Source organism: Gossypium hirsutum, chromosome A06, assembly GCF_007990345.1.
Source record: "Gossypium hirsutum isolate 1008001.06 chromosome A06, Gossypium_hirsutum_v2.1, whole genome shotgun sequence".
Classification (NCBI taxonomy): domain Eukaryota; kingdom Viridiplantae; phylum Streptophyta; class Magnoliopsida; order Malvales; family Malvaceae; genus Gossypium; species Gossypium hirsutum.
Genome location: NC_053429.1, coordinates 114620477 through 114692565, shown reverse-complemented (window position 1 = coordinate 114692565; position 72089 = coordinate 114620477).

Genomic DNA, 72089 nt, shown 5'->3' with positions numbered 1-72089 from the left:
TTATTTTTATTAGATTTTAGAAAATTTATTTTAATTATCAAATTCGATTTTTCTTTTTGAGTAATTATTTTTCCTAATATCCCTTAAAAAGTTCCTGATTTTATCACAGTTATATAGAGCTCTTAAGCTCATCATCACATGGGAACTAAAACTCTACCGGGAAAGGTTCTCCACGACTGCCATGTCCTGCTCGACCACGACCATAGCTACCACTAGATATAATAATCTTTTGGCATAGGACTTATGGCCTAATGAACCTTTACGACCGCCGGAGTATCCTCCTCCACTCTTGAACCGATCACTCTCCAAAACTCTAGTTTGAGGAATTCATTATACAGGAAGTTTCACTTCTCTCCCTATCTTATTTTTATACTCTAATATCTATCTTTATACATTGAGGGAAATGTACATCTTAAGTGTGGGGGGGGCATTCATTCATTATCAGAAAAATCCCTGAATAATCACCTTGTTCTCTTGAAAAACTCTCATATCATATTTAGGATAAATTTTAATTGATTCATGATTTTGATTGATATTTCCTGAATTAAATTATAGGCATTTATGCATTGATTGTTTAAACTTTAAGACATTGGAGAATCAAGCATGATAAGTTTATTTTTAAGAATTTAAAATTATAGGTTGTTTCCCTAAGTCTAGGTATTACTTTGAATTGGAATTCACGAGTCTAAACATAAAAAAGCCATAATTTTTGTGAGATTTTTGAGCCTTTTGAGCATCTATTAATTCTTTCATGCTCACTTTTATTATTGCTTTGAGCGCGTCAGTATTGAACTGTTATTCTAGAACTTGCTTGATTATGCATGTTAAGACCACACCATTTGATTTGATATGTCAAAATGATTAAGGCACTTAGGATTAACCCACTTATGCCATGAAAAGCCTACCTCCACGATTAACCCCTAGTAAACCCCCTTGAGCCTAACAAGCCATTTCTTGAATTACCCTTAACATTAACCTTTAACCCATTATTGTTGAAATCCCCTAAATTAATCCCTATTTTTGTCGAGATTTGAGTTGAATGGATTGCCTAGCTATGTTTTGTTCTTAATAGTTATGTCTATATTAATTAACTTGTTCTTAAAAAGAAACAACTATATATTCATATCTGAATTTCATATTCTGAGAAGAAGCTTTGTTGTACGCAAGTGAAGATTAACTCTTTTTCTAGTTAGGCAATTTTTCAATTCAATCTTGATTCTAACCCTTTCTTTCAGCTTGTGACACTACCCCCTTAACCAAGCCTCATTACAACCTCTAAAGACCTTTTGATTGATGTATCATCTTAAATTATAGTGGTGGAGATTTGATTTTCATGCAAGCCTATGGTAATGACTTTTCATTATTGACTATTGAGTGCTTTATTTATTGTCCTTGAACACCTCGAGTGATTTGAGTGAATCTTTAGTGAGGATGTGAAACTCTGTGATATTCTGAATCAAAGGTAATTACTTAGATACGGAGAGACACCTATGTTTGCAAGATTAAATACTCAACTTGGAAAGTTTGAAACTTTTATGTTCTTTTAGTTGAATTCTCAATGCATGACTATCTATGGATTATTCTGAGATATTATCAATAGAAATTATAAGTTCAGAAGAATTTATTTTGATTATGAGTTGAGAATTTTGCTTGAGGATAAGCAAATGCCTAAGTGTGGGGGTATTTGATAAACCGTAAATTATACATCTTTTGACCCCATGTTTAATGCATTTTATGGATGATTTCTCATTATTAAGGGTGAATTCGATGCTCTTAATGCTTTAATTTCATGTTTTATACTTAGGAGAGCATCGGAGAGCGAAAGGAACGAGAAACGGGCCAAAAATAGAGAAAATGGGCCAAAGTACGAAATCAACACAACCTGGATCTCTTCACACAGGCAGACCCCACGGCCGTGTCAATCTGGCAGAATTGAAGCACGATTCACACGGGAATAGCAAACGCCTAGGCTCGAACACGGGCTAAAGTAATCGCACACGGGTGTGTCCTTGCCGAGCCCAAGTTGAGTCCAATTCAGAAAAGGCCACTTTTGAGGGCTTATAGGCATTCCAAAGCCTATAAATACACCCTAGAAGAGGAGAAAAGGGAAGAGGAGAAGAGGGGGTAAGGAATTACTCCAAGGAAGCCGATTGATCCATCTTAGAAGCCAGGATCATTAATAAGACTGAAGATCTCTCCTCAATTTCCCTTCAAGAGTTTTGGGTTTTCTTTATGTTTTGTATTCTTTATTCTTCTGAGGTGTTTTCTTATTTATTTATGAACTAAAACCCCTAAATACCTAAGGGGAATGAAACCGAAGACGAATCTTGTTATTATTTTCTGAATCGTATGATAAATATTTAACTTGTTCTTAATTATGTGTTTTTAATTCTTGTTTTGATATCCCAGGATACTGATTCAAGACATGCTCTCATTCAGAGGAGGAATAGATCCTGTCTAAGAGTACTTTTGTCATAATTAAGTGGAGTTGATTGCGCGCCTAGAAATAGGGTGACAAGATTTTTCCAGATTAGGGTGAAACCTAATAAGGGGATCCATAGATGGAGTTAATGCAACCCTAGAGTGTTAATTAGAGAAAAGTCTCGGTTATTCAATCTAGGGATTAGACATTATTAGTCTTGAATAGGGATAATAACATAACTTAGGGATCTCTACGGAACAAGTTGAATGAATAAATCGTCCTTCGGAGCTAGAATAACAAGTAAAGTTATGTTATTATCCCAAAAGCAATTCCCCAATTCTTTTCTCTGTAAATTTATGTTATTATCCCCAATTCTAGTCTTGAATAGGGATAATAACATAACTTAGGGATCTCTACGGAACAAGTTGAATGAATGAAATTGGGGATTTTTCCTTAGGTATTGTCTTCATTCAATCGATTTTCCGAAAAGCTGTAACACCCCGAACCCGAGACCGACACCGGAGTCGGACACGAGATGTTAACAAACTTTGAAAATTTTTTTTCCAGACACTGCCCAGTCTGAGTACTAGTCGCTTCAAAAATCATATCTTGAGTTTCACAACTCGAAAATCAGTTTTGTGATTTTTCCCTGAAACTAGACTCATGTCCCCACCTATGTATTTTTTTCTAGAATTTTTGGTCGGGCCAATTAGTACAGTTTATTAGTCAAAGTCTCCCATGTTACAGGGATCGACTACACTGACCTTTTCCCATTACGACTTGGATATCTCTCTGCACAGAGCTTCAATACTGATGCCGTTTGTTTCTATGGAAACTAGACTCAGAGAGGAATCCATACATATATGGTATGACCCCTAACTATCTCTGGTAAATTTATAGTGAATTTCCAAAGGCGGAACAGGGAATCCAGAAACTGTTCTGGCCCTGTTCCACAAGAACCCGAATATCTCTTACTGTACTGTTCCTATGATTGTTTCGTTACTTCCATATGAAAGTAGATTCATCAAGGTTCGATTACATAATTTATTCACTATTTAATTCCACTCCTACGAATTCTTGTGATTTTTCCAATCCACACCACTGCTGCTATCAGCTTCTGTTTTCAAAGTAAACCTTACCTAATTTGGGGTTTCATGGACCAACTAGGGCCTTGTCATACATAAGCCCACATATGATCATACTTAGCCATTCCAGTGGCTGATCATTTGCTCAACACTTCCATTCCAACTATAGTTACATCATGAAACCATCTATACATTCATAAACACGAATGGTCTAATGCCATACTCCACTTCTACAAGCCATTTTCGCATGGCTGTACACTTATACATTTCATAAAGTACTCGAAAAACAACAATGGGTAGTCCTATACATGCCATATCAAGATTCAACCAAAATAGTACCCAAAAGAGCCTTTGATAGTGTGGGCGACTTCGACTTCAAGATCCCGAGTCCGATAGCTGAAGAACCAAAAATCTATAAAACAGAGGAGCAGTGTAACGAGTAAGCAATTTATGCTTAGTAAGTTTGAGCAAGAAATTCCAGCATAAACAAAGAATAACACACATTTGGCTAAATGGAATATTTCATAATACGCAATTTACCGATATCAAACTTGCTTCACAACATTAACAACCCTTATGTACATACACAATAGACTAACTTAGCCGAAGGCCGGTAGCTCGTTTATCAACTGAGCGAACATTTATTTGTAAGGGCTCGATTAAATTCAACACATACGTAACATATCCCCATATTGGGATGTTTTTCGAGTATTCGCTGGAATTTTACAGCAAGCTCATTCATTACCAAATCACGTACCTTCGGGATTTAACCGGATATAGCTCCTCGTTCAAATGCCTTCGGGACATAGCCCGGTTTTAGTAACTCACACAATGCCTTCGGGACATAACCCGGATTTAACAACTCGCACGAATGCCTTCGGGACTTAACCCGGATTTAATAACTCGCACGAATGCCTTTGGGACTTAACCCGGATTTAATAACTCGCACGAATGCCTTCGGGACTTAACCCGGATTTAGTATCTCGCACAAAGGCCTTCGGATCTTAGTCCGGATATATTCACTTAGCACAAAGCCTTCGGGACTTAGCCCGGACAGCATTCAATTAATCATGCACATCTAACAATAATTCATGGCACATTCATATTTCATTTTCATTTGCGAAACTCAAACACAAGGCACATATCATCCTTGCACATTCGGCTCAATAGCCTCACATAGAGCATGATTTAATCACATCGTAATTTAAGCTCTCTTACTCAAGAACTTACCTCGGGTGTTGTCGAACGATTCCGCTAGCTATTCAACCACTTTTTCCTTCCCTTTATCGGATTTATTTCCCCTTTGCTCTTGAGCTTAATCAAACAAATAAATTGATTTCATCATTTAGGCATCAAAAAGATGAACACAAGGCACTTAGCCCATATTTATACATTAGACATTAAAGTCTCATACATGCAAAAATCATGCATCAACACAACATATTAGCTAATTTCTTTCCCCTTGGCCGAATATGCATGTCTATTTTTGGGGTCGATCTCAACACTTAATACACACATATACACATACTAGTAAAGCATCCTCCCCCCTTTTCATCGATTTAACACATGCATTGCTCATCAACATGCAAAGTTACATTCGGCCTTAGCACACATCTTGCTAGCCGATTCTTCTCCATTTAGCAACCAATGCACATATGTGCTCACACAAAAAATGCTAAAAAGGAGGTTCAAGAATCATCAAGCCATCATCACATGCATCATTAACAAGCTTCATATTTTGCATGCAATGGCATTAACACAGCCTCCACCTAGGCCGAATCTTAACTCATCCTCATGCCTCATCACCACAACATCAAACATCAACCAAGAATGATGCATCCATGGTCAAGTGCCATTTCCATCACATAGCAAGATTTAGACCATGGGCTAGGTAGAACTCAAGCTAACAACTAAAACATGCATGCATCTCATGGAACATCATCAAACATACCTTAGCCTAGCTACATGCATGGCCGAATCTCTTCACCTTTCTTCTTCTTTCCTCCTTAAAATTTTTGGCCAAGGATGAACCAAAGGATGAGAAATTTTTTTCTTTGTTTTTCTTTCTAATTTAGGCTAAATGAAGGTGAGAAAGGATGAACACAAATTTTTCTCCTTTCTTCTCTTTAGCTCACGGCAATGGGGGGCAACCACACATTTTTTTTCTTTTGTTTCCATTTCTTTATTACCCATACTCCTTATTTTATTCTTCCATTAACAAAACATGTTTCATGACATGTTTTGCCCATCATTCCTTGTCATGGCCGGCCACTACTCATTAGGGGGGGAATTTGACATGCAAGTCCCCCCTTTGTCCACATGCACTAATAGGTCCTCACACATTGACCTATCACATTTTAGAATTTTCTCACATAAGTCCTATTGACTAAATTCACATGAAATCAACCAAATTGAAGCTTGAAATTTTCACACATTCTTAATTACATATTCTAGACAATAAGTATCACATTCAAACATTTCGGTGACTCGGTTTAGCGGTCCCGAAACCACTTCCCGACTAGGGTCAACTTTGAGCTGTCACAACTCTCCCCCACTTAAGAAATTTTCGTCCCCGAAAATCTTACCGGTAAATAGGTTTGGGTATCGTTCTTTCATCGAGCTCTCGGTCTCCCAAGTAGCTTCCTCGATCCCGTGTTTGAGCCACAACACCTTTACTAGCGGGACTCTTTTGTTTCGCAACTCCTTCACTTCACGAGCTAGGATACGCATCGGTTCTTCTTCATAGCTCATATCGACTTGAATTTCAACCTCTGATGGGCTAATTATGTGCGATGGATCAGATCGATAGCGTCGAAGCATCGAAACATGAAAGACGTCATGAATCTTTTCAAGCTCCGGTGGCAAAATCAATCTATACGCAACCGGACCAACTCGTTCGGAGATTTCGTACGGCCGAATGAATCTTGGGCTCAACTTGCCCTTACGGCCAAACCTGAGTATCTTTTTCCAAGGTGAAACCTTAAGGAACACTTTGTCTCCCACCTGATACTCGATGTCTTTTCGTTTCAAATCTGCGTACGACTTCTGACGATCCGTGGCTACCTTCAGACTTTCACGGATTACCTTTACTTTCTGTTCAGCATCTTTAATCAAATCAACTCCGAAAATTTTACTTTCACCGAGCTCGATCCAAAACAATGGTGTACGGCATTTACGACCGTACAAAGCCTCGTAAGGTGCCATCTTAATACTTGATTGAAAACTATTGTTGTAAGCGAATTCAATCAAAGGTAAATACCGTTCCCATGAACTACTGAACTCGAGGATGCAACATCTCAACATATCCTCAAGTATCTGAATTATCCGCTCGGATTGACCATCGGTTTGGGGGTGAAAAGCAGTGCTAAAATGCTGCTTGGTACCCAGAGCTTCTTGCAATTTCTTCCAAAATCGTGAGGTGAATCTCGGATCTCTATCCGACACGATAGAAACAGGTACCCCGTGTAATCTCACAATTTGATAAACGTACAATTCAGCTAGTTTCTCCAATGAAAAATCCGTACGTACGGGGATGAAATGAGCCGACTTAGTCAGTCTATCAACAACAACCCATATCGCATCCTTCTTACTTGCTGACAAGGGCAGTCCAGACACAAAGTCCATTGTGACTCGATCCCATTTCCACTCGGGTATCATGATCGGCTGGAGTAATCCTGAAGGCACTTGATGTTCCGCTTTCACTTGTTGACATATTACACATCTCGAAACAAAGTCGGAGATGTCCCGTTTCATACCATGCCACCAAAATTGACGTTTCAAATCGTTGTACATTTTCGTACTCCCCGGGTGAATTGACATTCGGCTACAATGGGCTTCGTTCAGAATCATCGAAATGAGTTCCGAATTCCTTGGAACACACAAACGATTTCTGAACCTCAAACAATCATCAATTTGAAACTCCGATTCCTCGTTCGGAAAACACTTAGCCCGTTTTGCAACCAATTCATCATCGACTTTCTGAGCTTCACGAATTTGGTGAGTCAATAATGGTTTAGCTTTTAATTCAGCTACTAACACATTGTCTGGTAGAAAAGACAAATGCACGTTCATCGTTCGTAAAGCAAACAATGACTTCCGGCTTAAGGCGTCCGCAACCACGTTAGCCTTTCCCGGGTGGTAATCAAAGACAAGCTCGTAATCTTTCAACAACACAAGCCAACGTCTTTGTCGCAGATTCAAGTCTCGTTGAGTCATCAAATATTTGAGACTTTTGTGATCCGAAATACATGGCACTTCTCACCAAACAGATAATGTCGCCATATTTTTAAAGCAAACACGATGGCAGCTAGTTCAAGATCATGGGTCGGATAATTCCTCTCGTGTGGCTTCAATTGTCTCGACGCATAGGCCACGACTCGACCTTCTTGCATCAATACGCAACCCAACCCAAGTAGGGATGCGTCACTATAAATGACAAACTCTTTACCTGATTCGGGTTGCACCAAAATTGGAGTTTTAGTCAAATGAGTTTTCAGTTGGTCGAAACTTTTCTGACATTTCTCCGTCCACTCGAACTTAACATCCTTTTGAAGTAGCTTCGTCATTGGCGTGGCTATCATCGAGAAACCTTTCACAAATCGTCGGTAATAACCGGCGAGCCCCAAAAAGCTCCGATCTCAAATCTATTTTTGAGAACACTGAGGCTCCCTTCAGTTGGTCGAACAAATCATCGATGCACGGCAACGGATATTTGTTCTTTATTGTCACTTTATTCAGCTGACGATAGTCAATGCACAACCTCATGGTTCCGTCCTTCTTTTCACGAAAAATACTGGTGTACCCCAAGGTGAGAAACTTGGTCGAGCGAAACCTCTATCCGTCAGTTCTTGCAACTGAGCTTTCAACTCCTTTAACTCGGTTGGTGCCATACGATACGGAGCTATCGAAATCGACGTAGTCCCAGGTACAAGCTCAATACCAAACTCTACCTCCCGAACAGGTGGTAAACCCGGTAATTCTTCCGGAAAAACATCCGGGTATTCACAAACCACCGGCACAGATTCGGGTTTCTTTTCTAATTCTTCGTCATCAAGTACATACGCAAGGTATGCTTCGCACCCTTTTCTTACATATTTCTGTGCCAACATTGCTGATATTACAGCTGGCATCCCCTCCAAGTCCGCAGACTCAATTCGGACTACTTCGTTATCTGCGCACCTCAAATCAATAGTCTTGCTCTTGCAATTCACAATCGCATCATGCGCGGTCAACCAATCCAAACCAAGGATAACATCAAATTCATCAAACGGCAAAAGCATCAAGTCCGCCGGAAAACAGGAACCTCGAATTTCCAGGGACATTTCTTACACACTTTGTCGACAAGCACGTAATGACCCAAGGGATTTGACACCCGAATTACGAACTCAGTAGACTCAATAGGTAAAGTCTTACTGGATGCTAAGGTTTCACATATGTAAGAATGAGTAGAACCGGGGTCAATCAAAGCAATTACATTAGTATCAAAGAGAGTGAATGTACCGGTAATAACATCAGGCGAAGAAGCATCCTCGCGGGCACGTATAGCATAAGCTCTAGCAGGCGCACGGGCTTCGAATCTGGTTATATCATCTCTAGATCCTCTCTGACCACCACTAGCATTGCCCATATTTCCAGATGGTCTACCTCGAGCAGTGGTAGCACCCGGTTTCCTACTCTGATTTTCATTCTGTTCAAACAACCTCGGGCAATCTTTAATGAAGTGGTCAACTGATCCGCACTTGTAACAGGAGCGGTCAGGGAATCTACAACTCCCCGAATGCCATTTACCGCAATATCGATATTTCGTTCTATCTCGACGTTCATTCCCAACACTGGCGACCGAAGTGCCTCGTGTACCCACAGGGGGTCGATCACGATCTCGTCTAAAAAGGCCCGAAGTGCCTCTAAACTGGCCCGCATCATCTCGAAATCTCTTCGATGTCTGTTGAAGAGACCTTCCCGAGGATCTTTTACGAAACTCTCCAGTTCCCTCATCAACTCTTTGCTTTTCTTTTCTAAGCTCTTCGGCTTTACAAGCTCGTTCAACAAGTACCACGAACTCTCGTATTTCAAGAATGCCAACGAACATTTTTATATCTTCATTCAGCCCATCCTCGAAGCGTTTACACTTAATAGCTTCGGACGAAACACATTCCCGAGCGTATTTGCTAAGTCTAACAAATTTTCGCTCGTAATCAGTAACCGACATGGAGCCTTGCTTAAGCTCAAGAAATTCCTTCCGTTTTTGATCAACAAATCTCTGACTGATATACTTTTTCCGAAACTCAGTTTGGAAAAACTCCCAAGTTACTTGCTCTCGGGGCACAACAGAAGTCAGAGTACTCCACCAATAGTAGGCAGAATCACGTAGCAAGGAGATAGCACACTTTAGGCATTCATCGGGTGTACAAGATAGCTCATCGAGTACCCGGATAGTGTTGTCCAGCCAAAATTCAGCTTGCTCGGCATCATCGCTATCCATAGCCTTAAATTCAGTAGCCCCATGTTTTCGGATTCTGTCAACTGGGGGCTTATTTGACCTTATTTGGTCCGTTACCGGTGGTATTGTAGGTGCGGGGGTAGTATTTGTCGGGAATGGAGGTTGTGGAACAGCCATATTAGTTCGAATGTATTGGTTGAACCAATCATTCATCGCGCTATAGAATGCTTGTCTAGCTTCATCATTCGAATTACTAGCATTAGGTTGAGAGTCTGCCGGCACTGTCCCTTGTGCGGGAGCAGGCGCTACACTCTCAAGATCATCAGCTACCTCTCGGTCACGATCGGGATCCATTACTATAAACACATTTACAATTGTCAGAAATCACCACACTATCAAGTAATCACATAAAATGGCATGTATAGCTAGACCCAACATTACGGTAGTCCTAGAATCGACTAAACCGTAGCTCTGATACCAATTTAATGTAACACCCCGAACCCGAGACCGACACCGGAGTCGGACACGAGATGTTAACAAACTTTGAAAATTTTTTTTTCCAGACACTGCCCAGTCTGAGTACTAGTCGCTTCAAAAATCATATCTTGAGTTTCACAACTCGAAAATCAGTTTTGTGATTTTTCCCTGAAACTAGACTCATGTCCCCACCTATGTATTTTTTTCTAGAATTTTTGGTCGGGCCAATTAGTACAGTTTATTAGTCAAAGTCTCCCATGTTACAGGGATCGACTACACTGACCTTTTCCCATTACGACTTGGATATCTCTCTGCACAGAGCTTCAATACTGATGCCGTTTGTTTCTATGGAAACTAGACTCAGAGAGGAATCCATACATATATGGTATGACCCCTAACTATCTCTGGTAAATTTATAGTGAATTTCCAAAGGCGGAACAGGGAATCCAGAAACTGTTCTGGCCCTGTTCCACAAGAACCCGAATATCTCTTACTGTACTGTTCCTATGATTGTTTCGTTACTTCCATATGAAAGTAGATTCATCAAGGTTCGATTACATAATTTATTCACTATTTAATTCCACTCCTACGAATTCTTGTGATTTTTCCAATCCACACCACTGCTGCTATCAGCTTCTGTTTTCAAAGTAAACCTTACCTAATTTGGGGTTTCATGGACCAACTAGGGCCTTGTCATACATAAGCCCACATATGATCATACTTAGCCATTCCAGTGGCTGATCATTTGCTCAACACTTCCATTCCAACTATAGTTACATCATGAAACCATCTATACATTCATAAACACGAATGGTCTAATGCCATACTCCACTTCTACAAGCCATTTTCGCATGGCTGTACACTTATACATTTCATAAAGTACTCGAAAAACAACAATGGGTAGTCCTATACATGCCATATCAAGATTCAACCAAAATAGTACCCAAAAGAGCCTTTGATAGTGTGGGCGACTTCGACTTCAAGATCCCGAGTCCGATAGCTGAAGAACCAAAAATCTATAAAACAGAGGAGCAGTGTAACGAGTAAGCAATTTATGCTTAGTAAGTTTGAGCAAGGATTTCCAGCATAAACAAAGAATAACACACATTTGGCTAAATGTAATATTTCATAATACGCAATTTACCGATATCAAACTTGCTTCACAACATTAACAACCCTTATGTACATACACAATAGACTAACTTAGCCGAAGGCCGGTAGCTCGTTTATCAACTGAGCGAACATTTATTTGTAAGGGCTCGATTAAATTCAACACATACGTAACATATCCCCATATTGGGATGTTTTTCGAGTATTCGCTGGAATTTTACAGCAAGCTCATTCATTACCAAATCACGTACCTTCGGGATTTAACCGGATATAGCTCCTCGTTCAAATGCCTTCGGGACATAGCCCGGTTTTAGTAACTCACACAATGCCTTCGGGACATAACCCGGATTTAACAACTCGCACGAATGCCTTCGGGACTTAACCCGGATTTAATAACTCGCACGAATGCCTTCGGGACTTAACCCAGATTTAATAACTCACACGAATGCCTTCGGGACTTAACCCGGATTTAGTATCTCGCACAAAGGCCTTCGGATCTTAGTCCGGATATATTCACTTAGCACAAAGCCTTCGGGACTTAGCCCGGACAGCATTCAATTAATCATGCACATCTAACAATAATTCATGGCACATTCATATTTCATTTTCATTTGCGAAACTCAAACACAAGGCACATATCATCCTTGCACATTCGGCTCAATAGCCTCACATAGAGCATGATTTAATCACATCGTAATTTAAGCTCTCTTACTCAAGAACTTACCTCGGGTGTTGTCGAACGATTCCGCTAGCTATTCAACCACTTTTTCCTTCCCTTTATCGGATTTATTTCCCCTTTGCTCTTGAGCTTAATCAAACAAATAAATTGATTTCATCATTTAGGCATCAAAAAGATGAACACAAGGCACTTAGCCCATATTTATACATTAGACATTAAAGTCTCATACATGCAAAAATCATGCATCAACACAACATATTAGCTAATTTCTTTCCCCTTGGCTGAATATGCATGTCTATTTTTGGGGTCGATCTCAACACTTAATACACACATATACACATACTAGTAAAGCATCCTCCCCCTTTTCATCGATTTAACACATGCATTGCTCATCAACATGCAAAGTTACATTCGGCCTTAGCACACATCTTTCTAGCCGATTCTTCTCCATTTAGCAACCAATGCACATATGTGCTCACACAAAAAATGCTAAAAAGGAGGTTCAAGAATCATCAAGCCATCATCACATGCATCATTAACAAGCTTCATATTTTGCATGCAATGGCATTAACACAGCCTCCACCTAGGCCGAATCTTAACTCATCCTCATGCCTCATCACCACAACATCAAACATCAACCAAGAATGATGCATCCATGGTCAAGTGCCATTTCCATCACATAGCAAGATTTAGACCATGGGCTAGGTAGAACTCAAGCTAACAACTAAAACATGCATGCATCTCATGGAACATCATCAAACATACCTTAGCCTAGCTACATGCATGGCCGAATCTCTTCACCTTTCTTCTTCTTTCCTCCTTAAAATTTTTGGCCAAGGATGAACCAAAGGATGAGAAATTTTTTTCTTTGTTTTTCTTTCTAATTTAGGCTAAATGAAGGTGAGAAAGGATGAACACAAATTTTTCTCCTTTCTTCTCTTTAGCTCACGGCAATGGGGGGCAACCACACATTTTTTTTTTCTTTTGTTTCCATTTCTTTATTACCCATACTCCTTATTTTATTCTTCCATTAACAAAACATGTTTCATGACATGTTTTGCCCATCATTCCTTGTCATGGCCGGCCACTACTCATTAGGGGGGGAATTTGACATGCAAGTCCCCCTTTGTCCACATGCACTAATAGGTCCTCACACATTGACCTATCACATTTTAGAATTTTCTCACATAAGTCCTATTGACTAAATTCACATGAAATCAACCAAATTGAAGCTTGAAATTTTCACACATTCTTAATTACATATTCTAGACAATAAGTATCACATTCAAACATTTCGGTGACTCGATTTAGCGGTCCCGAAACCACTTCCCGACTAGGGTCAACTTTGAGCTGTCACAAAAGCAATTCCCCAATTCTTTTCTCTATAAGTTCTTAGTTTAGATAATTAGTTAATTAAAACAAAATCTCTTTATTCTTAGGCTAGATAATAAAAAGACAGTCATTACTAGTACTTTTAGTTCCTTTGGGTTCGACAATCCAGTCTTGCTAAAAATATACTACTATTCGACAGGTACACTTGCCTACATCGCGATAATAGTTAGTCCAAGAATGAGTAATTATAAATATTTAAAACCTATCACGAAACCTCGCGATCAAAGTCCAGGGCAGGTTGTTCCTAAGAAAGGAGGTGTGACGGTTGTGACCAATAAGAAGAATGAATTAATCCTAACAAGGACAGTCACAGGATGGAGAGTTTGCATTGACTACAGGAAACTGAATGATGCCACAAGAAAATATCACTTCCCCTTGCCATTCATTGACCAAGTGTTGGAAAGATTATCCGGGCACATGTATTACTATTTTCTAGACGGACTCTCCAGCTACTTCCAAATCCCAATATCTCCTGAAGATCAAGAAAAGACGACATTCACCTGCCCATATGGTACGTTCACTTATCGTAGAATACATTTTCGATTATGTAACTCCCCTGCCACTTTTTAGCGCTGTATGATGGCCATTTTCGACGAAATCGTGGAAGATATCATGGAAGTATTTATGGATGATTTCTCGGTATTCGGTAACTCTTTCCATCTCTGCCTTAAAAATTTAAAACGAGTTTTAATATGATGTGAGGAAATGAACCTTGTGCTTAACTGGGAGAAATGTCACTTCATGGTTCAAGAAGGTATTATGTTAGGGCATAAAATCTCTAGTAAAGGGATTGAGGTGGACAAATCTAAAATAGAAACAATCGAAAAACTACCCCCTCCTAGTTCGGTTAAGGCTATTAGAAGCTTTTTAGGACATGCTAGTTTTTATAGAAGATGTATTAAGGATTTTTCTAAAATAGCTAAGCCTTTGACTAAATTGCTAGAAAAAGATATACCTTTTAATTTCAGTGAGAAGCATTCAATACTCTAAAGGATAAATTAATTAATGCTCCAATTATAATTGCATCTGATTGGAATTTACCATTTGAATTAATGTGTGATGCGAGTGACTTTGCAGTAGGTGTAGTTCTGGGGCAGCGGAGAGACAAGCATTTTCAACCTATCTATTATGCTAGCAAAACTTTGACAGCTGCACAAGAGAATTATACTACTACGAAAAAAGAGTTGCTAGCTGTGGTTTTTGCATTTGATAAATTTCGATCATATCTCATATTTTCTAAAGTTGTTGTTTACACTGACCATTCCATCATTCGCTACCTTTTAACTAAAACTGATGCAAAACCTCGACTCATTCGATGGATTCTCCTATTGCAGGAATTTGACTTGGAAATTCAGGATAAGAAAGGAGCTGAAAATCTTGCAGCTGATCATCTGTCCAGGCTTCAGAACTCCAATACCAGAGAACTAGATAAAGTTAAAATAAATGATTCATTCCCTAAAGAACAATTTTTTTCTATATTTGACTCCGAGGTACCTTGGTTTGCAGACATCACGAATTTTTTAGCCACTAATATTATCCCAAAAGGGTTAACACACCAGCAAAAGAAGCGATTCTTTAATGATGTGAAAAACTACTTTTGGCACGACCCTTTTCTGTTTCGCAGATGTGCAGATCAAGTCATTAGAAGATGCGTTACAAGATCAGAAACATAAAAAATATTGGAACATTGCCACTCAGGGCCAACCGGAGGACACTATAGTGGAACTAAGACCGCACACAAAATACTTGAATTAGGTTTTTATTGGCCTTCGTTATTCAAAGACGCTAACAGGTACGTTACTTCATGTAACAAATGCCAATGGACAGGTAACATATCTAAACATGATGAAATGCCTCAAAACTATATGCTTTAATGTGAAATATTTGACGTTTGGGGTATCAATTTCATGGGCACATTCCCCAGTTCATTTGGGAATAAATACATCTTAGTAGTAGTAGATTCCATGTCCAAATGGGTGGAAGCCCAAGATCTACCTACTAATGATGCTAGAGTGGTAGAACGTTTCCTTAAGAAACTTTTCTCGAGATTTGGAACACCTAGAGCAATTATCAGTGACATGGGCACTCATTTTTGTAATACGCAATTTGAAAAAACCCTTAAGAAATAAGGAGTTCATCATAGAACAGCCACCCCATACCATCCTCAAACTAATGGACAAGTTGAAGTAGCGAACCAAGAAATCAAACGGATCCTTGAAAAAATAGTAGAATCAAATAGAAAAGTTGAGCAATGAAAGTAGACGATGCCTTATGGGCTTACAAAACTGCTTTTAAGACCCCTATAGGGACATCACCTTACAAACTTGTTTATGGAAAGAGTTGTCATCTACCATTCGAACTAGAGCATAAAGCTTTTTAGGCTATTAAATTTCTAAAACTTGATCCCGAACTTGCAAGAAAAAATAGGTTGATGCAGCTGAACGAGCTTGATGAGTGGCGAGCCAATGCATATGAAAATTCACGCCTATACAAGGAAGCAACAAAGTGGCGCTATGACACTCGTTTAAAGCAACAAAAAGCAATTTGAAGTTAGAGATCTTGTCTTACTTTACAACTCAAGACTCAAATTGTTTCCTGGGAAACTTAAATCACGATGGTCAAGACCTTTCGTAATTCAATCCGTTCTTCCATATGGCACGATAATGGTAAGTCACCCATCACACGGTACTTTCAAAGTAAATGGACATCGCCTCAAACCTTATAATGGTGAGAATTTTAAAGACGATGGAAAGGAGCTACGACTCCACAAACCACCCTGAATAAACCAATAAAGTAACAGTCGAGCTTAGACTATAAACAAACGCTTCTCGGGAGGCAACCCGAGTACTAACGATTTTAAATTATTTAAATTTAAAATTTTAAAACATCTAGGTCACGAATAGAGTCTTTGAGCACGGGTTCCCAACTCCACACGCCCGATCACACGGCTGTGCCTCAGGCCATTTGACAACCACGGGCGGAAACATGCCCGTGAGAAAACAAGGTAAGAGTTATCTTTCCCAACACTTGATGCGATAAGTGGCCACGGGCGTGCTATCTGGCCGTGGTCAAATCTGCCAAATGAACATGGGCGTGCGCCACACCCGTGTCTAGCACTCGTGGATGACATGATCAAAATCACACGAGCGTGCGCAGAGGTACACGACTGTGGGAGAAGCGAACCACGCCAGACACGGCCATGCGACACGATCATTTAGCCACACGGCCTAGACACACGGGCGTGTTAGAAGGCCGTGTGACGACATCTCAATTCGCGACGAACATGGACGAGACACGACCCACACGGGCGTGTGCACCAGCCGTGCCACTTGAAAAATTATATTATTTCTCTTATTTTATTTTGCTTTTATTAAGTTTTTAAGATTCAGTTTTTTTTTAAAAACACGGCTTATCTTTATGACTACTATTAGATTATTCCCTTAACTCCCCTTTTATCATTCAGAATCATGCTTGCCCTCCAGCTTTATTTCTAATACTTAATCTCGCCAATCCAAGAATATCATCCATTCTTAATTCAGGAAGTTTCACTTCTCTCCCTATCTCATTTTTATATTCTAATATCTATCTTTGTACATTGAGGGCAATGTACATCTTAAGTGTGGGGGGTATTTATTTTCTTATCAGAAAAATCCCTGAATAACTGCCTTATTCTCTTGAAAAGCTGTCATATCATATTTAGGATAAATTTTGATTGATCTATGATTTTTGTTGATATATCTTGAATTACAACATAGGCAATTATGCATTGCTGGTTTAAACTTTAAGACATCAGAGAATCAAGCATGATTAGTTGATTTTTAAGAATTTAAAATTTTAGGTTGTTTCCCCAAAATTTAGGTATTACTTTGAGTTAGAATTCAAAAGTTTTAAACATCAAAAAGCCGTAATTTTTGTGAGATTTTTGAGCCTTTTAAGCATCTATTAATCCTTTCATGCTCACTTTTATTATTGCTTTGAGTGCGTCAATATTGAACTGTTATTCTAGAACTTGCTTGATTATGGATGTCGAGACCACACCATTTGATTTGATATGTCAAAATGATTAAGGAACTTAGGACTAATACACTCATGCCATGAAAAGCCTACCTCCACGATTAACCCCTAGTAAACCCCTTTGAGACTAACTAGCCATTTCTTGTATTACCCTTAATATTAGCTCTTAACTCATTATTGTTGAAATCCCCTAAATTAATCCCTATTTTTGTCGAGATTTGAGTTGAATAAATTGCTTAGCTATGTCTTGTTATTAATAGTTAGCTTATGTTATTTAACTTGTTCTTAAAAAAAAATTATGTATAGACATTAGTAATTCCATTTTCTAAGAAGGAGCTCTGTTGTAGGCAAGTGATGATTAACTCTTTTTCTAGTTAGGCAATTTTTCAATTCAATCTCGATTCTAACTCTTTCTTTCAGCTTGTGACCACACCCCCTAACCAAGCCTCATTACAACTCTCTAAAGACCTTTTGATTGATGTATCATCTTAAATTACAGTGGTGGATATTTGATTTTCATGCAAGCCTATGGTAATGAATTTTCATTATTGACTATCGAGTGCTTCATTTATTGTCCTTAAACACCTCGAGTGATTTGAGTGAATCTTTAGTAAGGATGTGAAACTCTTTGATATTCTGAATCAAATGTAATTACTTAGATAAGGGGAGACACCTATGTTTGCATGATTAAATACTCAACTTGAAATGTTTAAAACTTTTATGTTTTTTTAGTTGAATTCTCAATGTATGATTACCTATGGATTATTTTGAGATATTATCGATAGGAATTATAAGTTGAGAAGAATTTATTTTAATTATGAGTTGAGAATTTTGCTTGAGGACAAGCAAATGCTTAAGTGTGGGGGTATTTGATAAACTGTAATTTATACATATTTTTATCCCATGCTTAACGGATTTTATGGATGATTTCCTATTAGAATTGGTGAATTTGATGCTCCTAATGCTTTAATTTCATGTTTTATACTTAGGAGAGCATAGGAGAGCAAAAGAAACGAGAAACGGGCCAAAAACGGAGAAAATGGGCCAAAGTATGAAATCAACACAGCCTGGACCTCCTCACATGGGTAGACCACACGACCATGTCAATTTGGTAGGCTCGAGCACGGCCTGAAGTAATCGCACACGGGCGTGTCCCTACCGAGCCCAAGTTGAGTCCAATTCGAAAAAGGCTAATTTTGAGGGCTCTTAGGCATCCCAAATCCTATAAATACACCCTAGAGGAGGAAGAAAAAAGGAGGCACAGAATAGGGAGTAAGGAATTACTCCAAGGAAGCTGATTGATCCATCTCAGAAGCCGGATTCACCATCAAGACTGAAGATCTCTCCTCAATTTCCCCTTCAGGAGTTTTGGGTTTTCTTTATGTTTTGTATTCTTTATTATTCTGAGATGTTTTCTTATTTAGTTATGAACTAAAATCCCTAAATACCTAAGGGGAATGATATCTAAGACGAATTTTGTTATTATTTTCTGAATTGTATGATAAATATTTAACTTGTTCTTAATTATGTGTTCTTAATTCTTGTTTTGATATCCCAGGATATTGATTCAAGATAAGCTCTTATCCAGAGGAGGAATAGACCCTGTCTAAGATTACATTTTTCATAATTAAGCGGAGTTGTTTGCGTGCCTAGACATTGGGTGACAAGATTTTGCCGGATTAGGGTGAAACCTAATAAAGGGATCCATAGATCAAGTTAATGCAGCCCTAGGGTGTTAATTAGAGAAAGGTCTCAATTATTCAATCTAGGGATTAGACGTTATTAGTCTTGAATAGGGATGATAACATAACTTAGGGATTTCTACGAAACAAGTTAAATGAATAAATCGTCCGATTCGGAGCCAGAATAACAAGTACAGTCTAGGTGGATTTTTCCTTAGGTATTGTCTTAATTCAATCGATTTTCCCAAAAACAATTCCCCAGTTCCATTCTATGTGAATTATTAGTTTAGATAATTAGTTAGTTAAAGCAAAAACCTCTTTATTCTTAGGCTAGATAATAAAAAGATAGTCATTACTAGTATTTTTAGCTCCTTTGGGTTCGAAAATTCGGTCTTGCTAAAACTATACAACTGTTCGATAGGTACACTTGCCTACATCGCGATAATAATTAGTTCAAGAATGAGTAAGTATAAATATTTAAAACCCATCACGAAATCACGCGATCAACCACCGTGATGTATCTACCTAAACCCTCAATATCTATGGCCTAACGTCTATTTCATAATGTATTAAAGGACCAAGGATAGGGAGGAGTTCAAGTTTTCAATTTACATGTGGTCTTTGGGTTTCAATTTTGTTGGTTCATAAAAAAGGAGTTATCAGGCTCAAATAAGGGGACTAAGGATTCTTAGCATTAAGGTAGGGTCTTTTGAGAACTGGTTATTCAAACAATGCCTTAGGTCATCCCTAAGCATCCCACTATACACAATTTCTTTCATGCTTCGAATTAGACCGAATGAATAATAATCAATTCAAGCATTCATGTTTCTACAACTATCTATAAGACTTATATCTCATGACATCATCAAACACTCTTACTGAGGTACGTCTAATCTATTATGCAATTTAACTAAGTAACTTAATCAATTTCCATTAAAAATTAATCAAATTATCTTATATCCATAAAAAATTTCATGCTTGACAAAAATCATTATATGATTTATTATTTTTAACCACCATTCATGTTATCAATATAATCCAAGGACCGTACAACCAAAAAATTTTTTTTTTCTTAGTAAATAAACAATCAACAAAGTCAAAGTAAACACACAAACGAAAACACACAAAAAACTAATCCTATGTACTTTCCCCTACACTTTAGAACATACATTGCCTTTAACATAAAAAAAATTAAAGTGCAAACAAGAAAACTTTCCTAAGTAGCCCAAATTCTTGTTGTTATGATAATCTTCGCATTTGTTGTAACACCCCTAACCTGTATCTGTCGCCGGACTAGGGTTAAGAGGAATTACCGGACATATCGGAACAATTCGCATTCATTTCATAATCAACATAGCATCAAAGTCACACATCATTATAAAGTTCCTTACGTAGGTCAACGAGACCTTAAACATGCTTTAGAAATGGGTCGAGACTAAACCGAGCTCATACAAAATTTTTCAAAACTTAAACATTTTTCAAAGTTATAAAGGCCACACGCTCGTGTGAGCAAGCCATGTGCTTCACATGGCATTAGACACGCTCGTGTGTCTAGGTCATGGCCAAATAGGGCATGCATACTGACTTATCCACACAGCCACAAGACACACCCGTGTGTCAGGCTATGTGAAAATTAAGGAGGCTACTGACTTGGGTCACATGGCCAGTCACACGCCCGTGTGTCTATCCCGTGTTAAAAACTGACTTGGCCACACGGCTTGGCACACACCCGTGTGTACGACCGTGTGGTTTGCCTAGGCTTATTTCAAAATGGCCCTCGAACAACACGGCTGAGACACACGCCTGTGTCTCTGTCCATGTGGGCAAAAATAGGCAATTTACAAGGCCAATATGCCACTCATTAAGGGTCCTCCCTACAAACATCAAAATAAAAGCATTTTGATACCAAATTTTCGACCAATTCACAACCAAAATATAAACCATTCATGCCATATCATTATCAAAAAATTTCATCCTATTAATCCATACCAAAACATAATCCAAAGTCATACTTAAAACATAAGATTCATAAGCTTAATACATTCTCATACCAAACCTTACCAAATTCCTCAAATAAGCACATACCAAAACTTACCAAATTGACCAATTCACTTGGCCATTCATGAACATATCAAAATATACCATTTTTGAAGACAAAACATATACCAAAATTCATTTAAAATCACATCCATAACCAAGCCATATCACATGGCTAGATATATACACATTACAAACCATATTCACAAACTTCTAGCCTATACATGCCATACTTCAATATATACATTTTAAAAAGGTACCAAAATAGAGTTCGATAGTGTGGTGATGATCCTCGACGATCCTTGAGCTCCTAGTAACTTTGATGTCTATAAAACAATGCAAACACACACAAAGTAAGCTTTCAAAAGCTTACTAAGCCATATACAAATGAACTTAACACATAACATCAATCTAGATCAATTCATTCATAACTCAAGGCAAAATACATTCACATAGCCATATGTCTCTTATAGTTCATTTGATCATGATTCACATATGTATATATCATATCTCATTCTCATAGCAACTCATACTTATATCATATGTTCACAAATGTACATGTACTTACCTTTCATTCTCAAACATGATATAATATTCAAACGTACCTGAATTTAGTTATACATTCTCATATTCATTCATTTCCCAGAATGCCCGTTGAACCTTTTGGAATCAATAAGGATACTCGGATGCTCGGAAAGCTCATACAATGCCAAAGTCCCAGGCGTGGTCTTACATGTAATCAAATATCGATGCCACCATCCCAGACAGGGTCTTACACGAAATCAAATACGATGCTAATGTCCCAGACATGGTCTTACACATAAATCATAAGTCGATGCCAACATCCCAGACATGGTCTTACACGAAATCACAGCATGACATATGTATCCTAACTATTTCTATGGTTTGTACGGGGCTTTTCTAACTTCGTTACATTATCGAAACTTTCTCCGATATCACATATTGAGCTCTCATATAGCCATTCATCACAATTCAATGTCATATAAACATAAATAAAGCAAATTAACACGTTTATTTGTATAGTGACTTACCTCGTACGGATTCGAACGAACGGAATCGACTACTCGACGACTTTTGACTTTCCCCAATCTAATTTTCTTTTCTTTGGTTCTTGATCTAAACATATCCAAATTTAACTATTTTATTCACCAAATCATTCAATTCAATCCATATATACATATTTAGGGCATTTTACAAATTAGCCCTTACATTTTCACATTTTAACATTTTAGTCCCTAATTCATAAAATCACAAAATACATATAATTTTCTTTTACACATGCTTAACTGAATTTTCATGGAGTTTATATAAGTCCATTTACTTTATTTATTTCACATTTTAGTCCCTCAAAATCTCATTTTCATAATTTATCCCAAATTACTCAAATTCATCAAAAATTCAAAGACAAAACATGTTAACCCAATATATATCTTTCATTTACTATCATCAAACTTCATAAAACTCATAATTTCATCAATGGCTCAACTCAAAATCATTAAAAATTTCTAAAATTCAAACATGGGCTTGATAGAATACAGTGCAATGATCACAAAAACATAGAAATTATCAAAAACTGAACAAAAATCATACCTTAATCAAAGAAGACAAGACCGAATCCTAGCTTAGTTTTTTTATTTCTTTTTTCTTTGTATTTTTGGCAATATGAGATGTTAATGGCCTAATTTCATACTTTGTTTTAATTGTAGTAAGTTTATTTCATCATTTACTAATTTACCCTTTGTAATTAAACATATAATTCATATTAATTAAGGCCATTAATGTCCACTCATACTTCCAATGGTAAAATATCAACATAAGGACCTTTGCTTTAATAAGCCATAACAAATAGGCACACTTAACATATAGCATGCAAATTTTACAATTTACGTGATTAAGTCCTTTTATCAAATTGAGCACACAAACGATTAAATTTTCATGTGGAATTTTCACACATACTAATTCACATATAATAAGCATAGAAAATAATATTAAATATTTTTTGAATCGAATTTGTGGTCCTGAAACCACTATTTTGACTAAGGTCTAAACCGAGTTGTTACAACTCTCTCCCCTTAGAGATTTTTGTCCCCAAAAATCTTACCGTTGAACAGATTGTGATATCGTTGTCTCATAGCATCTTCGGGCTCCCACGTAGCCTATTCAATACCATGTCGATGCCACATCACTTTTACTAACGAAATTTTATTATTTCGCAGTTCTTTAACCTCATGAGCTAGGATATGGATCAGTTCTTCATCGTAGGTCATATCAGACTGAATCTCAATTTCAGACGGAGAAATCATATGTAAGGGATCAGATATGTATCGTTGAAGCATCAACACGTGAAACACATTATGAATCTTTTCTAACAATAATCTATATGCAACTGGGCCGATACGCTCGATAATCTCATACGTCCCGATGAATCTCGGACTCAATTTGCCTTTTCTGCCAAATCAAAGTACTTTCTTCCACGGAGATACTTTCAAAAATACTTTATCATCGATCTCGAATTCAATGTCTTTTTGTTTCAAATCTGTGTAAGATTTCTGACGAGCAGAAGCTGTTTTCAAACTATCTCGGATCACTTTTACTTTTTGTTCAGTCTCTTTTATCAAATCGACCTCGTGTATCTTATTTTTACTGGGCTCTGACCAATACAAAGGTGTACGACATTTTCTACCATATAAAGCTTCGTACGGTGCCATTTTGATACTCGATTGAAAACTATTATTGTAGGCAAATTCAATCAATGGAAAATACTGTTGCCACGTACCTTCAAACAAAAGAATACAACATCTCAACATATCCTCGAGAATATAAATAATCTGCTCAGATTGACCATTCGTTTGCGATTGAAAAGTAATACTGAAATGCAATTTTGTACCTAAAGCCTCTTGCAATTTCTTCTAAAATCGTAAAGTAAATCTCGGATCTCTATCTGACACAATAGACAATGGCACATCGTACAATCTCACAATATCGGAAATGTATAACTCAACTAATTTATCAAGTGCGTAATCAGATCGTACCAGAATAAAATGAGCTAATTTCGTCAATCGATCAACCACAACCCAGATCACATCTTTCTTTCGCGGAGATAGGGGCAAACCTGATAGAAAATCCATTGTCACTCTATCCCATTTCCACTCTGGAATCATAATCAGTTGTAACAAACTAGATGACACTTTATGTTCAGCTTTAACTTGCTGACAGATTAAACATTTCAAAATAAAATGTAACACCCCTAACCCGTATTTGTCACCGAAATGGGGTTACGAGGTATTACCTAACGAGACACATCTTCCAGATATTCATGTATACACACAAAAACATCATATAACATATATTTAATAATTAAAGCACAATTAACAAAGCCACTTACTAAACTTGCATCAAACCATCTTGTTTAATAAAAGCATAAGTTACTATTCATATGGTCAATATCTAAAGCTTTAACCGAATAAAAATATGCTTAATACTTATGCTTTAACAATTGTCCACTTTAAAATTTATTCAATCATTTTACACGCCTAAACATTTCAAAGAACTAAACCAATAAATCAAACATATTTTTTCGTTCACATCAATGCATCATAAAAATATATTTATGCATAATAAATAGCAACTATTTGTCTAACACTTTAACATACCAAAACCAAATTTAAACATGCTAATATTACTTATCATGCAATGTAATAAAAGTCATATTCAAGACTAATTCAATGATCACATATTCGGCTAAGTACATAAATATACATATAGCCAAAATTTATGTCATGTCAAACATATTACAAATATATCTCGACTAATGTATAATTATTAAACCAATACATAACCGAATACACAAAAACATATATGTATAATAATTTAATCTTACAAGCTGAAATAACCCATTTTCAAATAAAAAATACATGTTTCCCCAGTTATCTAACATTAATCGAATGCTAATTCACCTTATTTCCCGAATCAAGACATGGTCATTTCACAAGCTATTCATTATGCTTAAAGTCTCATTTACAACCAATGATAAAAAACATATAATTATTATCCATATCTACTTCATCACATAACCGATTACCAATACTTCAAATCATAGCTATTTACCTAATACATCCCACTTATATATATTATGCATATCACTCAACAAGAATATCCAACCACAAATTTCGCATCATACCAAATATACCATACTCATATACTTTGGTATAACTTCACCACCATTAGCAAATATATCAAACATGATTCACATATAAATATATAATGGCCAAAACATCAAAACCAAACTTAACATGATAAATAAGCCATTTTCGCATGGCTCATAATTACATAACCCAAAATCAAAAATAAACATAAGCTAGCTTATACATGCCATAGGTTTAAGTTCAACTTTATAAAAAATACCGAAACAGTCGATAGTGTGATAAACTTCGTTGACGATCCCCAAACTTGTAACTTGACTCCAAAATCTATAAAACAGAGGCAAACATACACACACAGTAAGCTATCTTAGCTTAGTAAGTCAATAGCAAATTAACAACTCAATAACATTTATAATTCAATACAACAAAATCGAACCATACTATCATACATTTTCAAACTTGCAAAAATGCATTTATCAAACTTATAACTATGCATCAAATTTAAATAGATCAAACACACATATAGTTCATAACATAATTATTTTTCACTTCTAAGATCATATATATATACCCTTCGTCGAATATATTCATTCATATATGAATGCACATAAATTACAATTACAAGGTCACATGTACTTAACATTTGGCCAATTATAGATTTTTATATACGTATATACTTTCATTTGCATCATGAATACATCATTAGACCGAATGTATACTATCACATATGCATACATATAGTTCACATTAACGTGTAACATTTATTTCATCAATTCAAACATCCAACTTACCATAATTTCATAACTTAGTATGAATACATACCTGAGCCTTTTAACTCGATTTTTCATTCGGTCTTAACTTATATTGCTCATTGAACCATTCGAAATTGAATAGGATACTCGAATAATCACACATATCATACAATGCCAACGTCCCAGACGTGGTCTTACATGTAATCACATATCGATGCCACTGTCCTAGACAGGGTCTTATATGAGAACACATATCGATGCCAATGTCCTAGATGTGGTCTTACACAAGAACACATATCAGAAATCCTATGCCATGACATATATATCCTAGCTATTCCAAAGGTTCACAATGGGCTTTCGAACGTCATAATATCTCCAAAGCATATATAGATTCGGCTACCACATATATACTTTCACATAATTCATTTCAGCATATATAACTCATATTTATTTAAAATTTACAACATCTATTTGCTTATAAACTTACCTCGGACAATGATAATCGGAGCGAGACTACTTTTCAACAACTTTGGTTTTTCCCCGATCCAAATCTGATTTCTTTAATTCTTGATCTAAACATATTCAAATTAAACTCATTCAAACATAATTCCATTCAATTTAGTACAAAAACACATAAATGGGAAAATTACCATTTTGCCACTAACTTTTTACACTTTTTACAATTTAGTCCAAATTGCACAAAACGCAAAACATACAAAACTTGTACACACCATGCTTAGGCCGAATCTTCCTTATGCTCATACAAGTCCATACATTTCATTTGTTTAACATTTTAGTCCCTCAATTTATTATTTTTTCAATTTATCCCTAATTACTCAAATTCATCAAAAATTCCAATATAAAACATATTAATCCAAAACATATCTTTCATAATTCATCAACTAACATCACAAAGCTCAGTTATTCGTCAATGAAATAACTCAAAATATTCATCAAAATTTAAGCATGGGCTTTGTACATTACACTGCAATGATCTCAAAAATGTAAAAATTATAAAAAAACTGAGCTAGTTACATACCTTAATCAAGCTATCAAATGGCTGAATACCCTAAAGCTTTATTCTTTCTCTTTTCTTTGAACATTCGGTAATGGTGGGAAAAGATGAATGCATGTGTTTATTTTATGTTTTATTATAACATATATATTATTTAACATTTTACATTTTTAACCTTTATTAATTAATAACTAAAACTTATATATTAAGGCCAAAACCGTCCATCACTAATTCATATGGTAATATTGCAACTTAAATACCTCATGCAATGAAGTCAAAAACAATTCGGCCCTTACAAATTAAACCATAAATTTTCTATTTTACGCGATTAAGCCCTTTTATTAAATCGATAACTCAAACGATAAAATTAAAACACGAAAATTTCACGGATATTAACTCACACATAATAAACACATAAAATAAATTTTAAGAAAATTTTTTGACTCGAATTCGTGGTCCCGAAACCATCGTTCTGAATAGGGTCTAAATCGGGCTGTTTCACAAAATCAGAGATATCCTTTTCATTCCAAGCCACTAGTAACGTTGAAATAGCCCAATTTAGACCCTAATCAAAATGGTGGTATCAGGACCACGAATCCAAGTCAAAAAAATATTTTAAAATTATTTTCTGTGTTTATTATGTGTGAATTCATATGTGCAAAATTTTCATAATTTAATTTTGTCGTTTGAGTGTCCGATTAAATAAAAATGACTTAATCACGTAAAATGAAAACTTGATAGTTTAATGTGTGAGGACCAAATTGTTGTTGTCTTTAAAATATGAAGCATTTATGATGTAATTAGGCCACTATTAATATAGGTGGATGAAAATGGACATAATATATGTGATAGTATAATATTTTAACTAAGGTTAAATATGTAAATTAAATGTTAAGTTAATATATGTTATAATATATCATAAAACATAAAAAATATAAAGCTATTTTTGTGTTTATATCTTGTTCTTGCCAAAAAAAAAAGAAAAGAAAAAGAAAACTAGGGTTCGACCTTTGAAAAGCTCAATCAAGATAAGTTCTAGCCTAGTTTTTGATAATTTTTACGCTTTTGAGATCGTTGCGAAGTTATCTACAAGACCCATGCTTGAATTTTTTATTTTGGTGAACATTTTGAGTTATGCCATTGTTGAAAGCTTGTGATTTTTGTTGTTTGATGGTAGAAAATAAAAGATATGTGATAGATGAACATGTTTTGTATTGAAATTTTTGATTATTTTGAGTAATTAGGACAAAATTGCAAAAATAATAAATTGAGGGACTAAAAGTTGAAATGAATGAAATGTATGAACTTTTATGAACACTACAAGTATTTGGCCTAAGCATTGTGTGTGCAAATTTTGCATGTTTTGTGTTTTGTGCAATTTGGACTAAATTGTAAAAAGTGTAAAATGTCAGGGGTAAAATGGTAATTTGCCCATTTATGTGTTTTTGGATCAATTTGATTGAATATTTGATTAAAAAAGTTTAATTTATATTAATTTAGATCAAGAAAAGAGAAAATCGGATTTGGATCGGGGGAAAACAAAAGTTGTCGACAAGCCGTCCTATTCCGATTTTTCATTGTCCGAGGTAAGTTTATAAGCAAATAGACGTTGTTAATTTTAATTAAATGTGAAATATATGTGCTGAAATGAGTATGTGAATAAATACATGTATTAGCCGAATGTGTACAAGCTTGGCAGCTATGTTTATGAATTCGTTTCGACTGAGTTACGACATCCGAAAGCCCCGTTTGAGCCTTAGGAATAGCTAGGATACATATGTCATGATATAGGATTCCGATATGTGATGTGCGAGTAAGACCATGGCATCGATATATGGGTACGAGTAAGATCATGTTTAATACGTTGGCATCGATATGTGATTCCGATATATGTGTGCAAGTAAGACCCTGCCTGGGACAGTGGCATCGATATGTGATTACAGTAAGACCACATCTGGGACATTGGCATTGTATGATATGTGTGATAATCCGAGTATCCTACCCAATTCCGAATGGTTCAACGGGCAAAGATAAGTTATGTTCGAATGTATAAATCAGGCTAAGTGACCAGGTATGTGATAGTTGTTTACCTATTTAAAATAAGGTAAGTTAATTATTTGATATGTGATACAAAATATATGTATGATGTTAGTTTGAATTTGTGAGTAATTGTGAAGTATATTCGGTCACAAGTTAAGTGTAATTATGTGATATTAAGGTTTGATACATGAGTATATGCAAACAAGTGTTTAAAGATTCAGGTTTATACATTGATAATATGATTTAAAAGTGTATGATACTTTGGTAAAGCAATATGTATATTTCGCCAACATTATTTTTATCTATAAAAGTACATGATTTATATATGAAACTTAAAGCTTGAAATTAAATGTGATTATGTTATTATAAATTTATTTAGTTAAATTAAGTTGTTTATTTGCCTATAACTTACTAAGTTATAAAAGCTTACTCTGTGTGCGTCTGTTTGTTTCTGTTTTATAGATTTTGGATTCAAGTTATGAGCTCGGGGATCATCAGCAAAGTCTATCACACTATCGACTGTCTTCGGTATTTTATAAGCTGAATTTTCAAACCTATGGCATGTATAGGCTGGATTGTATTTTCTTTTGAAGTATTGTTTTTTGGTCTATATAAAATTTAAGCCATGCAAAAATGGCTTAACTTCTATGCTTGCATTCGGTTTTGTTTGATTTTGGTTTAAGTTCATTTCGGTTGTTATGCTATGTGTCATGGATGAATGATATTTGTGATATGTGTTTTGTGCATTGAAGTTGGTTGGTGATTTTGGATGTGTGCATTTGGTATTTATAAATATAGATATATGAATATGCTGTAATAAGTTTGATATGACATAAATCTTAGTAAAATGTATATCTAAATACTTAGTCAAAATATGGTCTTTGAATTAGTTAAAATTGTGATCTTTGTTATATTGCTTAATAGGTAATATTGGATTCGGTTATGGCATGTTAAAATGTTGGGTAAACTATGTCATATATATTATATGTATATTGATTTAGATATTTGAAATGTATAGACTTGAAAAGTGATTAAATAAAGTTGAAAGTGAACAATTGTTAAAGCATATTTGTTAAGCATATTTGTGTTAGGCTAAATACATTGAAACATGACCAAATGAATAGTGACTTGTGTAATAGTAAATCATGAAAATTATATGAGTTTTTATGTGATGTATAAGCGTCCTACTTGATAATAGATGAATGTCGTATAGTGCATAGGTTAGTCCTTAAATTATGACTATAAATTGATTGAACATGTTACACCCCAAACCCGGCCTAGAAGTTGGGCCCGAATCTAGCGTGTCACATTGAAGTGTTTTTTGAAAACCATGTTCTCATTGAAAACCCTTCTTACTACTCAAAACCTCTGGCCATTTTAAAACTTGTGAAAAATCCCAGTTTACATTAGTTTAACTTCAAAGCGTGCTTCATTGAAAAATACATAACTTTATTCCCAAAATCTCTTTTAGTTGCGAAAGTTAGTTTTAAAAATGTTGCAGAAACATAGTGTTTGAAAACAGTTATTGTTTTGAAAAATCGTGTTCTACTTCTAACAGATATTAAACATACTAAATAAATTTCCCAAATAAAAAGATAAGAAAATAAAGAGGCCTTAATACAACCCAAATCAAAAAGCAAAGTGCTTAACTACATAAACGAAATAGAAAAACATATGCAGTTGTGTGGTCTTCTCTGAGTCCTTCTGCGACACCGATCCACCTAACGCTGGGAATTACCAGCACAGTTAATAAATAGGGTGAGTTTACGAAAACTCAGTATGTAATCCCCTTACTAGAGTAACAGTCAGTAAATAGATAGAATTCAGAATCAGTCTAGGCCAGAGCCCATTATAGTAACAGTGGATACAGTAACGGTCTGGGCCTGAGCCTTATTCAATAATGGTACAATTTGGGCCTAAGCCTATTGTGACAGCCCAAAGTTGACCCTAGTCGGGAAGTGGTTTCGGGACCGCTAAACTGAGTCACCGAAATGTTTGAATGTGATACTTATTGTCTAGAATATGTAATTATGAATGTGTGAAAATTTCAAGCTTCAATTTGGTTGATTTCATGTGAATTTAGTCAATAGGACTTATGTGAGAAAATTCTAAAATGTGATAGGTCAATGTGTGAGGACCTATTAGTGCATGTGGACAAAGGGGGGACTTGCATGTCAAATTCCCCCCCTAATGAGTAGTGGCCGGCCATGACAAGGAATGATGGGCAAAACATGTCATGAAACATGTTTTGTTAGTGGAAGAATAAAATAAGGAGTATGGGTAATAAAGAAATGGAAAACAAAAGAAAAAAAATGTGTGTGTAGTGTTTGTTCCCCCATTGCCGTGAGCTAAAGAAGAGAAAAGGGGGAAATTTTGTTCATCCTTTTCTCATCTTCATGCTTGCCAAAACTAGAAAGAAAAACAAAGAAAAATTTTCTCATCCTTTGGTTCATCCTTGGCCAAAAATTTTAAGGAGGAAAGAAGAAGAAAGGTGAAGAGATTCGGCCATGCATGTAGCTAGGCTAAGGTATGTTTGATGATGTTCCATGAGAGGCAAGCATGTTTTAGTTGTTAGCTTGAGTTCTACCTAACCCATGGTCTAAATCTTGCTATGTGATGGAAATGGCACTTGACCATGGATGCATCATTCTTGGTTGATGTTTGATGTTGTGGTGATGAGGCATGAGGATGAGTTAAGATTCGGCCTAGGTGGAGGTTGTGTTAATGCCATTGCATGCAAAATATGAAGCTTGTTAATGATGCATGTGATGATGGCTTGATGATTCTTGAACCTCCTTTTTAGCATTTTTTTTTGTGTGAGCACATATGTGCATTGGTTGCTAAATGGAGAAGAATCGGCTAGCAAGATGTGTGCTAAGGCCGAATGTAACTTTGCATGTTAATGAGCAATGCATGTGTTAAATTGATGAAAAGGGGGAGGATGCTTTACTAGTGTGTATATGTGTGTATTAAGTGTTGAAATCGACCCCAAAAATGGACATGCATATTCGGCCAAGGGCAAAGAAATTAGCTAATATGTTGTGTTGATGCATGATTTTTGCATGTATGAGACTTTAATGTCTAATGTATAAATATGGGCTAAGTGCCTTGTGTTCATCTTTTGATGCCTAAATGATGAAATCAATTTATTTGTTTAATTAAGCTCAAGAGCAAAGGGGAAATAAAACCGATAAAGGGAAGGAAAAAGTGGTTGAATAGCTAGCGGAATCGTTCGACAACACCCGAGGTAAGTTCTTGAGTAAGAGAGCTTAAATTTCGATGTGATTAAATCATGCTCTATGTGTGGCTATTGAGCCGAATGTGCAAGGACAATATGTGCCTTGTGTTTGAGTTTCGTAAACGAAAATGAAATATGAATGTACCATGAATTATTGTTGGATGTGCATGATTAATTGAATGCTGTCCGGGCTAAGTCCCGAAGGCTTTGTGCTAAGTGAATATATCCGGACTAAGATCCGAAGGCCTTTGTGCGAGATACTAAATCCGGGTTAAGTCCCGAAGGCATTCGTGCGAGTTATTAAAGCCGGGTTAAGTCCCGAAGGCATTCGTGCGAGTTGTTAAATCCGGGTTACGTCCCGAAGGCATTGTGTGAGTTACTAAAACCGGGCTATGTCCCGAAGGCATTTGAACGAGGAGCTATATCCGGTTAAATCCCGAAGGTACGTGATTTGGTAATGAATGAGCTTGCTGTAAAATTCCAGCGAATACTCGAAAAACATCCCAATATGGGGATATGTTACGTATGTGTTGAATTTAATCGAGCCCTTACAAATAAATGTTCGCTCAGTTGATAAACGAGCTATCGGCCTTCGGCTAAGTTAGTCTATTGTGTATGTGCATAAGGGTTGTTAATGTTGTGAAGCAAGTTTAATATCGATAAATTGCGTATTATGAAATATTCCGTTTAGCTAAATGTGTGATATTCTTTGTTTATGCTGGAATTCCTTGCTCAAACTTACTAAGCATAAATTGCTTACTCGTTACATTGCTCCTCTGTTTTATAGATTTTGGTTCTCCAGCTATCGGCCTCGGGATCTTGAAGTCGAAGTCGCCCACACTATCAAAGGCTCTTTTGGGTACTATTTTGGTTGAATTTTGTTATGGCATGTATAGGACTACCCATTGTTGTCTTTCGAGTACTTTATGAAATGTATAAGTGTACAGCCACGCGAAAATGGCTTGTAGAAGTGGAGTATGGCATTAGACCATTCGTATTTATGAATGTATAGATGGTTTCATGATGTAACTATAGTTGGAATGGAAGTGTTGAGCAAATGATCAGCCACTAGAATGGCTAAGTATGATCATATGTGGGCTTATGTATGACAAGGCCCTAGTTGGTCCATGAAACCCCAAATTAGGTAAGGTTCACTTTGAAAACAGAAGCTGATAGCAGCAGTGGTGTGGATTGGAAAAATCACAAGAATTCGTAGGAGTGGAATTAAATAGTGAATAAATTATGTAATCGAACCTTGATGAATCTACTTTCATATGGAAGTAACGAAACAATCATAGGAACAGTACAGTAAGAGATATTCGGGTTCTTGTGGAACAGGGCCAGAACAGTTTCTGGACTCCCTGTTCCGACTTTGAAAATTCACTATAAATTGACCAGAGATAATTAGGGGTCATACCATATATGTATGGATTCCTCTCTGAGTCTAGTTTCCATAGAAACAATCGGCATCAGTATTGAAGCTCTGTGCAGAGAGATATCCCAGTCGTAATGGGAAAAGGTCAGTGTAGTCGACCCCTGTAACATGGGAGACTTTGACTAATAAACTGTACTAATTGGCCCAACCAAAAATTCTAGAAAAAATACATAGGTGGGGACATGAGTCTAGTTTCAGGGAAAAATCACAAAACTGATTTTCGAGTTGTGAAACTCAAGATATGATTTTGAAGCGACTAGTACTCAGACTGGGCAGTGTCTGGAAAAATTTTCAAAGTTTGTTAACATCTCGTGTCCGACTTCGGTGTCGGTCTCGGGTTCGGGGTGTTACATTTTATTGGTATCAGAGCTACGGTTTAGTCGATTCTAGGACTACCGTAATGTTTTGGGTCTAGCTATACATGCCATTTTATGTGATTACTTGATAGTGTGGTGATTTCTGACAATTGTAAATGTGTTTATTTATAGTAATGGATCCCGATCGTGACCGAGAGGTAGCTGATGATCTTGAGAGTGTAGCGCCTGCTCCCGCACAAGGGACAGTGCCGGCAGACTCTCAACCTAATGCTAGTAATCCGAATGATGAAGCTAGACAAGCATTCTATAGCGTGATGAATGATTGGTTTAACCAATACATTCGAACTAATATGGCTATTCCACAACCTCCATTCCCGACAAATACTACCCCCGCACCTACAATACCACCGGTAACGGACCAAATAAGGTCAAATAAGCCCCCAGTTGACAGAATCCGAAAACATGGGGCTACTGAATTTAAGGCTATGGATAGCGATGATGCCGAGCAAGCTGAATTTTGGCTGGACAACACTATCCGGGTACTCGATGAGCTATCTTGTACACCCGAAGAATGCCTAAAGTGTGCTATCTCCTTGCTACGTGATTCTGCCTACTATTGGTGGAGTACTCTGACTTCTATTGTGCCCCGAGAGCAAGTAACTTGGGAGTTTTTCCAAACTGAGTTTCGGAAAAAGTATATCAGTCAGAGATTTGTTGATCAAAAACGGAAGGAATTTCTTGAGCTTAAGCAAGGCTCCATGTCAGTTACTGATTACGAGCGAAAATTTGTTAGACTTAGCAAATACGCTCGGGAATGTGTTTCGTCCGAAGCTATTATGTGTAAACGCTTCGAGGATGGGCTGAATGAAGATATAAAGATGTTCGTTGGCGTTCTGGAAATACGAGAGTTCGTGGTACTTGTTGAACGAGCTTGTAAAGCCGAAGAGCTTAGAAAAGAAAAGCAAAGAGTTGATGAGGGAACTGGAGAGTTTCGTAAAAGGTCCTCGGGAGGGTCTCTTCAACAGACATCGAAGAGATTTCGAGATGAAGCGGGCCAGTTTAGAGGCACTTCGGGCCTTTTGGACGAGATCGTGATCGACCCCCTGTGGGTACACGAGGCACTTCGGTCGCCAGTGTTGGGAATGAACGTCGAGACAGGACGAAATGCCGATATTGCGGTAAATGGCATTCGGGGAGTTGTAGATTTCCTGACCGCTCCTGTTACAAATGCGGATCAGTGGACCACTTCATTAAAGATTGCCCGAGGTTGTCGGGACAGAATGCAAATCAGAGTGGGAGACCGGGTGCTACCACTGCTCGAGGTAGACCATCTGGAAACATGGGCAATGCTGGTGGTGGTCAGAGAGGATCTAGAGATGATATAACCAGATCCGAAGCCCGTGCGCCTGCTAGAGCTTATGCTATACGTGCCCGCGAGGATGCTTCTTCGCCTGATGTTATTACCGGTACATTCACCCTCTTTGATACTAATGTAATTGCTTTGATTGACCCCGGTTCTACTCATTCTTACATATGTGAAACCTTAGCATCCAGTAAGACTTTACCTATTGAGTCTACTGAGTTCGTAATTCGGGTGTCAAATCCCTTGGGTCGTTACGTGCTTGTCGACAAAGTGTGTAAGAAATGTCCCCTGGAAATTCGAGGTTCCTGTTTCCCGGCGAACTTGATGCTTTTGCCGTTTGATGAATTTGATGTTATCCTTGGTTTGGATTGGTTGACCGCGCATGATGCGATTGTGAATTGCAAGAGCAAGACTATTGATTTGAGGTGCGCAAATAACGAAGTAGTCCGAATTGAGTCTGCGGACTTGGAGGGGATGCCAGCTGTAATATCAGCAATGATGGCACAGAAATATGTAAGAAAAGGGTGCGAAGCATACCTTGCGTATGTACTTGGTGACAAAGAATTAGAAAAGAAACCCGAATCTGTGCCGGTGGTTTGTGAATACCCGGATGTTTTTCCGGAAGAATTACCGGATTTACCACCTGTTCGGGAGGTAGAGTTTGGTATTGAGCTTGTACCTGGGACTACGCCGATTTCGATAGCTCCGTATCGTATGGCACCAACCGAGTTAAAGGAGTTGAAAGCTCAGTTGCAAGAACTGACGGATAGAGGTTTCGCTCGACCAAGTTTCTCACCTTGGGGTGCACCAGTATTGTTCGTGAAAAAGAAGGACGGAACCATGAGGTTGTGCATTGACTATCGTCAGCTGAATAAAGTGACGATAAAGAACAAATATCCGTTGCCGCGCATCGATGATTTGTTCGACCAACTGAAGGGAGCCTCAGTGTTCTCAAAAATAGATTTGAGATCGGGCTATTATCAGTTGCGAATCCGAGATTCAGATATTCCCAAAACTGCCTTCAGAACGAGATATGGTCACTACGAATTCTTAGTGATGCCGTTTGGGCTCACTAATGCCCCTGCAGTATTTATGGATTTGATGAATCGGATCTTCAGACCGTATTTGGATCGGTTCGTAGTGGTGTTCATTGATGACATTTTGGTCTATTCAAGAGACGAGACCGAACATGCTGAGCATCTGAGGCTAGTGCTGCAAATTTTGCGGGATAAGCAGTTATATGCTAAGTTCAGTAAGTGTGAGTTCTGGTTAAGAGAGGTTAGCTTCTTGGGTCATGTGGTATCCGCGTCGGGTATTTGAGTTGACCCGAACAAAATTTCAGCCATACTTGACTGGAAACCTCCGAGAAATGTTACTGAAGTTCGGAGCTTTTTGGGGCTCGCCGGTTATTACCGACGATTTGTGAAAGGTTTCTCGATGATAGCCACACCAATGACGAAGCTACTTCAAAAGGATGTTAAGTTCGAGTGGACGGAGAAATGTCAGAAAAGTTTCGACCAACTGAAATCTCATTTGACTGAAGCTCCAATTTTGGTGCAACCCGAATCAGGTAAAGAGTTTGTCATTTATAGTGACGCATCCCTACTTGGGTTGGGTTGCGTATTGATGCAAGAAGGTCGAGTCGTGGCCTATGCGTCGAGACAATTGAAGCCACACGAGAGGAATTATCCGACCCATGATCTTGAACTAGCTGCCATCGTGTTTGCTTTAAAAATATGGCGACATTATCTGTTTGGTGAGAAGTGCCATGTATTTTCGGATCACAAAAGTCTCAAATATTTGATGACTCAACGAGACTTGAATCTGCGACAAAGACGTTGGCTTGAGTTGTTGAAAGATTACGAGCTTGTCATTGATTACCACCCGGGAAAGGCTAACGTGGTTGCGGACGCCTTAAGCCGGAAGTCATTGTTTGCTTTACGAGCGATGAACGTGCATTTGTCTGTTCTACCAGACAGTGTGTTAGTAGCTGAATTAAAAGCTAAACCATTATTGACTCACCAAATTCGTGAAGCTCAGAAAGTCGATGATGAATTGGTTGCAAAACGGGCTAAGTGTTTTCCGAACGAGGAATCGGAGTTTCAAATTGATGATGATGATTGTTTGAGGTTCAGAAATCGTTTGTGTGTTCCAAGGAATTCGGAACTCATTTCGATGATTCTGAACGAAGCCCATTGTAGCCGAATGTCAATTCACCCGGGGAGTACGAAAATGTACAACGATTTGAAACGTCAATTTTGGTGGCATGGTATGAAACGGGACATCTCTGACTTTGTTTCGAGATGTTTAATATGTCAACAAGTGAAAGCGGAACATCAAGTGCCTTCAGGATTACTCCAGCCGATCATGATACCCGAGTGGAAATGGGATCGAGTCACAATGGACTTTGTGTCCGGACTGCCTTTGTCAGCAAGTAAGAAGGATGCGATATGGGTTATTGTTGATAGACTGACTAAGTCGGCTCATTTCATCCCCGTACGCACGGATTTTTCATTGGATAAACTAGCTGAATTGTACGTTTATCAAATTGTGAGATTAGACGGGGTACCTGTTTCTATCGTGTCGGATAGAGATCCGAGATTCACCTCACGATTTTGGAAGAAATTGCAAGAAGCTCTGGGTACCAAGCTGCATTTTAGCACTGCTTTCCACCCCCAAACCGATGGTCAATCCGAGAGGATAATTCAGATACTTGAGGATATGTTGAGATGTTGCATCCTCGAGTTCAGTAGTTCATGGGAACGGTATTTACCTTTGATTGAATTCGCTTACAACAATAGTTTTCAATCAAGTATTAAGATGGCACCTTACGAGGCTTTGTACGGTCGTAAATGCCGTACACCATTGTTTTGGACCGAGCTCGGTGAAAGCAAAATTTTCGGAGTTTATTTGATTAAAGATGCTGAGCAGAAAGTAAAGGTAATACGTGAAAGTCTGAAGGTAGCCACGGATCGTCAGAAGTCGTACGCAGATTTGAAACGAAAAGACATCGAGTATCAGGTGGGAGACAAAGTGTTCCTTAAGGTTTCACCTTGGAAAAAGATACTCAGGTTCGGCCGTAAGGGCAAGTTGAGCCCAAGATTCATTGGGCCGTACGAAATCTCCGAACGAGTTGGTCCGGTTGCGTATAGATTGATTTTGCCCCCGGAGCTTGAAAAGATTCATGACGTCTTTCATGTTTCGATACTTCGACGCTATCGATCTGATCCATCGCACAAAATTAGCCCATCAGAGGTTGAAATTCAAGTCGACATGAGCTATGAAGAAGAACCGATGCGTATCCTAGCTCGTGAAGTGAAGGAGTTGCGAAACAAAAGAGTTCCGCTAGTAAAGGTGTTATGGCTCAAACACGGGATCGAGGAAGCTACTTGGGAGACCGAGAGCTCGATGAAAGAACGATACCCAAACCTATTTACCGGTAAGATTTTCGGGGACGAAAATTTCTTAAGTGGGGGAGAGTTGTGACAGCCCAAAGTTGACCCTAGTCGGGAAGTGGTTTCGGGACCGCTAAACTGAGTCACCAAAATGTTTGAATGTGATACTTATTGTCTAGAATATGTAATTATGAATGTGTGAAAATTTCAAGCTTCAATTTGGTTGATTTCATGTGAATTTAGTCAATAGGACTTATGTGAGAAAATTCTAAAATGTGATAGGTCAATGTGTGAGGACCTATTAGTGCACGTGGACAAAGGGGGGACTTGCATGTCAAATTCCCCCCCTAATGAGTAGTGGCCGGCCATGACAAGGAATGATGGGCAAAACATGTCATGAAACATGTTTTGTTAGTGGAAGAATAAAATAAGGAGTATGGGTAATAAAGAAATGGAAAACAAAAGAAAAAAAAAATGTGTGTGTAGTGTTTGTTCCCCCATTGCCGTGAGCTAAAGAAGAGAAAAGGGGGAAATTTTGTTCATCCTTTTCTCATCTTCATGCTTGCCAAAACTAGAAAGAAAAACAAAGAAAAATTTTCTCATCCTTTGGTTCATCCTTGGCCAAAAATTTTAAGGAGGAAAGAAGAAGAAAGGTGAAGAGATTCGGCCATGCATGTAGCTAGGCTAAGGTATGTTTGATGATGTTCCATGAGAGGCATGCATGTTTTAATTGTTAGCTTGAGTTCTACCTAACCCATGGTCTAAATCTTGCTATGTGATGGAAATGGCACTTGACCATGGATGCATCATTCTTGGTTGATGTTTGATGTTGTGGTGATGAGGCATGAGGATGAGTTAAGATTCGGCCTAGGTGGAGGTTGTGTTAATGCCATTGCATGCAAAATATGAAGCTTGTTAATGATGCATGTGATGATGGCTTGATGATTCTTGAACCTCCTTTTTAGCATTTTTTTTGTGTGAGCACATATGTGCATTGGTTGCTAAATGGAGAAGAATCGGCTAGCAAGATGTGTGCTAAGGCCGAATGTAACTTTGCATGTTAATGAGCAATGCATGTGTTAAATTGATGAAAAGGGGGAGGATGCTTTACTAGTGTGTATATGTGTGTATTAAGTGTTGAAATCGACCCCAAAAATGGACATGCATATTCGGCCAAGGGCAAAGAAATTAGCTAATATGTTGTGTTGATGCATGATTTTTGCATGTATGAGACTTTAATGTCTAATGTATAAATATGGGCTAAGTGCCTTGTGTTCATCTTTTGATGCCTAAATGATGAAATCAATTTATTTGTTTGATTAAGCTCAAGAGCAAAGGGGAAATAAAACCGATAAAGGGAAGGAAAAAGTGGTTGAATAGCTAGCGGAATCGTTCGACAACACCCGAGGTAAGTTCTTGAGTAAGAGAGCTTAAATTTCGATGTGATTAAATCATGCTCTATGTGTGGCTATTGAGCCGAATGTGCAAGGACAATATGTGCCTTGTGTTTGAGTTTCGTAAACGAAAATGAAATATGAATGTACCATGAATTATTGTTGGATGTGCATGATTAATTGAATGCTGTCCGGGCTAAGTCCCGAAGGCTTTGTGCTAAGTGAATATATCCGGACTAAGATCCGAAGGCCTTTGTGCGAGATACTAAATCCGGGTTAAGTCCCGAAGGCATTCGTGCGAGTTATTAAAGCCGGGTTAAGTCCCGAAGGCATTCGTGCGAGTTGTTAAATCCGGGTTACGTCCCGAAGGCATTGTGTGAGTTACTAAAACCGGGCTATGTCCCGAAGGCATTTGAACGAGGAGCTATATCCGGTTAAATCCCGAAGGTACGTGATTTGGTAATGAATGAGCTTGCTGTAAAATTCCAGCGAATACTCGAAAAACATCCCAATATGGGGATATGTTACGTATGTGTTGAATTTAATCGAGCCCTTACAAATAAATGTTCGCTCAGTTGATAAACGAGCTATCGGCCTTCGGCTAAGTTAGTCTATTGTGTATGTGCATAAGGGTTGTTAATGTTGTGAAGCAAGTTTAATATCGATAAATTGCGTATTATGAAATATTCCGTTTAGCTAAATGTGTGATATTCTTTGTTTATGCTGGAATTCCTTGCTCAAACTTACTAAGCATAAATTGCTTACTCGTTACATTGCTCCTCTGTTTTATAGATTTTTGGTTCTCCAGCTATCGGCCTCGGGATCTTGAAGTCGAAGTCGCCCACACTATCAAAGGCTCTTTTGGGTACTATTTTGGTTGAATTTTGTTATGGCATGTATAGGACTACCCATTGTTGTCTTTCGAGTACTTTATGAAATGTATAAGTGTACAGCCATGCGAAAATGGCTTGTAGAAGTGGAGTATGGCATTAGACCATTCGTATTTATGAATGTATAGATGGTTTCATGATGTAACTATAGTTGGAATGGAAGTGTTGAGCAAATGATCAGCCACTAGAATGGCTAAGTATGATCATATGTGGGCTTATGTATGACAAGGCCCTAGTTGGTCCATGAAACCCCAAATTAGGTAAGGTTCACTTTGAAAACAGAAGCTGATAGCAGCAGTGGTGTGGATTGGAAAAATCACAAGAATTCGTAGGAGTGGAATTAAATAGTGAATAAATTATGTAATCGAACCTTGATGAATCTACTTTCATATGGAAGTAACGAAACAATCATAGGAACAGTACAGTAAGAGATATTCGGGTTCTTGTGGAACAGGGCCAGAACAGTTTCTGGATTCCCTGTTCCGACTTTGGAAATTCACTATAAATTGACCAGAGATAATTAGGGGTCATACCATATATGTATGGATTCCTCTCTGAGTCTAGTTTCCATAGAAACAAACGGCATCAGTATTGAAGCTCTGTGCAGAGAGATATCCCAGTCGTAATGGGAAAAGGTCAGTGTAGTCGACCCCTGTAACATGGGAGACTTTGACTAATAAACTGTACTAATTGGCCCGACCAAAAATTCTAGAAAAAAATACATAGGTGGGGACATGAGTCTAGTTTCAGGGAAAAATCACAAAACTGATTTTCGAGTTGTGAAACTCAAGATATGATTTTTGAAGCGACTAGTACTCAGACTGGGCAGTGTCTGGAAAAATTTTCAAAGTTTGTTAACATCTCGTGTCCGACTCCGGTGTCGGTCTCGGGTTCGGGGTGTTACACCTATTCAATAACGGTGGCACTTGGGCCTTAGCCCATGGTAGCCTCAGTTGGACCTAAGCCCATGTCACAATTAGAATCAATTTCTGCAATGCACAAATACCAATACAACCCTGCACTTCGTATCCCATCCAACCTACACTCCTGTGGGGATTTAATTGACCCACCCATCCCTAAACTCCTGATGTGGCCCGGTTGCGGTACTACCTTTATTGCAGCAAGCTGCTAATCAAATATTAGGCTTAATAGCCATCGATGGATCCACGATCGTCAAGAAACCATGCAATCCTCATATACTTCCTCTGTTCCATAATTCCCAACCCATGCAATATGTCGTGTATGTCATGCTCAATCATCACACGCGTATGTAGAATGGCCATACTCTGTAACAGTCTTTTAGACATATATTAAGAGCATATCAGTCATACAACCACAGTCAAATCAATTAAAACGTAGTCATACATTCATAGTCAAATAAGTCAAATTCGAAGTCTAAGTCGGTCATTTACCCTCAAAGGTAAAACGTCCATTTTACCCTACAGTGGTATGTCAGTCATTTTACACTACAAGGGTATTTAGGTAATTTTACACTACAAGGGTATTTCGATAATTTTTACAAATTGGGGGTATTTCGGTAATTTTACAAATCGAGGGTATTTCGATAATTTTACACTATAAGAGTATTTTAGTAATTTTACACTATAAAGGTATTTTGGTAATTTTACAAATAGAGGGTATTTCAGTAATTTTACAAATCGAAGGTATTTCGATAATTTTACAAATTGGGGGTATTTTGGTAATTTCTCTTTATTATGGGTTTATTACTTACCTTGGCCCGTTAACAAGTCCTCGTTGGCTAAAGTGAACAGATACTATGCACCAAGTAGGATCCCAGAGAAGAGGAGGTGAGTCATTAAGACCGCTTAAGTACCAAACTCTCCCTAGATCCAGTCCTAGACATGCATATACCCATTGCCACACCTTAACCTTATGAATCGTCCACGGTTGCAATTAATTAATTATTTAAGTTTTATGCCTAATTGAGTAGTCACCAAAAACTAGGTCCGCAACCTCTTACGAAACACTAATAGATCCACACTTATTCATTTGGCCCATTTCAGCCCAATCTCATTCATATGGCCCATCGGCCCTAATCATATTTATATGGCCCATCAGGCCCAATCATATTCATATGGCTCATCTACCCAATCACATTAATAGTCATGCAATCATATGCTTTTCCATCACATATTATCAAATTACCAATTTTGCCTACTATGAGCCCTACAACCCCAGCACACGAGAACGCTCGTGGCAGCTTTTACAGTCTATCACCCATGACTTGTGGGCTTGGCTCACCCCACGTGCATTCGTATGCCTGTGAGGCACCCAATGCCGAGGTTTCAGTTTTTCGTCTTTTGCCGACTTCTAACAAAGAAGGGCGGGAATACACACCTATTTACGAGAACACGCTGAAGTTCATGATCACAAACCTTGGCACATCTTGCATTAAGTATTAATCACTTTCCCTCTCCCCAGCCCATCTGGTTCGCTCTATTGAGAGCCAGCTTCTCACCAATTCCTATGTTAGCTTCCCGATGTGGGATTACTTTCAACCATTAAGAAAATTCCTTATTTTCTTATGACCACTTCAACAATAGAGTTCCAGTCCAACTCCACCTCCTACAAAGCTCAAACAGCAAAATAAATACTCCCTTGCACATCCCAAGACTTGAACTTTAGACCTCACAGTTACACAACACGCCACCTTGCCACTCCACCACAAGCTCTTTCTGTGTCATATTTTATCCTCAATTAATTATAAGGTCTATAGGCCAAAGTTCAGGTTCCTTTAAAAGAAAAACCAAAATAAATTGCAAGAGACAAAACTTGAACCTAGGCTCCCTTGCAACCTTAATTACGCAACAACCACTAGATCACAAGCTTCCTTGTGTTATTTATTTACCGCAATAATTTAAAAGGCCTTCATCCAAGTACCCAGGGTTTTATTCACTTATTACCAAAATTTTTGCTAAACCCTAGGTTTGAACCCAAGATTTCTCCAACACTTCTCATGGCCATTAACCACCAAAGCAGGCATTTAATTGTGTCATTTCCTTGTACAATTAAATGCTTATATACAACCTCCTTACAGACCCAAACTCAAGGCCCAATACTTCTAGGCCCAAATTCGGGGCGTTATAATTCTACCACCTTAAAGAAATTTCGTCCTCGAAATTTCCAACTATCTAAACAAGCACTTAGCTCAATCTATGCCACTACGCTCCCGTTGCGCACTCTAGGTTGAAACTACACTAATACACTTTTAACTTAATCTCAAAACCTCTTACACCCAGCCATACATCTAACCACAGAAGCAAACAAATATTTGCCACACATGCATACAATTTCTATATTCAAACTTCACATCCAAACAAAACACACCTGACTTAAAAGGAACTGTGATCCCTCTTCCTACTGCACTCCAAGTGCCTAGCCTGAAGTCTTTCACTATACGCCTTAACTCTTGCCTCGAACACTTCTTTCAGCACTTCCCTTACCAACCGGATTAGTGCCTCCGTACCAAGCTCCGGGTTATTGTTACCTGAAGTTAGCAGACTTACCTTGACTACAGTTTCCTGAACCATCTCATGTTCTGGGGAGATGGGCAACTCCTCGCAACCTTGCTTGCCTTCGGAATCTTGCTAACTTAAAAAAAATCTGATTTCCAGAACATACACTAAATAAATATAAAATCTAGCTTTAAGTACAGTCTAATAGAAAAACTTACGGATCCGGTACCGGAGAATCAGTAACCACATTTTCAGGAAAATATTCAGAAAAACATTTCAAATACTTCAAATCTTTTCAAACCTTTTTGAAACAATTCTTTCAAAAATCCAATTCTAAAACCCATTCCACAGTCGAGTTTTACAACTTGGCTTTGATACCACTAAATGTAACACCCCAAACCCGACCTAGAAGTTAGGCCCGAATCTAGCGTGTCACATTGAAATGTTTTTCGAAAACCATGTTCTCATTGAAAACCCTTCTTACTACTCAAAACCTCTGGCCATTTTAAAACTTGTGAAAAATCCCAGTTTACATTAGTTTAACTTCAAAGCGTGGTTCATTGAAAAATACATAACTTTATTCCCAAAATCTCTTTTAGTTGCGAAAGCTAGTTTTAAAAATGTTACAGAAACGTAGTGTTTGAAAACAGTTATTGTTTTAAAAAATCGTGTTCTACTTCTAATAGATATTAAACATACTAAATAAATTTCCCAAATAAAAAGTTAAGAAAATATAGAGGCCTTAATACAAACCAAATCATAAACCAAAGTGCTTAACTACATAAACGAAATAGAAAAATATGTCCAGTTGTGTGGTCATCTCTGAGTCCCTCTGTGACATCGATCCACCAAACACTGGAATTACCTACACAGTTAATAAACGGGGTGAGTTTACGAAAACTTAGTGTATAATCCCATTACTAGAGTAATAGTTAATAAACAAACAGAATTCAGAATCAGTCTGGGCCAGAGCCCATTACAGTAACAGCGCATACAGTAACGCTCTGGGCCTGAGCCCTATTCAATAATAGTAAAGTCTGGGCCTAAGCCCATTCAATAACGGTGGCACTTAGGCCTTAGCCCATGGTAGCCTCAGTTGGGCCTGAGCCCATTTCACAATCAGGATTAGTTTATGCAATGCACAAATACCAATCCAACCCTGCACTCCGTATCCTGTCCAACCCTACACTCCTGTGGGGATTTAATCGACCCACCCATCCCTACACTCCTGATGTAGCCCGATTACTATACTACCTTTATTGCAGCAAGCGGCTAATCAAATATTAGGCTTAATAACCATCGGTGGATCCACGGTCGTCAAGCAACCATGCGATCCTCATATACTTCCTCCGTTCTATAATTCCCAACCCATGCAATATGTCGTGTATGTCATGTTCAATCATCATACGTGTATGCAGAATGGCCATACTTAGTAACAGTCTTTTAGACATATATTAAGAGCATATCAGTCATACAACCATAGTCAAATAAATTAAAACGCAGTCATACATTCATAGTCAAATAAGTCAAATTCGAAGTCTAAGTTGGTCATTTACCCTCAAGGGCAAAACAACCATTTTACCCTACAAGGGTATGTCAGTCATTTTACACTACAAGGTTATTTTAGTAATTTTACACTACAAGGGTATTTCAATAATTTTTAAAAATTAGAGGTATTTCAGTAATTTTATAAATCGAGGGTATTATGGTAATTTTAGAAATCGAGGGTATTTCAGTAATTTTACACTATAAGGGTATTTTAGTAATTTTACACTATAAGGGTATTTTGGTAATTTTACAAATTAGGGGTATTTCAATAATTTTGTAAATTGAGGGTATTTTGGTAATTTTGTAAATCGGGTGTATTTCAGTAATTTTACACTATAAGGGTATTTTAGTAATTTTACATATAGAAGGAATTTCGGTAATTTTACAAATCAGGGGTATTTCGGTAATTTTGTAAATCGGGGGTATTTCGGTAATTTCTCTTTATTATGGGTTTATTACTTACCTTGGCCCATTAACATGTCCTCGTTGGCTAAAGTGAACAAATACTATGCACTAGGTAGGATCCCAGAGAAGAGGAGGTGAGTCATTAAGACCGCTTAAGTACCAAGCTCTCTCTCGATCCAATCCTAGACATGCATATACCCATTGCCACACCTTAACCTTATGACTTGTCCACGGTCGTAATTAATTAATTATTTAAGTTTTATGCCTAATTGAGTAGTCACCAAAAACTAGGTCTGCAACCTCTTATGAAACACTAACAGATCCATACTTATTCATTTGGCCCATTTAGGCCCAATCTCATTCATATGGCCCATCGACCCTAATCATATTCATATGGCCCATCAGGCCCAATCACATTCATATGGCCCATCAGCCCAATCACATTAATAGTCATGCAATCATATGCTTTTCCATCACATAGTGTCAAATTACCAATTTTGCCTACTATGGGCCCTACAACCCCAGCACACGAGAACACTCGTGGCGGCCTCTACAGTCTATCGCCCATGAGTTGTGCGCTTGGCTCGCCCCAGTGCGTTCGCACGCTCGTGAGGCCCCGAATACCAAGGTTTTAGCTTTTCAGCTTTTGCCGACTTCTAACAAAGAAGGGCGGGAATACACACCTGTTTACGAGAACACGCTGAAGTCCATGATCACCAACCTTGGCACATCCTGCATTGAATATTAATCACTTTTCCTCTCCCCAACCCATCTGGTTCACTCTATTTAAAGCCAGCTTCTCACCAATTCCAATGTTAGCTTCCCGATGTGGGATTACTTTCAACCATTAAGAAAATTCCTTATTTTCTTATGACCACTTCAACCACAGAGTTCCACTTCAACCACATCCTACACAGCTCAAACAGCAAAATAAATACTCCCTTGCACGTCTCAAGACTTGAACCTTAGACCTTACAGTTACACAACACGCCACCTTGCCACTCCACCATAAGTATGATTGTTTTGGTTGAGGTTCAGTAATGAAAGATCAAAATGTTAGGTTTAATATTTGAGTTGATAATGTACCAAATTTTTGGTTAAATAATTTGGTTTTTTGATAGATTGGTACTTCGGTATGATTTACTTCGGTACTAGTGTTTAAAATTGGTAATAATCATAATTGTATGTGGATAAATGGAGAAGCTTGTTTATGTGCATTATATACGCATGCCTATCATGCCGTGTGGATGTTTAAATCTAGACAAAAATGCATAACATGTGAATTGGTATATTCATGACTTAATTAATGGAATAGGTTAATATTGATTCGGTAAATATACATGAAAAGGGTGGTTGCATTTAAGGTAAAATGCGTATAATATTATGACATCAAAGGTATGTACGGCCATATTGTAATGTTGCTAAGGTCGCATGTCGAAACCATTTTTTTGAAAAACGGGGTCAATTTATTTTGAAAACGAAAAATGGGAGTCTCCACCAATCCTTTTTGATGAGGTGTGATCGGGTCACCAAGTAAAAGTGGTTGTTTTTGATAAATGGTTTGATTTATTTAAACAACGATTTTGGTCTACGAAATTCAGAAAGATGGGTTCGGGAGTCGGTTATGCACGACCAAGGATTTGGACCCTCATAATGCGCAAAATTGGTACCTAGTTGATTAATTAGTGTCTTAGTGTCGAAAATTGAGAATTTTGAAAAGAGAAGAAAAAAAATGATCCATCGTTAAATTATTGTTTAATTGAAAATTTTTTTGAGAAAAAACTGTGTTTCACGTTAATCAAGGAAAAGAATTATGTCTCGTAAGTTAGGACACAATATTTTAAATCCCTGAAATAAGAATAAACACTGAAAAGTATTTATTTTTGAAAAAATATTCGATTTTCTTGGGTTTGAGAAAGAACTTTTACTCCGTAAGTTAGAATACGATCTTTTCTTAATACTAAGATTATGTTAAAATTCGTGCTTCAAAAATGTTCGTTTATTTGGATTCATCAAGAAAATTGAAACCCCGTAAGGTAGGGAACAACCTTTCGAATCTCGAAAAAAATATTTATTTAAAAAAAATTTTAATGTACCGAGTGAAACGTAATGCAATTTTGTGGTAAAATGTGAAAATGAATTACGATGCTAATTTGTGTCACGGAATGATAAACACGTGTAACACCCCCTACCCGTATCTGTCGCCGGAATAGAGTACGAGGCATTACCGAGAAGCACGAAACACTTACAGATAATTGAAATACATTTTCATAACAATTTGTTTCGATTTCATACTATTTCATATTTAAGCTTTATTCACTAAAGTATTTGAAATATCATCTTTATGCAAATAGCACACATGATGTACATAATTCTATAATTATGAATGAACACATTTATCAAACATATTCCATGTTTTTATATATATCATAGTTTCATATTTCCATGTATCAATTACCATCACTTCCTCGTATTTCAGACAAATACGTGTAACAATTCATAAATATGCAATTCATTAACTCTTCCTACCAATTATGATTTAAATTGCCAAATCACTTATTGAGCCCAATTTCAATGTTCACTAAAATTTATCATATAAATTTTGATGTACGTATTCACCAATAAATTCCATGTACAAATATCATCATCTTATATTTCCACATACATTTGCTTTCCACATTTATGAATTCAAATAGCATATACAATACATACCAATGTATTTCAAGTACGTTTTCATGATATTTCATTTCGAACTCAGATTATTTCATACTAGAAGTTTTCTCATTAACTCATTTGGAGTACCAATTCATACGGATAATACACTCAAGGCGTAGAAATATATAATCACAAGTGAATTCATCCATCAACCAAGTTTTATGCTCATGTCTCATCAACTCGTATTTCCTTATGTCACATAATTCCATGTAATACTTACCAAACTTCTTCAAATTAGTGAACATCTTACGAAATTGAGTACTTCATTTTTTTCGATGCTATAGTTCAACTATGGTCTTACACATCTTTACATAATAATGCCATAGCCCAGCTATGGTCTTACATGTAATCACATATCTCACTGATGTCATATCCCAGATATGGTCTTATACAGTAGCATATATCACAATGATGCCATATCCCGGATATGGTCTTATCCAGAAATCACTTGTCACTTGTCACTTGTAGCCAAAGCTACCACTATTCACTGATCAGGTAGTTGGTGCTACCATTTTTCACTGATCAGGTAGCCGGAGCTACCACTTTTCACTGATCAGGTAGCCGAAGCTACCACTTTTCACTGATCAGGTAGCCGAAGCTACCACTTTTCACTGATCAGGTAGCAGAAGCTACCACTTTTCACTGATCAGGTAGCTGAAACTACCACTTTTCACTGATCAGGTAGCTGAAACTACCACTTTTCACTGATCAGGTAGCTGAAGCTACCACTTTTCAGTTGTCATTTGCCATTGATCAGATAAGTGTAGCCGAAGCTATCACTTATCACTTTCACTTGTCCTTAATCAGATAAGTGTAGCCGAAGTTATTACTTATCACTTTCATTTGTCCTTGATCAGATAAGTGTAGCCGAAGCTATCACTTATCACTTGTTTCCATGGTCCAACCATGGTCTTTTCCTTCAATTCATCTTGTCACTGAACTGAAATGCTCAATTTGATCATTTATTCAATTTTCATGCTTTTACATTATTCACGATTTTATCATCAATACATATGAAATAACTCATCATAAAATTCATAAAATTAACAAATAATCACTAAAATTTAGCCATATAAACTCACAAGTTCAATTTTTGTATTATAACGATAATCATAATTTCATAATAAATATTCCAAATAAAACATTATATCATTTCTAATCCAACACTCATCGATTATAACCGGGCATGTGATCAATTTATACACGAGTCATTCATATATATGTATATTTTTCCTCCTCCTCTCCATCCACATCCTTAGTATAAACAACACACTTGTAAGTAACATTATCCATAATTTTCATTATCTACTTATGTGAATATTCAAGCTATCCATTTGTGTCATAGTCACTAAATTATTTTTATCTTGAGCTACAGGACGCCAAATTAAGATCCTATAATTTTCTCTGAAACTAGACTCATATACCTTCTTACCATAAAAATTTCATAATTTTTTTTTGGGCCAATTAATACAGTTTATTCATTGAAGTCTCCCCTGTTCTGCAGTCTGACAATTCCGACCCTTCTTCACTAAAAATTAATTATCTTCTTGTACAGGATTCAAATGATGTCCTCGTTTGTTTCTCTTGAAACTAGACTCATTAAGAATTCTAAAAATATAAATTTAAGCCCCTAATTATTTTTATAAAATTTTTTATGATTTTCCAAAGTCAGAACAGGGGAACTCAAAATCATTCTGACCTTGTCTCACAAAAGTTATTGTATCTGATGATTTACAATTCCATTGCTTACATAATTTCTTTTATAAGAAACTAGACTCAATAATCTTTAATTTCATATTTTATTCATCCTCTAATTCGATTTATATAACTTTTAGTGATTTTTCAAAGTTAGACTACTGCTGCTGTCTAAAACAGTTTTAGTGCAAAATGTTTATTTCCATTTTGCCCCAAATTTCACAATTCATATAATTCAGTCCTTGTTCAATTAACCCCTCAATTAAGATAATTTTCTCAATTAACACTTTTTCTAGACATTATAAGTTATTTCATAACTATTGAAATTCAGAATTTCCATATGAAACTTTAACTTCAAACTCTTTTACAATTAGGTCCCAAACATTCACTTTCTATTCAATTCTTTCAATAAAATCAGCATATAAATAATTTAAAGCTCTAATTCCATGCCAAATCATCATATACTTCCAGCACATATTCATAACAACTTTCAATTTCTTTCATAGAATCAAAAACTAATGAATTCAACAAGTGGACCTAGTTGTAAAAGTCCCAAAAACATAAAAATTTCAAGGAGAAAGCAAGAATTAAACTTATATGAAGCTAGAGTATGAAAACCAGCTTGAACCCTCCTCCATGGCTGTTTTTCAGCTGATGAATATGAAGAGAAATGAAGAGAATTCTAGATATTCCAATTTAGTCCCATTTTTATTTAGCCAATTTTGGCAATTTTCCAATTTTGCCCTTATTTCATCCATTTCCTGATTTTTCTCAGCTATTGACACCCAAAATATCTCCTTTAGGACTATTTTCACTTTAGGTCCTTCCTCATTTGACAATTGATCTATTTAATCCTTCTAGCAACTTTTACACCCTTTTCAATTTAGTCCTTTTTATTTAATTAACCACCCAAACGTAAAAATTTTCTGACTAAATTTTAATACTACCTCACCAACACTCCATAAATATTTCTAAAAATATTTATGGCTCGATTTATGAAGTTGAGGTCTCGATACCTCATTCTCGACCCAATTTACCTAATTAATTCTTTTAAATCACCAAATTCACTAATTCAAAAATGCTTTTATATTCGCATTTGAATCATAGGTATTAATTTATTAAATTTTTAACTCACCCGTCGAATTTAGTGATCTCAAATCTCTATTCCCGATACCACTGAAAATTAGGCTGTTACAACACGTATATACGAATGATGATAATAAGGACGAAAATAAAATGAACAAGCAAAAAAAAATAATGAGTAAAAGGACTAAAGTTGGAAACTAAAAAACTAATATTAAACAAATAAATAAATATGGTGTAAACAACTTAAAATAATATTAACCATAATGATGATATAAATAAAAAAAGTTTTAAAATTATATATAAAAGGATATAAATGAACAAATAAGAATAAGAATAACATAAACGTATTTTAAGGATAATAATAATAATAAGTAAATAAATTTCAAAAGAGATATATAATAATTATAATAGTAATAATAAAAATAATGGCAGTAATAATAATACTAATAATAATAGTAATAATAATAAAAGTAATTATAATAATAATATAATGAAAATAAAAATAAAATTAACTGATTTAATAACAAAGTAACTAAATAACTAAAAAAGGGACTAAATTGGACTTCAAATAGGAGTTAGGAGGCAAATTTGAAACAAAAAGGAGGGGGAGTACCGCATTGCAACATGCGCATAATGTGGAGGGACAAAAATAGGAATTATCCGTTCCCTCCAAAACGACGTCGTTCAGATGCGGGCTAAGATGTAATTGAGATAAAACACGAGGTATAAATTAAAATTATAAAAAAAACTTGATTGCCAAACACTTGAAAAGCAGAAGGGCTGAAAGTGCAATTAGCCCTTCAGCAAAGAAAACACGCGGACCTTAGCTTAGCGGGTCGGGTCGACCCGTTACACACCAAAATGACTCCTTTTAGTGTCCATAGACTCTAAGCCAAAATGACGTCGTTTTCATTCCATTATTTAAGTTAAAAAATTTGATTTGTTTTTCATTTTTAGCAAACTTCTCAAAAAAAAAAACAAAAGACTCTCCATCCTCTTTCTTACTTTCCTCCTCAGTATGATCTCCGGTGGGAGCTCCGACAGACCGCCGCCGTAAAAAACCTCCCTCTTTTCAGCCGAGTCAAAGAACTAGGTATGCTCTTTCCCTTTTTATTCCCTTTTGATTCTTTTTTGATAAGTATGCTTATATAACAGATTCAAAGAAAGAAGAAAATAAAAAGGAAAATACCCTTAATATGCTTTTGGACCTGGTTTCTTTTTCTGCTTGCTTGTTGTTTTTCTTTTGTATTTAGATGTATGTTTGAAACACTATTTTTGTATTAATGTGTGTCCAGAGAAAATGCATTTGATTTGTAATGGCTTTTATAGCCATTCACAATACTTTTAATCTATTTTTTATGCTTGCTATTGTTGTTGCCTGTTTCAAGTGCAACTTGAGGGTGGTGGATGTGACAAGGCGGCGACAGTAGGCGGTGCAGAGGCTAGGGTTGTGATGGTGGTTGATTAGAAGACCTAAGGGCTAGGGTTTTCTTTTTTGTTTTGTTCTTTTTCTGTTATTGGGCTGATGGTTTTAATTGGGTTTGGGTTTGATATTGGTTTGGGGTTTGTTGGGTTTAGTTTGGTTTGGGCTTTGTTTTGGCCCGGGACAAAATTGGGCTGTACAGCTGCCCTTCTTTGCTCGTTGTCATGTAACGAGAATAGAGCAAAGACTTTTGGAAGACCAATTTTGCCCGGTCTCACCGAGTCTTGACTTCTTTGGTGCTCCTCCTTTCAAGTAACCTCATTCTACTCCACTGCATCTTGTTGCTTTGATCCACTCCACCGCAACTTCAAAGAAAATAGATTTGTAGTTTTGAGCTACTCTGCTGCAAATTCAGGGAGGTGAGATTTGTGGTTTTAGGTTTAATCCTACCTACTGCAACTTCAGAGGTATAGGACTTGTTGCCTTAATCTTCTTCACTACAACTTTAGGGAGATAGGATTAGTTGTCTTCAGTCTGCTCCGCTGCAACTTTAGGGAGATAAGACTTGTGGCTTAAATCTATTCCACTGCAACTTCAGGGAGATAAGATTTTCCATGGTAGATTTGATTTGACCTACTGCAACTTCAGAGGTATAGGACTCGTCGTTTTAATCCGCTCCACTACAACTTCAGGGAGATAGGATTAGCTTCACTGCAACCTCAAGGTGATAAGACTTGTAATTTCAACCAGCTCCACTGCAACTTCAAGGAGATAAGTTTTGCTATGATCTGCTCTACTGCAACTTCAGAGAGATAAAATCTATTTATTTATAGTTTCAATTTGTTCCACTGCAACTTCAGGGAAATAAGATTCACTATCTTTAGTCTGCTCCATTGCAACTTCAGGGAGATAAGACTAGTGACTTCAACCTGCTCCACTACAACTTTAGGGAGATAAGGTTTGTTTTAATCTGCTCTACTGCAACTTCAGAGAGATAAGAGCTGTAACTTATAGCTTCAATCTATTCCACTGCAACTTCAGGGAAATGAGATTCACTATCTTCAGTTTGCTCCATTGCAACTTCAGGGAGATAAGGTTTGTTTTGATCTGCTCTACTGCAACTTCAGAGAGATAAGAACTGTAATTTATAGCTTCAATCTATTCCACTGCAACTTTAAGGAAATAAGATTCGCTATCTTCAGTCTACTCCACTACAACTTCAGGGAGATAAGGCTTATAACTTCAACCTGCTCCGCTACAACTTCAGGGAAATAAGGTTTGCTATGATCTGCTCTACTACAACTTCAAAGAGATAAGATCTGTAATTTATAGCTTCAATCTGTTCCACTGCAACTTCAGAGAAATGAGATTCGCTAACTCTAGTCTGCTCTACTGCAACTTCAGGGAGATAAGACTTTAACTTCAACCTGCTCCACTGCTACTTCAGGGAGATAGGATTTAGTGGCTTCAATCTACTCTACTACAACTTCAGGGAGATAAGATTCACCATTATAACTTCAATTCGTCCCACTGCAACTTCAGGGGTATGGGATTTGTGGATTCACTGATCTTGTTACACTGTCCTTTGGGGAACATGACCTGTAGAATCGATTTCATGGGCCTATGTTTATGCAAAATGATTAGGATGTCATGATCAGGATGAATCAAATGCTCCTAACTAGATGTGTATGAATGATATTTGCATGAATGCAGAATGTCATGAGAATGATCCATTTTTAATGTTTGGGTTGTTATTACTCTTTGTTCATCAAGGTTCTATCACTGACGCATTACCCTGCCTTCGTGCTCAGCTGGTGTCTTTGACAGAAAACCCAAAGAAATAGTCACAATTTGGACTCTTCTTTCTCAAATATTTCCAACCCTTAGGTTTGGTTAGTTCTAAATAATAGTCCTGTTTCAGGTTCCTGTACTATTTAGAAAATTTTAGAGTAATATGCAGAACTCCTTTTGTGAAAGTATTATTAGTCCAACAATCGTTATTTCAATGCAAAATGCTTGAAAAAGATCATAATGATGGACAAAACTGAAATTTATCAAGAACAAAGTTTGAAAAGAATGAATTAATCAAAGAAGGCAAGCATTGCTGGAATACAAAATAGGTGAGAGAGAAAAAAAAGTAGGTGCCCCAGATATCGCAGCATAAGCTTCTCTACACGAACTTCTTGAGGACTCTTTTTGAGCTCAATATGTGTTTAGGGGATCTAGAGTACTCTGTTGATGCCCCAAGATGTAACATCTCTCCTTTTTTTAATTCAAGCATAGTAAGACTACAACATGCCCCAACTTCGATCAAAATTTGAATTGCCCTTTTCTTGGGTTTTCAATTCAAAACCCCTTTGGTCCAAGGCGCCCTTTGCAAGTTTTCGCCTTGGCCTCTTCTTTTTCTTTTTTTCTTTTCTTTTCTTTCTCTTTTTCCTTTCCTTTTATTTATTTTTTTTTGTTTTTTATTCTTGAATCAAAATTCACAAGATTAGGCAGGTTTTTGTCATCCATTTCAGTCAAAATCAAAGCTCCTCCAGAAAAGCCTTCTTTACACATAAGGTCCTTCCCAGTTTGGCATCTATTTTCCTCTGAAGTTCTTTTGTATAGGAATGATCTTCTTTAATACCAAGTCCCCCTCATGGAATACTCATGGGGAAGCCTTCTTGCTATAAACTCACATTATTCATTTTTGATACATTTGACCATGATGGATACTTTCAAACTCTTTTCGTCAATCAGGTTCACTTGATCATATTGAAATTGGACCCATTCTACTTCATCCAATTCTTGACTCAATCGAAACTTGGAGAGAAGGAATCTCGACTTCAATGGGTAAAACCACTTTCATTACATAAACCAATGAGAAGTATTGCCCCGGCGAAGGTCATGGCTGATGTTCGATAAGCATAAAGGGTAAAAGTTGACTTCTTATGCCAATATTTACAAGTCTCGGTCATTTTCCCACGATCTTTATTTTTTATTTTTTATTTTTTGCTACCTCTGTTGCCATTCATTTTGGGTGATATGGTGTCTGATCTTGAACAGACTCCAAACTTTTGATATCGTGTTGTCGTGCATTGTTAGATATGATCCTTTCTGGCATTCATTGTCGGCACATGATTTTTTTCTTTCCTTCTTCTTCTTCTTCTTCTTCTTCTTCTTTTCTTTATGAAATTTGATGATTGTTGACTTTGTAACATTGGCATATAAAGCGACTTTCACCCATTTAGTGAGGTAATCGACGACCACTAAGATGACAATATCTGCTAGAAGCTTTTGACGAGATCGGCCCAATAATATCCATGCCCCACATAGAGAAAGTCCATGGAGAAATGAAGAAGGCACATGAATCTTGTCTCCGTAAATTTGGCATTTACACATAACTGATGTAATCCTCTTCCATGGTGGACCAACAGTACTCAAACCTCATAATTTTCCTGGCCATTGTAAAACGATTAGCATGTGTTTTTAAGACACCCTTATGGACCTCTTCTAAGATTTTCTTAGCCTTAACAGCATCCACACGTCTTAGTAGCCCAGGCGTATCTTGATACGATCTTGCGAATGACGTCTCGCTTTATCTATGTGGTAATATAGGCTCCAATCTTCACCTCTTTCTCTTCTCCTAGGCTCGTGATGTCTATTGACCCTTTGTAAGGTAGGATCTGTTTTTCATCTTATTCTACCATCCTTAACAAACCAGGAGATAAGCTACAATCTCTACCATCTTCAAAGTCCTGAGATCCCTCTAGACACATATCTTGCTCAAAAATGAGACTCTAGGTCAGTAGCAGTGTCGCTTATGTCGTCGATATTTGGAGACCTATTGTAGGTACGAAGGAATATTCCAAAGAACAAATGAACCTAAGAATAGTTATTTATGCTATGATCATGAATGAAGAATAAAAGAATATTTGAAAGAGAGTCCAGAATACAAAAGAATCTAAGAATAATTATTTGTATAGTATGATTATGAATAAAATAGAAAGAATGAAAGAATATTTACTCAAAATGATAGCAAAGATACATTTTATTGAAATAAAGATTTTGAACATAAGCCGATTTCACAAAAGGATTCTCATCACTCTTAGGCTTAGAGCAATAAGTGTGTTTTGAACATTACTCTGAGTTTGCTCTAAAAATATAGAGATCTTTCCCACAGTCCCATTATTCAAAACACTTCCAAGGATGCCTGATAAATTCTCTTTTCCAGATCCCTCCTTCGATACTGTATTCAGATTCCCCAGCATTCATTCTGGGCCTTTGACTTCTTCAAATAATTCCAACTCTTTATCATTCATTAGACTCTGCACCAAAACTTTGAATTCAGCGCACTCCTGGATTTTGTGACCACCTTCAGTGTAGAACTCACAGTAACTCTCCATCCCTTTGGCTATCTTCCCTGAATTCTCATATCTATCATTTATTTTAAAACCCATTTCAATGTGGGTTTCTACCTCTTCCTCCACTCTCAATTATCACATTTACCCCCTGGGTCTAGATGACCGGGTAACAGATTTCCTACCACATTAGGTCCTGATGGATCGTCAAACTTCACGATGCCTATCTTGATGATCCTTTCGGTTAACTTCTTAAATGTGGTGCAGTTCTCAATTGAGTGCCCCGTTATTCCTGCATGGTACTCGCATTGAGCATTCGCACCATGCCATTTCAGAAATGGAGGTTGTATGGGTTCCGAGTAGAAAGGGGATACCACATGTGCATCAAATAGATTTTGATACAGCTCTTTATATGACATTGAGATGGGTGTAAACTGGAGTCTTTCTGTGTTTGGCCTTGAGTTGGATTATTGCCTGAAGGGGCCTTGATGCTGGCCTATAGTGACCAATTTGGAATACCCTTTGCTCATATTATTCACTTCATTTTCATTTCTCTTTTGGGTTGTCCTCTTGACGCTTTCTCTTGCGTCTATCTTCCAACTCCTTATTGCATTTTCAATCATCTCACCGAACATTACTATATCTGAGAAGCTCATGGTGGCACTTCCCAACATATGGGTAATGAACGGGGCTTTCAGAGTGTTGATGAAAAACATTGTAGTTTCTTTCTCTAGAAGAGGTGGCTGGACTTGTGTCGCTACCTCTCTCCATCTTAGGGCATACTGCCTGAAGCTCTCACTTTTCTTCTTTTCTATATTTTACAGTGTAATTCTGTCAGGGGTCATATCTGTCACGTGACTATACTGCTTCATGAAAGCTTGTGCTAGATCCTTCTATGAGTTGATCTGGGTACGGCTCAATTGGTTGTACCATTTGGATGTTGCCCCAACCAGACTTTCTTGGAAACAGTGAATCAATAATTGGTCATTATTGACATAGCCTACCATTCGTCTGTAGAACATGGTGATGTAAGCTTTGGGACAGCTAGTCCCATTGTACTTCTCAAACTCCGGAGTTTTGAACTTGGGGGAAACACTAAGTTCGAAACGAAGCTCAAATCCTTAGCATCAATTCCACAGTGATAGTCAACACTTTCTATTACTTTAAACTTTTCCTCTAACCACCTACATCGGTCTTCCAATTGTTTCGAAAGCTCCACCCTTGTCTTTTCTATTTCTACCTCACCATTGAGATCGGGGACAATGTGATTAATTGGATTAGAGCCTGAGCCGGCTTGGTAATTCATCGGCGCTGAATCACTGGCCTGAAACTGTTGGGGCCTGATTGTAACAGATGGCATTTGTGTGTACACCTCGGGTTGTGTTTGAACATTTGTCGGGGTAAAACTTGGGGGTAGAGAGGATCTTCATTGTCATCTTCAATATTGACCATAGGACCCTTTTATTTGTCTAGCACACTGGTCAGCAGTTGTGTTAGCTGGTTCATCATGTTCCTTTGTGATTCCAGCATTTGGTCCCTCATATCCTGTTGGATTTTAGCCAATTGCTCTTGCATTGTGCTTGCATCTCCTTCTACATTTGTTCTAGCCTTTCTAGTCTTTTATCCATTGCTTTAACTTTTCTTCGTATACTGTAAGGATGCATACTTGGTAGGTTTTTGTCAATTTCCAAATTACTGAAATAGTTTTTTAACTAATTAGGGCCTTTTTGTGACATTCAATGCATGAAATGCAATGCAGATACATGAAATGAATGCAAAAAGAGACGTTGATTCTGATTCAATTCTGCTAGAACAACTTTTCTAGATAACAAATCTCTTTACATAAAGCGAAAACATATACGGCCTTGCCATCATGCTCCAGGCAAAAACATCAATCCCTTTCCTCATATCCAGTTGTTAAGATCAAATCTCTGAAACTTCCCAATGGATGCCTCTACTAACTCATTTTTACTTGATTTCGGCTGCGACCCATTGCTCACTCATCTCTGTGAGGCTTGTTAGCTTCTTTAAGAAAGCTGACGGCTCCCGAATAATCTTTGTCAGCATGAATCCTCGAAGCATAGTAGTATATTCCTCCACGGACTATCAGCCTTCTCTCGTTGTGTTTACTCAGACCATATTCGGATGGCCGTATTATATTCCACTTTTATCAAGAAATCCATTTTTCATGAAAAACTCTCCATTTAGCAACTAAACATGAATCAACACCTCTTTTCTATGATGATGCAATGAAATGTAATCATAAACAAAACAAAAGAAAACATGTCAGTACAGAAGAAATAAACAACAAATAGAGCACCTATTCGGGTAACTGCTAGGGTTTGGTGTAGTTCTACCTAAGGCAGGTTCCTACGGCTCACTATATGCGGCTCAGTTCTAAAGTAAAGGTACCTGAACCAGTAGATTCCTCGATCCTCACCCATTATAGGCTCATATAGACCGAGTTCAGTCCAGGGGAATACATTTCCCTATAGTTGCACGGAGATGAAAATCTCACGAAGACATAGGCACGGATGTATCCCGAAAGCGATCCACTATCTTACACGGAGGTGAAAACCTCACAAAGGAATAGTTTCTCACTCCCACTTAAAAGGGTAAGATCAACCGATCATGCAATGCAATATGCAAAAAGATACCAAAACTTAAACAACATAGCAATTATAAACCATAGTGATGAAGATCGTAACAAAGACGGATGAAATACAACGAAAGGATCATACATTTAAACCAAGTTTTCAATTTTTGACAAAAAGATAAAAAGTAATCAATTCATGGCTTGACTCTCTTTTTTAAGTCCCCAGTGGAGTCGCCAAGCTGTCGAAACCATTTTTTTGAAAAATCGAGTCAACTTATTTTGAAAACGAAAAATGGGAGTCGCCACCAATCCTTTTTGATGAGGTGTGATCAGGTCACCTCGTAAAAGTGGTTGTTTTTAATAGACGGTTTGATTTATTTAAACAACAATTTTAGTCTACGAAATTCAGAAAGATGGGTTCGAGAGTTGGTTACACACGAGGAAGGATTAGCACCTCGTAACGCCCAAAATTGGTACCTAGTTCATTAATTAATGTCTTAGTGTCGAAAATTGAGAATTTTGAAAAGAGAAGAAACAATACGATCCATCGTTAAATTATTACTTAATTGAATTTTTTTTGAGAAAAAAGTGTGTTTCACATTAATCGAGGAAAAGAATTATGTCCTGTAAGTTAGGATATAATATTTTAAATCCCTGAAACAAGAATAAACACCAAAAATTATTTATTTTTGAAAAAATATTTGATTTTCTTGGTTTTTAGAAAGAAATCTTACTCCGTAAGTTAAAATACGATCTTTTCTTAATACCGAGATTATGTTAAAATTCGTGCTTCAAAAATGTTCATTTATTTGGGTTCATCGAGAAAATCAAAAACCCGTAAGTTAGGGAACGACCTTTCAAATCTCCAAAAAAAAATTACTTATTTAAAAAACAAAGTTTTCAATGTACCGAGTGAAATGTAGTGCGGTTTTGTGGTAAAATGTGAAAATGAATTGCGATGCTAATTTGCGTCACAGAATGATAAACGCGTGTATACGAATGATGATAATAAGGACGAAAATAAAATGAACAAGCAAAAAAAAACTCAAAGGACTAAAGTTGGAAACTAAAAAACTAATATTAAACAAATAAATAAATATGGTGTAAACAACTTAAAATAATATTCACCATAATGATGATAAAAATAAAAAAGTTTTAAAATTATATATAAAAGGATATAAATGAACAAATATTAATAAGAATAACATAAACGTATTTTAAAAATAATAATAATAAGTAAATAAATTTCAAAAGAGAAATATAATAATTATAATAGTAATAATAAAAATAATGGCAGTAATAATAATACTAATAATAATAGTAATAATAATAAAAGTAATTATAATAATAATTAATGATAATAAAACTAATAGTAAGGAAAATAAAAAAAATATTAACAGATTTAATAACAAAGTAACTAAATAACTAAAAAAGGGACTAAATTGGACTTAAAACAGGAGTTAGGGGGTAAATTCAAAACAAAAAGGAGGGGGATGACCGTATTGCAACATGCGCACAACGTGGAGGGACAAAAATAGGAATTATCCCTTCCTTCCAAAAAGGTGTCATTGAGATGCGAGCTAAGATGTAATTGAGATAAAACACGAGGTATAAATTAAAATTATAAAAAAACTTGATTGCCAAACACTTGAAAATCGGAAGGGATGAAAGTGCAATTAGCCCTTCTGCAAAGAAAACACGCGGACCTTGGCTCAACGTGTTGGGCCGACCCGTTACACACCAAAACGACGCCGTTTTGTAACAACCCGATTTTGGGCCTAGTCGGAACAGTGGTTTTGGGACCACTATCCTGAGGCCGGAGAAAATTATTTTAGTATTATTTTATGTGTTATAATATAATTTTATAAGTGCATGTAAATTTTGGTAAGTTAATTTTAGCGATTTCTAGTCCAATTTCGAAAAAGGACTAAATCGCGAAAAAGGTAAAAGTTGTGTTTTGATGCCTAAGGTGTTAAATTTCTTTGTATCTTAAATTAGGGGACTTTAAAGTGAAATTAGACCCTTAAATGAAGTATGACCGGTCATGGGGGACAAAAATTGTTGAAAAGTCAAAATTAGGTGAAGTTGGTCACCAATTTTGGACTAGTTTTATTATTAACAAATCACAAAGAAAAAGTTATCATTTTTCTCTTCTCCTCCACCGAAATATGCAGCAAAGAAAGGGGTTTTGAAGATTTGAAATATCAGCCACTTACATCCCTTGCTAGCAAGTGATTTTTAATGTCTTTCTTGATGATTTTTACATTTTTGGAACCCCTAAAGCATGAGCTTTCATATGAGGGGTCTAGTTTGCAAAATGATGAAGAGTCTAGGGTTTTGCCATGAGATTAAATGTGTTGTTTGCTGTGTTTCTATGGAAGATTATGAGTCCTAGTTGTCTAATAAACAACTTTTGTGAAAGAAAGTGCATGAAAACACCTTAAAAATGGCTAGATTGCTAAGTTGTAAGATAACGTGTAAGTGTATGAAATAGTTGATATTGTGAGTTGCTATAGTTAAAAAAATGGTTCATCTAGGCTGAAGGAGCAAAGAAATGTGATAAAAATCATTTTATGAGCCTAAGGGCAATTTGTAATTTTGGCAAAATAGAGGGGCAAAATTGTAAATTTTTCCAAAGTGTGTCAATGGACTAATTTGATTAGTACATTGTTTAAATAAGCTAAATGTGATGTTTTAGATGTTGAAAATCGAGATTTGGACTTAGAACGGAAAGAAATCGATTAATGGATGATCACGTCCTTTTCACCTTTGTCATATCAAGGTAAGTTTGTATGGTAACAATAATGCAATATCATGCTTGAATTAAAATTCTTTATTGTTATGGAATTAAGTGTATGATCTAAAATATTAGAAGTTTGTATGAAAGTAATGCTCAATTTCATTATGATGTGCTTAATACTTGATATTGCACGAAATGTGGATGTATGCCTCTACTGGAATTGACTTGTGAGGATTCAATAAAAAGGTGATGATATGTGTGCTAGTATAAGACCATGTCCAGGACATGGCATCGGCACTAACATGAAACCTCGTATAAGATCATATCCGGGGTATGACAATGATATGTGGATCTATGTAAGACCATGTGAAGGACATGGCCTTGGGCATTCTATTCGGCGCATGATAATTCCAAACATCCTTTAACATCCCGAGTATTCAACGGGTAATGTAATGGATGATGTGATGAAAGCTCTAAGGAGAGCATGTTAAAGAAGGTATGATTATATATTTTATCACGAGTTGGTATAGGTATGTACACTGAGCTTATGAGTAATACCTTGATATGTGATAATCTATGATGTATATAGTATTTGGTGAATACTATGGAAATGGTATGATTTGGAATAAGTCTTTGATATTTGATGACAATGAGATTATGGGTCCATGCTTATGATGCATAGCTATGTGTTCTTACCATGATAGATGATATGATGTTGTATTAATTTGGTGAACAATAATTGTGAATGAATAAATTAGCCTAGACAGTGTTAGGCTATTGCAGTGGTGTAACTTTGAAAATACACCAAAAATAGTAGAAAATGAGTTATAAGCTAAATAAAATATGAGAATAAATCTTATTGAGTCTAGTTTCTTATAAAAAAATCGTGTAAGAAAAATAATTTCCTATAATGAGATATTTGAAGTTGCATGGGACAGAGTCAGAATGACTTCAAGATCCCCTACTCTAATTTTAGAAAATCATTATAAATTGTAAAAAAATGTTTATGAGTTATTATTTATATTCTTATAATCCTTAATGAGTCTAGTTTCAAGAGAAATAGACGAGAACATTATTTGATCCTGAGCTATGAGATAATTGAACTTTAATGTAGAAGGGTCTGAACTATCAGATAGTGAATCAGGTGTAACTTTGAGGAATAAACTGTACTAATTGGATAAGCTAAAAATTCTGGAAATTTTATGGTAGAAAGGTATATGAGTCTAATTTCATGTAAAATTAACGGAGCTTAATTTGGAGTTTCGTAGCTCCAGTTATAAATAATTTAGTGATTGTTACTCAGGAAGACAGCTTGTTGTGAACTTGAGAATATGTTGTAAACATTGATAAAACATGTTAATGAGTTATTTATTGTTTTCATATGAACTTACTAAGCGTAAAGCTTACCCCTATTTCTTTCCCATGTTCCCTAGGGTTGCCAGGTTAGCTCGGGTTGGAGGCTGTCAGAGATATTATCGCACTGTCGAGTTAATGCTATTGGCGTAAGCAAATCCTAGTGTTTCGAGTCTATGGCATGTATAGGGTTTTAATATTGAGTATGTGATATTATGATTTAGCCAAAGGTGTTGGCTTGTATTGATAAAGTGTTGTAGCCATGTGAATTGGCCTATGTTGGCTAATGATGTTGTGGACCTAAATTTTTATTCATATATATGTATGATACTATCTCTTGTGATGTAGCTTATAGCATGTATGCCTAGAGATTGAAAGGAGATTCATTGATGAGTTAGTAACTGATAAAAGATTAGGTGATTGGTAAATAGTTAATATTGCCTCATGAATGGTTCATGGAAATTATTATGTATGCTTAGTGATGGACATGAGGTTTGTGATGTAATGATAGTTATGACTAGTATGTGGTAATGATGTGAGCAAATTCTATTATATTTATTGCATAAGAAAATGACTTGAGCATAACATGTTTGTAGATGTTTAAGAGCTTATTTATGCCATGTTGTATGTTATTGGATAAGTATGTGTGCACATGTTGTGAGGGTGATAAATGACTTGGAAAATAGCCTTGTAATTGTCCACATGGGCGTGTGTCTAGACCGTGTGTGACATACTGTCTGCCCCCATGGGCGTGTTGTCTAGCCGTGTGTCCCCTGCACCTAAGTTTTTCAAGTCAGTATGCATGGTAGTAGTACATGGGCAAGAGACATGGCCATGTGTCTCAGCCGTGTGAAGGACACGGTCATAAGACACGGGCGTGTGCCTTGGTCGTGTGGTTTTGGCAGAAGATGGGTTTCAGACACGGGTGTGTCTCTAGCACACGGGCGTGTGCTCTATACCCACACGGGCGTGTGTCTAGACCATGTGTGACATACTGTCTGCCCCCATGGGCATGTTTTCTAGCCGTGTAAGATTTTCAAGTCAGTATGCATGGTAGTAGTACACGGGCAAGAGACATGGCCATGTGTCTCAGCCGTGTGAAGGACATGGTCATAGGACACGGGCGTGTACCTTGGTCTTATGGTTTTGGCAGAAGACGGGTTTGGGACACGGGCGTGTCTCTAGCACACGGGCGTGTGCTCTATAACCACACGGGCGTGTGAAGCCTTGATGCAAGAGGTTTTCTAAGTTTTTCATGAGTTCTCGGTTGGGTCTCGAACCACCCTGGATGTATGTTTTGGGCCTCGTAAGCCCATATATGGGACAGATTGCATGTGAAAAGAAAAGTTTTAGATTGATTGAAATTTTATGGCACGATTTTTGTGTGATGGATTGAGTTTAAGTCAGGTAACACCTCGAACCCTGTCGCAGCGTCGGGCATGGGTGAGGGGTGTTACACGTTTAGTGTCCATACACACTAAGCCAAAACAACGTCGTTTTCATTCCATTATTTAAGTTAAAAAATTTGACTTTATTTTTCATTTTTAGCAAACTTCTCAAAAAAAAAAGAATCTCCATCCTCTCTCTCACTCTCCTCCTCAGCATAGTCTCCAGTGGGAGCTCCGGCAGACCATCGCCGTTGCCACTACCGTAAAAAACCTCCCTCTTTTTGGCCGAATCAAAGAACTAGGTATGCTCTTTCCCTTCTTATTCCCTTTCGATTCTTTTTGGATAAGTATGCTTATATAACAGATTCAAAAAAAGAAGAAAATAAAAAGGAAAATACCCTTAATATGCTTTTAGACCTGGTTTCTTTTTTTGCTTGCTTGCTGCTTTTCTTTTGTATTTAGATGTATGTTTGAAACATTGTTTTTTTATTCATGTGTGTCCAGAGAAAATACATTTGATTTATAATGGCTTTTATAGCCATTTACAATACTTTTTAATCTATTTTTTATGCTTGCTGTCACTGTTGCTTGTGTGCAGGTGCAACTTGAGGGCAGTGGATGTGACAAGGCGGTGAAACCAGGCGGTGCAGAGGCTAGGGTGGCTATGGCGGCTGATTAGAAGACCTAAGAGCTAGGGTTTCTTTTTTTCTTTTGTTTTTTTCTATTATTGGGCTGATGGTTTTTAATTCGGTTTGGGTTTAATATTGGTTTGGGGTGTAACACCCCTATCCCGTAACCGTCGCCATAATAGGTAAGGGACATTACCAGACAGACAGAACATTATAGATCAATACAGAATCACAAATATCAAATAATATTACTGCATAAAAAAATCAACAATTCATCCCTTATGGAGGTCTCCAAGAAATAAGACATACTTTTACTAAAGGTTGGGATTGAACCGAACACATTCAGAATTTTCAGAACTTAGAAAAATTTTTCAATTCTGTTGAGGTCACACGTCCGTGTGACTAGGCCGTGTTCCTTACACGGGCACCAGACACGCCCATGTGATCCAGTCATGTCAAAATAGAGCATATATACTAAGTTTTAGGCACGACCAACAGACATGGCCGTGTGCCAGGGCCATGTGATACTTAGCTGCCTACTGACTTAAGCCCACAGCCATATGACACATCCCTGTGTCTTAACCGTGTGATCTTAAGAGATTACTGCTTTGCATACACGGCCACAAGTCACGCCCGTGTTCCCTGACCGTGTGGCACAATGTAGGCTTGGTTTAAGCCAACTTGACACCCCTTTTTGAGTCATTCCTACAAGCAATATTAAACAACATTTATACCAAAATTTTTAGCCAATTCCAATCTAAAAACATGCTTCATTATAACTATATCATCATTATTCAACAACCTATTCAAATCCATACCAAAACACATTAAAAATCTTATTACAACAACATCCCAAAATACTCATTTCATAATTCACTTATGGCACCTTCTAACTCATACTTAAACTTACCATTTCCTCAACTTGGCATATTTCAAAATGACCACCACATACAAGGCCACATAACCATTACAAGCATACACAAGTTGGCATCACAAACCATTTACCAAAACTAAACACAAACATACCATTTGCTAGCCAACTCTCATGGCATAACATATATACATGTCAAAGCTTAAATACATAGACATTCTAGCCTATACATGCCATACTTAAAAATATTTACACTTTCAAAAGTACCAAAATGAGTTTGATAGTATGGTGACCTCGACTATCCCTGAGTCTTCAGTAGCTACGATAACTCATACAAATTTCAGACGGAATCGAGTCGACTATTCGACTATTTTGGACTTCCCTCAATCTAAGTCTAATTTTCTTTGTTATTGATCCAAATTAAGGTTTTTATGTGCCGAAACCCTAAGAGCTTTTTATTCTTTCTTTTGTTCTTCAATTTTCGACAAGATGAGCATATAATGAACTATTTTCATGTTTTGTTTAATTAAATTATCATTATTATACATTTTACCAATTTAACCTTTATTAATCCATTATAATTTTACCAACTACATGTCCATACTTCTCCACCATTAACATAAATTGTAAATTTGACATGTAAGGACCCTCACTTAAATAAGCCAAATCAAATAGGTACTTTTAACATATAGCACACAGCTTTTACACTTTACGCGATGATATCCTTTTTGCAAATTAAATACACAAACGGTTAAATTTTCACACAAGACTTTCACACATGTCAATTCACTTATAGTAGGCACGAAAAATAATATTAAATTATTTTTCTGACTTGGATATGTGGTCCCAAAACCACTATTCCGACTAGGGTCAAAACTAGGCTATTACAATTCTCCCCCCTTAGGGATTTTCGTCCCCGAAAATCTTACCGTTAAACAGAGTTGGATATTACAGTCTCATAGCATCCTCAGGCTCCCACGTGGCTTCTTCAATACCATGTTGATGCCACATTACTTTTACTAGTGGAATTTTCTTATTTCGTAACTCTTTAACCTCTCGAGCTAAAATTCGGATCGACTTTTCTTCATAAGTCATATCAGACTAAATTTCGATCTTAGACGGAGGGATTACATGTGAAGGATCGAATCTGTACCATCGAAGCATCGATACATGAAACACATTATGAATCTTTTCTAACGCTGGTGGCAACAACAATCTATATGCTACCGTCCCAATACGTTCGATAATTTCATACGGCCCGATGAACCTTGGACTCAACTTGCCTTTCCTACCAAACCGAAGCACTTTTTTCCACAGAGACACTTTCAGAAATACTTTGTCGCCAATCTTAAACTCAATGTCTTTTATTTTCAAATCTGCATATGATTCTTGACGATCAGACGCTGCTTTCAAACTATCTCGAATCACTTTCACTTTTTGTTTCATTTCTTTTATCAAATCAACCCCATGAATCTTATTTTCGCTGAGCTCTGTCCAATACAAAGGTGTACGGCATTTGCGACCATATAAAGTTTCATACGGTGCCATTTTAATGCTCGACTGAAAACTGTTATTATACACAAATTGAATCAATATTAGATATTGTTCCCACGTACCTTCAAACTCAAGAATGCAACATCTCAACATATCCTCAAGTATCTAAATAATCCGCTCAGATTGACCATCTATCTACGGATGAAAAGTAGTGTTAAAGTGCAATTTAGTACCCAAAGCATCTTGCAATTTCTTCCAGAATCGCGATGTAAATCTCGGATCTCTATCTAACACTATCAACAACGGCACACCATGCTATTTCACGATATCAGAAATGTATAATTCAGCTAATTTATCAAACTAATAATCAGATCGAATTGGAATAATCAGTTAATCTGTCAACTACAACCCAAATCAAATCTTTCTTTCTCAAAGATAGAGGCAAACCTGAAACAAAATCCATGGTTACTCGATCCCACTTCCACCCAGGAATCATAATCGGTTGTAACAAACCAGATGGCACTTGATGCTCAGCTTTAACTTGCTGATAGATTAAACATCTCGAAACAAAGTCAGAAATATCTCTTTTCATTCCCCGCCACAGTATAGTTGTTTCAAATCATTATACATTTTTGTACTACCTAGATGCACGGATAAACGACTATTGTGAGCTTCACTCAGAATCATTTGAATTAACTCTGGATTTCACGGAACACAAATTCGATCTCGAAATCTCAAACAATCATCTTTATCAACTTTGAATTCTGAATCAGACTCTACATCACACTAAGCTCGTTTAGCTAAAATCTTATTAACCATCATTGAAAAACCTTTTGTCAACGGATTCGTAATCATTGAGAAACCTTTTACAAATATTCTATAATAGCCAGTAACTCCCAGAAAACTACAGACTTCAGAGACATTTCTCAGAGGTTTCCAATCCAAAATAGCTGAAATTTTACTCGGATCAACTCGGATACCAGAGGCTGATACAATATGACCCAGAAAACTAACTTCCCTCAACCAGAACTCACATTTACTGAACTTCGTATACAACTGTTTGTCTCGCAGAGTCTTCAACACTATCCTCAAATGCTCAGCATGTTCGGATTCATTACGTGAATAAATCAATATGTCATCAATGAATACCACAACAAATTGGTCTAAATACGGTCTAAAAATTCTATTCATCAAATCCATAAAGATAGCAGGTGCGTTAGTCAATTCGAAAGGCATAACTAAAAATTCATAGTAACCGTACATCGTTCTAAAAGCAGTCTTCGGAATATCTGAGTCTTTCACTCAAAACTGATAATAGCTCGATCTCAGATCTATCTTTAAAAACACAGTAGCACCTTTCAATTGATCGAATAAGTCATCAATTCTGGGCAGAGGATATTTGTTCTTTATAGTCACTTTGTTAAGCTGACGGTAATCAATAGACATTCTCATTGTGCCATCTTTCTTATTCACAAACAGAACAGGAGCACCCCATGGTGAAAAGCTCGGTCTAGTAAATCCTCGATCGGTCAATTCTTGCAACTAATATTTTAATTCCTTTAACTCGGTCATAGCCGTTCTATACGAAGCTATTGAAATCAGAGTAGTACCAGGTACTAATTCAATGCCAAACTTAACTTCTCAAATCGGAGGCAAACCCGGTAGTTCTTCAGGAAACACATCAGAGAATTCACAAACAACAAACACTGATTTGACTTTCTTATCATTCACTTTTGAGTCTAACACATAAGCTAAGTAGGCTTCACAGCCTTTCTTTACATATTTCTGTGCTTTCATTGCAGATATCACAGCTGGTATTCCATTCTTACACCTTAAATCAATGACTTTTCGTTTGCAATTCACAATAGTATCGTGCAAAGTTAACCAGTTCATTCCCAGAATTATATCAAATTCGTCGAAAGGAAAAAGCATCAGATTAGCAGGAAAACAGATATCTCGAATCAATAACAGGCAATTCTTGCAGACTTTATCAACCAAGACACTTTTGCCTAAGGGGTTCGATACTCTAATTACGAATTCAGTAAACTCTACAGGCAAAGTCTTATTGTGCATTAAATTCATACAGATATAAGAATGCATTGATCCACGGTCTATCAATTCAATCACAGAAGTATCATAAAGAGTAAAAGTACCAGTAATCACGTCTGAAGACGAGGCTTCCTCACGAGCTCGGATATCATAGGCTCTGGCAGGTGCTCTGGCCTTAGATCTAACAGCAATATCACTAGTAGCTCTTTGACCACCACTTGTATTTCTCATATTTTTGGAAGGTCTACCTCTAACTGAGGTGTTGCTCGGTCTTGAATACTGTAAATTCTCTTCTTAGCAGGTTCAAAACAATCTCTTACAAAATGGTCCAGAGATCCACATCAAAAACAGACTCAGTCATTCAATCTACAATTTCCCGAATGTCTTTTACCACAGTGTTTAAATTCAGGTTTCTCAGATCAGACATTCCCGACACTTGCAACAGAAGTAGCAGGAGCTTTGAAATTCGAATGTGATCTAGCTCGATCTCGATTCGAATGTCCTACATCAGCCTTTGAATGGTTATGATCATCTAGGAATTTCTTTGGCATAGACTGGAATGATCTACTCGAAGATCTCTTTTTAACATATCTAGCTTTAGAATAACTTTTCTTTTCTCTTTACTTAATTCTTCAGCTTTACAAGCTCGCTCAACGAGCACTACCATTTCTTTAATCTCCACAATCCCAACTAACAGACGGATATCTTCGTTTAGTCTATCTTCAAACCTTTTTCACATTATTGCTTCATTTGATACACATTCCCGAGCATACTGGCTCAATCTCACAAATTCACATTCGTGTTCAGTAACAAACATATAGCCTTGTTTAAGCTCGAGAAACTCTTTACGTTTCTAATCGATGAAACTCTGACTAATGTATTTCTTCTGAAATTCAGTTTGGAAGAAATCCTAAGTAGTTCGTTCATTCAGAACCACGG